Raw genomic sequence first — 57,797 nt, 5'->3', positions numbered from 1 at the left:
AAATGATGGATTATTTTATTCCGATGTGAAATCTAACAAACCTTAGATGTGTTGGCTCATACTCGTTTTAAACACTGGGCTACAAGTAGATGTACAATATTGATGTTGGGGTAAAATGACACAATAATAACTTGGATTTGTTACTGCTAGAGTCAAAATCACTTAATAATTTTCCTCCCAACACTGTATTATAAAAAATCTTGAACACATGGAAAAGTTGAAAGAACCGTGCAGGGAACACCCACAAACTTAGGACCCAGATCCCAGCTCCTGTCTGTTCATCCTCTGTCCGTCTGTCCTCTTCTAGGAGCTTGGCTACCCACAATTTCTATGTCTCTGGTCTCTCTCCAGAGCCTCCATGTCGCTGTTATTTTACATGTTGTTGAAAGGGGATCATTCCTCAAGGCAGGGCTGGGCTTGTAGGAACCAATTCATTTCTCTAAGCACAGCCCTTCTTTGGGTTGTTTTGTTCCTTGGAGGCTGTTCTCAGAAGTTAAGCTTTTTGCATCACTGTGAAGAAATGGACTTATCCCCTCTTCTCTGCAGCTCCCACCAACACAGGAGGACGTGGCTGGGGTGGTCCCACTCGGACACCTCCCCTCCCTCCCTCTTCTCTTTCCAGGTGGTCACTGAGGTTGGCTCCCCTCTGTAGAGAGGGCATCTAAATGTCTCTGTGCCTGGGGGGTGTCCTCCGCCTGCCCGCAGCAGCATCCCTCTGGGGAGGCAGGAAGAAGGCTGGTACCAGATCATCTCCTGTCTTCCATGTTGACTTGACCCACAGGAGAAACTGTCTCCTCGCCATGCCAAAAGGAGGAAGGGATGGGCACTTTTGTGTTATCCTTCTCTGAGTCCTGCTATATATCACAAGGCCCTCATCTCAGCTGGGCACAGGGCCACTGACCAAGCAGAAGTCAGAGTTGGGGTGGGTGGGACCCTCCTGTGGGACCAGTGATTCTCAGGAAGCTCCCGTCACATTCACTGGAGAAATCCACCCCGCTCCATCCCTCTACCCCAGACCCCCACCGCTTCTCACGCCCCTGTCCACTTTCCGAGGTGGAAAGAAAGCATCTCATGTGTCTGCAGCAGGGAGGGTGGGATCGGCCCTCAGTGCAATTGAGGCCCAAGGAGGCCAGCTGACTCCTGACCAGTGGGCGGGGCTGGACCTGGGGGTGACGGGGTTGGTTCTGCCATTCAGGGGACACCAGAGGGGTCTGGTCCTGACTCTTGCTGTCTCTTTAGAATGTCGTGAACTGACTGCTTCTTTACTCTCAGTGAAGGGCTCTACTCACCACTTTCTGGGCAGGTAGAAACCTCCCGGACCACAGGCTTTTCCTGAAAAGATGGAAAATGAATCCGATTCGGTTGTCTTGACTGACAACTCTGAAAATGCAACTCACTGCATACCTGTGCCTGGCATTTTCAGGAATCTAAAGGACAAAGATAATTCAAGACAAAATTAATCCTTGCTTAGAAGCAGTCATGATGCATTTATATTATAAAAAATACTGAGAACTTGAAGTGGGTTGGGCTCCCCTTGATGCCCAAGGTGAGAATGTAGAATAGAATGTCAGTTCAGTTCAGTTCAGTCGCTTAGTCGTGTCTGACTCTTTGCGACCCCATGAATCGCAGCACGCCAGGCCTCCCTGACCATCACCAACTCCCAGAGTTTACTCAAACTCATGCCCATCCAGTCGGTGATGTCATCCAGCCATCTCATCCTCTGTCGTCCCCTTTTCCTCCTGCCCCCAATCCCTCCCAGCATCAGGGTCTTTTTCCAATGAGTCAACTCTTCACATGAGGTGGCCAAATTATTGGAGTTTCAGCTTCAGCATCAGTCCTTCCATTGAACACCCAGGACTGATCTCCTTTAGGATGGACTGGTTGGATCTCCTTGCAGTCCAAGGGACTCTCAAGAGTCTTCTCCAACACCACAGTTTAAAAGCATCAATTTTTCAGCGCTCAGCTTTCTTCACAGTCCAACTTTCACATCCATACATGACCACTGGAAAAACCATAGCCTTGACCAGACAGACCTTTGTTGGCAAAGTAATGTCTCTGCTTTTTAATATGCTGTTTAGGTTGGTCATAACTTTCCTTCCAAGGAGTAAGCGTCTTTTAATTTCATGGCTGCAATCACCATCTGCAGTGATTTTGGAGCCCAAAAAATAAAGTCTGACACTGTTTCCACTGTCTCCCCATCTATTTCCCATGAAGTGGGACCAGACGCCGTGATCTTAGTTTTCTGAATGTTGAGCTTTAAGCCAACTTTTTCACTCTCCTCTTTCACTTTCATCAAGAGTAGAATGTAGACTGTAGGAAATTAATTCTCATCCTGACCTTCCTTTTAATCAAGTGACTTTGATCTCACCGTCACGTTCTTCATTTAGGCTTTCATTGAGCTGGGAGCTGCCACCTTGTGGCCATAAGGCATTACTGCACTTCTAAGAACACAGGAACACATGTCTTCTTTGGAATCGTGCCTACGCAGAACAGAGAGAGAAGCGACATCGTGGAGCTCTGACTCACCTAAGATGTGTGGCAGGTGAAGCCCAGAGTCACCAGCCGACTGAGCTACACAGCCTGAGAAGGATTGTCTTGTGGGAAACTGGCTTCTTGTTCAGTTTTAAATGTTTGAGAGTGTTGAAAATTTGGTTGTTTTAATATATTAAAACACCACAACTTAAAGCAAATATAAAAGTGGAACCCTTTGCTCACATTCCCTGGCCCCTCTCTGGATCTCTGCAGGCCAACGCACTGTTTATTTTTTCTTTTTAATTTTTATTTATCTTCTAATTGGAGGAAAATTGCTTTACAAGGTTGTGTTGGTGTCTGCCTTTTTAAACTTCTTTTAATTGGAGGGAAATTGCTTTACACACTGTCTTTCTTGATCAACATTATCAGCCCCAGTATTAGGGATGTACAACATGCATCTCTCACAAACATTCTACATGGCTTAGCTTATTTACCTGACATATAAGTTCTGAATTCACGACTCTAACAAGTTTTTCAATAGATTTCAGTTCAGTTCAGTTGCTCAGTCATGTACAACTGTTTGAGACCCCATGAATCGCAGCACACCAGGCCTCCTTGTCCATCACCAACTCCTGGAGTTTACCCAAATTCATGACCATTGAGTCGGTGATGCCATCCAACCATGTCATCCTCTGTCGTCCCCTTCTCCTCCTGCCCTCAATCTTTCCCAGCATCAGGGTTTTTTCAAATGAGTCAGCCCTTCACATCAGATGGCCAATAGATTTACATGGAATAAAAATATCCATGTTGAAAGTAAATGCAAGGTTTATTTATTCAAAGTTGTAAATTTGATAATTATTATTCTGCTTCTTTTTTAAAAAAATTATTTCTTTATTTTAATTACAGGATGGATAATTACAATACTGTGATGGGTTTTGCTATACATCAATATGAATCGGCCATAGGTATACACGTGTCCTGAACACTCCTCCCAACCTCCTCCCCACCCTATGTACAGGAAATATAGAGAGGTTTTAAAATTACATTAGTTACTCTTTTTAGTAACAAACAACTTGGATTCAGATTATAAACAATTCAAATTAAAAAGTGCAGCAACCTGTCACAGAGCCACGAAAGTACAGTAAGACAAGATAAAGATTATCTTTTATTTCACCTCTTGAAGAACTATTTAGTATTATCAACAAGGTGATGTGATCACAGGTAATACGTTAAGGTAATGAGGACTAATGAGTGTCAGATCTTGTTTTCCACTTGGTCATTGCAGCCTGAAGTACTGGTATGTTAGAACCTCAACTTGTCTTTTTTTCAGAATCCTAATGTAAAGACCCCAGGTCGGTACAGAGACCCTCCCATGGGGAGCCTCTTTCCCATCCCTCCTCCCTCTTTCTTTCATCTCAGAATCAAAAAGGCAGGTTCATCTAAGTATAAAGGAGATTTTGGTGAAGTCTATAAACCTGAGAGCCTCAAGACATGATTGGGATAAAGATGGTTAATGCTTTGGAAAGTAAAATTATACTGTTTCCTTTTTTTTCCCTCCCTTAATAAAGTTATCCTTTTTCGAAGTCCTTTTCCAGTTCTTTGATTTCAAGCAATAGAGCCTATAAGGAAATGAGCATTAAAATACTCTGCTACAAGGAAGCGATCAGTAGGCATTCCATTGATTTTGGAAACAAAGAAACCAAATCCCTACTTCCCCATAGACATTGGCTTCACCCTCCTCTGACTGCGCCCTGGTCTCCTGGGGTCAGATTCCCAGCCCGAAATCTGCTGTGCGTGTCGCTGGGGCAGTTTTATTTCTCCCCACTCCCTTCCTGAGAATTCTGCCTGTGGTTAATGAGGCCAAAGGCTAAGGCTCAGCCCCCGCCCCCCCACCCCCCACCCCCGATAAATACAAGAACGCTCCGGAGCAGGGAGGAGAAGAGTTGACACAGTGTCTGTGACAAGGTGCCCAGAGGGTGACTGGAGAAGAGAGCCTGCTGGGAAGGACGCGCTGCGGTGAGCCCACGGCGGGGAGGACTCGCCACCGCCCGCAGGCGGTGGGTGCGCAGGCGGCATGCGCTCCAGGGTTCACCCCGCGCTGCCGCTGCTTCTCGCGCTCCTGATGCCGGTGAGCAGGGACTGGTACCCAGAACGTGGGATTTACCTGCCAGGGGCCGGGAGCTGACCGCGCAGCTCCAGCCGGCTCTGCCTGTTCGAGGATGGGGGACGGGGCTGAGTGTGATGGCTTGCAGCTGGGGGCGGGGGGTGGAAGCTTTAGTACAGGGAAAGAAGAGGGGTCCCAGAATTTACACCAAGGAGGGGTTTGGCAGAGTAGTGGGAACAGGCTAAGACTGGTTTATATAGGTTTATAGGTTTATATACGTTTAGATTTGTATCAACGCGTTTCCTAAGGACATTTCTTTTCACTTTCTTTCACAATCTCAACTGTGTATGTGGAAGAGGGTTTGAGCAAACCCATGGGGGTGGGATGGCTAAATCCTCCTGCCTTACCACCCCCTGCCCCCCACCAGTTGCCATGGCTGAGCCCGGAAACAAACAGTAGAATCAAGATGGACACATCCGGGCCTGTTGCTGGTACTTACCGTGGACGGAGTTTAGGCTGCATCTGCCTGTGGGGCGCAGCCGCTTAGCCCGCTTTCCTCAGACAGAAAGGGAGAGCCATGGGGTTCTGGCACTGCGCCTGGGTTCTCCCTTATAAACCCAGCCAGGGCAGAAGCGGGAGGCCCTGCAGTGGATGGGGGTCCAGACGGTGGGTCTACCCTGCATTGTAACCCGGCTGGGCACCGTGGTTGTCGCTTGGCCTCGGTCCTCACCTCGGTTCAAGCTTGACTCTTCTCAGATGCTGCGAGAGTCCCAGTGCCCAGAGGCCACTCACCCCTGGATTCAGCAGAGCTGATCTGGGGATGCGGCCTGGGCATCCGGGTTCTCAAGGCTCTTCCTTCATCTTGTTAAGCCTCATTGCCTCCGCCTGAAAATGGAGCTCCTGCAGGCACTTACTTGACCTGGTGGTTGTGGGAGTCAATGAGGAAATGCAGAGAGGGTCTTTCCTTGCTGTCTTCCACGCCCTGGCGAGACGGTTTTTCTCTTCACTCAGCGCCTGGGCTGCTGCTGTCGCTGGGACACTCGCTCCGGGTGCTTTCACAAGCGCTGGGTATTACAGTAAAACAGAAGAGGAAACAAAAGTCCCTAGTCGTCTGGCCAGTTCTGCTTCTGAAATTCGATGCCTTGTTCGCCACCCTTTGCTTAATGTTCAGAAAATGTTCTTGGCTACTTTAAAAAAAGTTTTAATTGGAGTGTGGTTGCTTTACAATGTTGTTACTTTTTGTGGTAAGGCAAAGAAAAAGAGCTAAATGTATATATTTTGGGGGCATTTCATTCCCGTTCAGGTCACCACTGAGCACCAGGTGGAGTCCTCTGTGCTACACAGTAGGTTCTTATTAGCTATCTATTTTATACCTAGTAATGTACATGTGTCAGCCCCAGTCTCCCAGTTCATCCCACCTCACACTTCTCACCATGGTGTCCGTACATTTATTCTCTATGTCTCTGTCTCTATCTCTGCTTTGCAAATAGGTTCATCTGTACCATTTTTGCTAGATTCCACATAGATGCATGATGTACGACACTTGTTTTTCTCCTTCTGACTTCACTCCTAGTAGAGTTCTGTTTCAGTAGCCCACATTAGCCTGGATTTGAATACGTCACAAATCAAACCTTGTTCCCATCTTTTTCTTACTTCTGCTCTTACCCCTAACTGGACTCATTAGAAAACAGAGTTTTTTCTTCTCTCTGCATGTTAGGACAGAGCCCAGCCAGGTTCATTCCCGACTGAGGGTGTGGTGGGTGGGGTGGGAAGTGGGCAGCAGGACTGGACTGTGTTTGGTGGACGAAATTATATTTAGCTTCCAGGGATCAAGGCTGAGGGAGATGATGGGATACACCAGTGTTCCGTGGTTATGAGCAATCTGCACTCTGGACCCTCAACTGGAGAAGACCTTTGTGTCCAGGAGGTGCCCAACTTTTTGCTGAATTGGCTATAAGTAACCTGTTCCTTTCGGCCCCTACCTTCCCCCACCTACACTGACTTCTAACCATTGCTGTTATGCAAATAAGGCACCCACTCCCCCTCCCCTGACCTCCAGATTTAAAACCCATTCTGCTGAAGAGCTGCAATGTCTACAACAGTGTTCTCCCTAAATCTCCACCCTCAGGTTGTCATCCTGATATGAAGCAAAGAACAAAGTAGCAACTCTGCTGTCGGTCTTTGTTCCAAATCCCACGACAAACTGCAGAAGCGGGGTCCAGACCTGAGAGCTTGTACATCCTCAGCTTTGGGCTGGGGCAACTTCTAGGACCTGAGAGGAGGGAGGGTTTGAGAATGAAGTTAGTGAACAAAGTCTGTTATGGTTGGTGGGTTGTTGTTACTTTTTAATCTGGGAAATTCTGAGTCAAGTTATCGTTAAAAAGTATGTTAGCATGTGTGCTCTGCCCGATTAATTCACTCAAACCCCTCATTCAAGAACAAGAGTCCGTGGATTGTAGGACATGAAGAATCGTGTGGTCAGAGGTGATGCTGAGCCCTCAGCAGAGACTGAGAGGCCAGGCTCTGTCCTAAGAATCCTGGGAACCCTGTTTTCTGCTGCCCCGTGCTGAATCTGCACCTGTAAAGGATCAGCCAAGCTTCTGTAGGCAGAGACTGTGTTTGGACTGCATACTCGTCTCCAAGGGCCACCATTACAAAGGAAGCTGGTGGCTTAAAGTAACTGAAATGTACAGCATGGCGGCTCCAGTTAATAAGACCACATGCATATATGAAATTCATTAACAGAGTAGATGGTAAAAGTTCTCATCACAAGAAAAAATATCTGTTACTATAAATGGTGACAGATATTAAGTCGACTTATTGTGATGTGCCATAGATGGTAAAGAATCCGCCTGCAATGCAGGAGACCTGGGTTTGATCCCTTGGTGGGGAAGATCCCCTGGAGAAGGGAATGGCCACCCACTCCAGTATTCTTGCCTGGAGAATCCCACAGACAGAGGACCCTGGCAGGATACAGTCCCTGGGGTCTCAAAGAGTCAGACACGACTAACGCTTTCACTACTTTTCAACGTGGTGATCATTTTGAAATACATACAAATTTTGATTGAATCATTGTACTGTTCTCATGAAAGGAATATAACGGTGTATGTCAATTATACCTTAGTAAAAAGGTTGTTCTTGAATTCAAATTTGCTATCAAAAGTGAAATACTTGCAGGAAACAATTATTTCTGTATTGGCTTCTTAGTTCTTTAGGACTTTCTATAAACACAAAGCCTTTATTTACTCAGATAACTTCTTCCCTGAGGTGGCTATGGCTACTCAGCCAGGCCAGCACAATGCTGGTGACATTCCCTCAAGTCCAGCAGCAACTTTCAAGTGATAGGCAGGTTGGATCTTGCAGTGACTGCCCCCCTGCCACACTCCCATGAAATAGTCAGGTGGACACTGCAGCCGGAGAACCACTTTGAGAACATTTTTCTCCCCCACTGAATTATAGGAAGCATTATGTAAATCAGTTGAATGGCATCCTCTTTGGACAAACAGCCTAAAATTGTCAAGGATGGGACATATAATAAGCATACTTACAAGATCATTTTGGCAAATGTAACTGTTTTCCAGTCTTTCTGCCTCACCCAGACAAGATGGTGCAAGTTAATTCTAAGCTGTGCACCAGAGAAGTAATACACCTGTACATACAGGATGTGAAATTTCAGGCTCAGAGGTTAAAGCGTCTGCCTGCAGTGCAGGAGACCCGGATTCGACCCCTGAGTTGGGAAGATCCCCTGGAGAAGGAAATGGCAACCCAGTCCAGTATTCTTGCCTGGAGAATCCCATGGAGGGAGGAGCCTGGTAGGCTACACTCCATGGGGTCGCAAAGAGACAGACACGACTGAGTGACTTCACTTTCACTTTCACTGGGTGAAGAAATACACTATCTCAGGCCTCTTTTCCCACTCCCCAGCCACTCCTACGTGACTGTCGGCTGTGCCCTATGTGTCATCCTAGGAAAATGAACCTAGAGCTTTCTGGTTGAAAGGGCCTTAAAGGTACCTTGCCTCACACCCTTGCTCACAGAAGGGGAAACCGAGGCCAGAGAGGAGACAAAGCCTTAAGGTATTCTTGGTTCATGACCTGCGTCACCTGGAAATACACCTGTTTTAGAAATGGGATGAATTTTTTCATGCTGCCCCAAGACTGCAATTTTCTTCATGTTAAAATTACACACCAGGTTGTGTTAGTTGCTCAGCATGTCTGACTCTTCGTGATCCCATGGATTGTAGCCCGCCAGGCTCTTCTGTCCACAGACAGAGGCAAGAATACTGGAGTAGGTAGCCATTCCCTTCTCCAGGGGATCTTCTTGACACAGGGATTGAGCCCAGGTCTCCTGCGCTGCAGACAGATTATTTACCATCTGAGCCACCAGGGAAACCTCACACACCTGGTTAGGCCCTGCATTTAAAATTAGCAACATTAATCAAGAAGCAGTTGTCTGAATAAATCAATATTTGATATTTTGGAATGGAAGGAGTTAAAAAAAAAACTGCCTTTAGGAAAAAAGACAGAAATAGAGTCTGTGGCAGGAAACAAATATTACGGTTACATTTGACGTTAACAAAACCAAATGATTGCCGTAACATCCCCCAGCCACCAGGAGGGTGGCCAACCACAAGAAGTGAAGATCTGAAGGATATTTCTTCATGCTCTATAGTAAGTGTTAATTGCTCAGTCATGCCCGACTCTGAGATGCCATAGACTGTGGCCCCCCAGGCTCCTCTGTCCATGAGATTTTCCAGACAAGGATACTGGAGTGGGTTGCCGTTTCCTTCTCCAGAGGATCTTCCCAACCCAGGGATCAAACCTGGGTCTCCTGCACTGCAGGCAGATTCTTTACTGACTGAGCTACAAGAGAAGCCCTATACTGTTATCTAATACACAGTCCTTTATGCCGTTACAAGCCCTTGGCTAAGGATAAATCTTTACAGGTGGGGGCAGGGGCCCGACCACAATGAAGGATGTTTGGCAGGATCTAGGGGGGCTGGTGATGGCTCACCCTGTCCCCAGGAGATTTTAGGTATTAATCCTAGAGTGCTTCTGTGCTGTGCTAAGTCACTTCAGCTGTGTCCGACTCCTTTTGACCCTACGGGCTGTAGCCTGCCAGGCTCCTCTGTCCATGGGACTCTCCAGGCAAGAATACTGGAGTGGGTTGCCATGCCCTCCTCCAGGAGATCTTCCTGATCCAGGGATCGAACCTGCATCTCTTATGTCTCCTGCATTGGCAGGCAGGTCCTTTACAACCTGGGAAGCCTCATAAATCCTAGAGTAGCAGTTATCAAGCCTCTTACTCTCAGGATGCCTTCCCACTTGCAAACTTTAGGCAGAACCCAAAGAGTTGTTGTTTATGTGGTTATATTTACTGATGCTCCTCATATTAGAAATTAAGACTGACATTTTTTTTTTTGGCCACATTATATAGCTTGCGGGATTCTAGTTCCCTGACCAGGGATCAAACCCAGGCCTCCTGCAGTAGAAGCACAGAGTCCTAATCACCGGACCACCAGGGAATTTCCAAGACTGGGAAATTTTAAACGTACTTCTCAATTCATTAAAGATACTGATTAAAATAGACAACTAACAAGGACCTACTGCATAGCACAGGGAAAATATTCAATATCTTAAAATAATTTATAATGGAAGAGAATGTAAAAAAGAATATGTATATGTATGTATGTCTATGTTTGACTAAATCATTTTACTGCACACATGAAACTGATGCATTGTAGATCAATTATATTTCAAAAAAATTTTAAATAAAAATAAATTTTTAAAAAGGAGTTTGGAACTAGCAGATAGGAGCTACTATATATCAAATATTAACAGATAAACAAGGACTTACTGTCTAGCACAGGGAACTGTATTCAACATCCTAACAAACCATAATGGAAAAGAATATGAAAAAGAATATGTAGATACACATATAACTGAAGCACTTTGCTGTATAGTAGAAACACAAATTTGTAAAGAGATAATGATAAATCCATTACAAACTAATATAAACCAAACACCTATGAAAAATTAATGTATTTTCCACATTTCCATTCAGTGTGAAGAATGGCACAATTTCCTATTTTTGCAAATCTCTTGGCCGTCTGGCTTAAAAGCAGACACCTGGACTCTTCTCTCTGATTCTGAACTCAGTCTGTTGTAAATGTTCTTTGCTTCAAGTATATGAAGCAATTCTTGCCTCACATAGGTATGTATGTGGAAAGGGAGGAATATTTTTATAGCCTGGAACTGGGAACACTTTTTTTGATGTCACGCCAGAATTTGACAAGTAGTCCATTTTTAACAGTCACTTGCCATGTGGAGCCTGAAAGCATATTAATAACTTTCGTTACTCTGTTTGAGTAAAACCATTGGAGTCACTTGAATTTTGAATAACTTGCACCTGTGTGTGATTTTGGACTGTGATATCTTAATCAGGAGGAAACTCTTTGCTCACTGAGCTATACAGTTCTTCCACATGTTGACATATTTCATTCTAAAAAATCAAAAAGTCACATTCATTAATCTGTCCACCAATATCAGCAGAAAAATCTTTATGTGTTGGGAAGCTGTCAAGCCCAAGTTTTCCAAAGTTCTAATTTTTTGCTTGAAAGCTTAAAATTTATCATTGGCAACATGACACTGTCCATTGTTTTTCTCGAAGTGATGGGCTGACTGTTCATTATCAAAGACCTGTCGATCAAGTAACCATTCCAGAACAGCCATGGTTGGTCAGTCATTCTTTTGGGGAAAATACTGCTTCATAAGAAAAAAAAAAAAAAAAAAAATGTGGTCTGTTTAGCTGTCAACTCTGGCAATCACACACGTGCTTTTCTCTGAGACAAACCTTCTACACTGATGGGCAGCACTGGGGTTCATACCTCCATCTAGACACACAGAGTGTCTAAAAGATACACAGGCAGGGGTGGCATGGGGTATAATTAATAATATTTCCTGCCTCATCCATTCTCATTTCAACAACAAGGTGAATTTATCAATTATATCATTCTCAAATGAGACTGACTATTTTTTTCTCTTCCTTCATTCTTCCATTCCTCCTTCTCTCCTTCCCTCCCTCCCTCCCACCTTCCCTTCTTCCTCCCTCTTTTCCTCTTCCCTGCCTGTTCATGGTGATGAAGCATGCAAGACTATCAGAGGAGTTTGTGTCATGGTCTCCAGTGGTCCTAAGGCACCAGCATTTTTATCACCAAGATTTACTACCATCAGTGCAAATATCACACAGAGAAATAGATAAGTAATGTCTTAGATTATTATTATAAACATGTTTGGCCTTGTGGAGTCTCTGATAAAGTCAGGGACCCCGGTGAAACAAACTGAAAACTGTGCTCCAGAGAAATTTTCTATATGTATATTCTGTAACCACAGCATCACCGTATGTGTGTGATAACAAACAACTGGAAGTAACCTAAATGGCCATTACTAGGAGAATGACAAACTGTCCTCTATTCATATAGTTAAAAGTTATATGAGAGTGAAAATGAATGAGGTAGAAATATGAGTGTCAGTGCACACACACACACATACATGCACACATATACACAAACATACAGGCACATGTGTTTTGTGTTGGTTTGACATGCATTGCATAGCTTGTCTCTTTCAAATTCAACACTCCTACTGTTCATGTGTGGAGATTTTTCCTGAGGGGGAATGTTGTTGAAAAAATGATGAATAATTATCAAGGCTTCCCAGATGGGACGGAACCTGCCTGCCAACATAGGAGACATAAGAGACAGGGGTTGATCCCTGGGTTGGGAAGATCCCCTGGAGGAGGGCATGGCAACTCACTCCAGTATTCTTGCCTGGAGAATCCCCATGGACAGATGAACCTGGTGGACTACATTCTATAGGGTCACAAAGAATTGGACACAACTGATGCAACTTAGCTTAGCACATCATAATTATCGATGCAAATCATTATGTAACTGTAAAGTACCAAATTCCTTAGTTTTATTATTTTATGCTAAAGTCTAAACATAAGGGATAAGTCTACAAATAAGGGAAAAATAAAAAACCTAAAGAAAAGTCCACTTGAATCCCACCACCAATTAACATTTGGTGCTATTTTACATATAAATACACTTGGCTTGCCCTGAACAGTTTGACTTCCCACTTATTATGTTATGCTCACATAAACGTAGCACGTAGGGCTTTAAATGTCCCTACCGTTGGTAACACTAGATCAGAATTTTCTGGTTACTTCTCTTACAGTCACAGAAAGGAAATGGCAATTTTGAATTGAGATGTCAAGAGCAAGAAATTAGTTATCAAAACCGAATGCAGTTCCTTTTCTTCTCTGCTCTAATTCTAGAAGATTTGTGTGACTTCGGGCAGGGTCTACCTGGTTCTGCTACATACACTCCCTACTAATTAATGTCATTTTTATTTTTAAGGTCAGCACTGTCAACAGCACCCGACAAGAAAACGATCTTACTAGTCAAACAAAGGTGGGGTTTGGAATTTGGTTGTTTGATAAACCAAATGAGATTGTACTTTACTTAGAGGCTGCCTTGCAATTTTGAGTTTTTTAGTGTTCTGTCAATATTCTGTTGCCACAAAATAAATTAGTAACTAGATGTGGCCTTTTAGAATCTTGAAGGACTGTGGAAACTTGCAGAGGATGCCGTTATGTCTAATTAAAAGAGGAGCAATCTGTGGAAGTCAGAAGTTGAGTATACGGTCCTGGCCCAGAGGTTTGCCCACACTCTTTTCCACTTTAGGGAGCTAGAGGGAGCAGACGCTGTCTTCCGGGGTGTGGGTGCAGGCCACCACCGCTTCGAGGTTTCGCCACATCTTCATCCACCTTGTGATGATTTCCTTCCTGTAGTTCCTGTGATCAACTCACTGTCTAATTCAGTAATTTTTTAGGAGCGCATCTTCCGAATGAAAATGAATGCGTCTAGATACCAGCTATACTTATATTGGGTTGGTCAAAAAGTTCGTTCAGGTTTTTCCATTAATATTGTATGGACCTGAGCGAACTTTTTGGCCAACCAAAATAATAACTATACCCTAACAGTAAAACTGGAGAAAGTCAGTTTTCATTCCAATCCTAAAGAAGGGCAATGCCAAAGAGTGTTCAAACTACTACATAGTTGCACTCATTTCACATGCTGGCAAAGTAATGCTCAAAATCCTCCAAGCCCGACTTCAACAGTATGTGAACCGAGACTTTCCAGATGTTCAAGCTGGATTTAAAAAGGCAGAGGAACCGGAGATCAAATTGCCAACATCTGTTGGATCATACAAAAAGCAAGAGAATTCCAGAAAGACATCTAATTCTGCTTCATTGATTACACGAAAGCCTTTGACTGTGTGGATCACAACAAACTGTGGAAAATTCTGAAAGAGATGGGAATACCAGAACAGCTGACCTGCCTCCTGAAAAACCTGTATGGAGGTCAAGAAGCAACAGTTAGAACCGGACATGGAACAACAGATTGGTTCCAAATTGGGAAAGGAGTACGTCAAGGCTGTATATTGTCACCATGCTTATTTAATGCAGAGTACATCATGCGAAATGCCAGGCTGGATGAAGCATAAGCTGAAATCAAGATTGCCGGGAGAAATATCAATAATCTAAGATATGCAGATGACACTACCCTTATGGCAGAAAGTGAAGAGGAACTAAAGAGCCTTTTGATGAGAGTGAAAGAGGAGAGTGAAAAAGGTGGCTTAAAACTCAACATTCAAAAAATGAAGATCATGGCATCCGGTCCCATCACTTCATGGCAAATAGATGGGGAAACAATAGAAACAGTGATAGACTTTATTTTCTTGGGTTCCAAAATCACTGCAGACAGTGACTGCAACCATGAAATTAAAAAACGCTTGCTCCTTAGAAGAAAATCTATGACAAACCTAGACAGCTTATTAAAAAGCAGAGATATTACTTTGCTGACAAAGGTCTGTATAGTCAAAACTATGGTTTTGCCAGTAGTCATGTTATGAATGTGAAAGCTGTACCATAAAGAAAGCTGCACGTTGAGGAATTAATGCTTTTGAACTGTGGTGCTAGAGAAGACTCTTGAGAGTCCCTTGGACTGCAAGGAGATCAAACCAGTCAACCCTAAAGGAAATCAATCCTGAATATTCATTAGAAGGACTGATGCTGAAGCTGCAGCTCCAATAGTTAGGCCACCTGATGCAAAGAGCTGACTTATTGGAAAAGACCCTGATGCTGGGAAAGATGGAAGGCAGGAGGAGAAGGGGACAACAGAGGATGAGATGGTTGGATGGTATTGCTGACTCAATGGACACGAGTTTGGGCAGGCTCTGAGAGGTGGTGGGGGACAGGGAAGCCTGGCATGCTACAGTCTATGGGGTCGCGAGGTGTCGGACACAACTGAGCAACTGAAGAACAGTAAAATACATGTAAAACACATAAAACCCCATTGTTCATTTCTATCTATATTCCTATGCCCAACAAATCTCTGACCCTCATGTTTGGGTCTAAGTCTCAGTCTCTGTCATGAGGGAGATGTGTAGACAGAGAGGCATTGAAGACCCCACAGTACTGAATGGAGGCTTTCTCAACCAAGGATTTCAAGAACATGGAGAGAAGAATGTGTGTTGGTCACTCAGTCATGTCCGCCTCTTGAGACCCCATGACCTGTTCCCTGCCACGCTCTTCTGTCCATGGGATTCTCCAGGCAAGAATACTGGAGTGGGTTGCCATTCCCTTCTCCAGGGGATCTTCTCCACCCAGAGATCGAAGCCAGGTCTCCTGCATTGCAGATTCTTTACTGTCTGAGCCACAAGGGAGACCCAGAGTGAGGAATAGAGAGGGGGTAATTTTCTTATTGATCCCACAACTCTGTGCATGTTGACTTTAGGTGTCAGCACACACTAGACAATGATCTTTATTAGCATTTTCTCCATAGCCCCTGAAACATCTTAGGAGCCACATATGAATATGAAATCCCCGGGGCATCACGTGGCCCACAGTTTAGTACCAACTCTGTAGTTGTAAAGAGAATGGGCACTTGGGATTTTTAGTTATTGGAGGCTGTTGTGAAGATGAGAAAGGGAAGGCATGTCAATCACTGTGCCCCCCCACCCAGTCGCTCACCAACATCCTCCCCTTCATCGCAGTCTCTGTGATCCCTAGGGAGACAGCCAGCTTCTACAGCGATCCAAGAGAAGTTGGATTATTACCACCTTGGAGCTGGAGGAGGAAGACCCGGGACCCTTCCCCAAATTTGTGGGTGAGGTAAGGCTGCTGCTCTTAGGAAAGGCCCATCACCCTGTCCAATTCAGCACGTTCCTGTTGGCAGGAGGCTAAGACGCCAGGCAGAGAAGTGGTAGGAGGCATGGGTGTCATATGAGGGGAGGACCCCTATGAGATTCTTTCAATAAGGGATGGACATTTATGCTGTTTCCAATTCTTCACTATTACGAACCTAACTGCTGCTGTATTCCTTGTTCCTGCATCTTTCCCTACCTGTTTATTTCTTTAGGATAAATTCTCTAAACTATAATTTAAAACTGCCTTTAAATATTAGCCTAGATATTTGATAGATATAATAGTTTACTCTCACCCTGTTTATTTCCCCCCTCCTTTTCTTCCCTTCCAGCTGTTCAATAATATGTCCGCTAACATGGAAATAATATATTTAATCAGAGGACCTGGTGTGGATGAATATCCAGAGATTGGTTTGTTTTCTATAGAGGATAATGTGAATGGGAAAATATATGTTCACCGCTCTGTTGATAGAGAGAAAACACCGTCTTTTAAGGTAACTAAAATGTGACGCATTCCAAACTTGGGCTTCTCTGGTGGCTTAGACGGGAAAGAATTTGCCTGCAATGTAAAAGACCCCGGTTTGATCCCTGGGTCAGAAAGATCCTCTGGAGAAGAAAATGGCAACCCACTCCAGTATTTTTGCCTGGAGAGTCCCGTGAACAGAGGAGCCTGGTGGGCTACAGTCCATAGGGTCACAAGGAGTCGAACATGACTGAGTGACTAAGCATGTAAACTAGGATTTACTGCAAGGATTGTGCAGGATCATTGTATTTGGCAAGCATTCTGTAAGCTGGCTGTGTGCCAGGTTCTGGGAGCTTGACATCTTATAAACTGTGACATGCTTAAGAAGTGTGCCTGGGACCTAGAGATTAATTTTGTAATCTCTTCGAGTTCTGGACTTTGGCTTTGTCATCATTTCTGTAATCTGTGAATTGCTGTAGGTTCCCCTTCTAACAACTGCTATGCTGATATGATCAGGATATTTGAAAGTGTTTGGCTATAGAGCTATAGAATGTTTATAAAATGGGCTGATTTAGTTTTTGGTGAGTCACATATGAAATCTATGGAGAGAGGCTGTAAATGGACTCCATGGATTGCGTAGTAACCGGATGAAGGAGGAATTACAGCCCTGGCGATGGTTTGTTCCTATGAGTCTAGGTGTTCTTTATGATTTATCACCCCAGGAATATGGTCTGGGCTTCCCAGTTGGTAAAGGATCTGCCTGCCAATGCAGAGGCCTCAGGAGATGTGGGTTTGATCCCTAAATTGGGAAGATCCCCTGGAGGAGTAAATGGCAACCCACTCCAGTATTCTTGCCTGGGAAATCCCATGGACAGAGGAGCCTGGCAGGCTGTCTGTGGGGTCACGAAGAGTCGGACATGGCTGAGCAACTGCACATATACCGTGGTCTGCCATGAGGCTGAAGTTCAAGTTCAAAACTGCAAAGGAAACTTGAAATAAAAATGCCCCCAACCACGTGGTAGTATCTTGTGCTACCAGCCAAAGCTTATAGGGCTTCTTAGAAGTCTGCAGCCTGTGTTCTGGTTTGAATTCTGCCGGAACCTGGGCTCTGTTCTCGGGCCTACTTGCCCGAGCATTTCCTCCTTCAAGGGGGGAGATGTTTTTAATATTGGCAAGAAGTAATTTGTGAAGCTTTTCTCCACTGACTTAGAAAATTTATACACATGATAAGCTATATACCCTTAACACATTAATGGTCTTGGGCTCTATAATTTTTAAACAGGCAGAAATTCTCTGAAACTTCAAAAGGACATGCAAAGATGACTATCTAGGTCTTCACTCTCCATATAATTCTTCAAACCCATCCATAAAATGTGCAGTGTTTTTTTTTTTGTTTGTTTGTTTTTTTATTAGTTGGAGGCTAATTACTTCACAACATTTCAGTGGGTTTTGTCATACATTGATATGAATCAGCCATAGATTTACACGTATTCCCCATCCCGATCCCCCCTCCCACCTCCCTCTCCACCCGATTCCTCTGGGTCTTCCCAGTGCACCAGGTCGGAGCACTTGTCTCATGCATCCCATCTGGGCTGGTGATCTGTTTCACCATAGATAGTATACATGCTGTTCTTTCAAAACATCCCGCCCTCACCTTCTCCCACAGAGTTCAAAAGTCTGTTCTGTATTTCTGTGTCTCTTTTTCTGTTTTGCATATAGGGTTATCATTACCATCTTTCTAAATTCCATATATATGTGTTAGTATGCTGTAATGTTCTTTATCTTTCTGGCTTACTTCAGTCTGTATAAGGGGCTCCAGTTTCATCCATCTCATTAGGACTGATTCAAATGAATTCTTTTTAACGGCTGAGTAATATTCCATGGTGTATATGTACCACAGCTTCCTTATCCATTCATCTGCTGATGGGCATCTAGGTTGCTTCCATGTCCTGGCTATTATAAACAGTGCCGCGATGAACATTGGGGTGCACGTGTCTCTTTCAGATCTGGTTTCCTCAGTGTGTATGCCCAGAAGTGGGATTGCTGGGTCATATGGCAGTTCTATTTCCAGTTTTTTAAGAAATCTCCACACTGTTTTCCATAGCGGTTGTACTAGTTTGCATTCCCACCAACAGTGTAAGAGGGTTCCCTTTTCTCCACACCCTCTCCAGCATTTATTGCTTGTAGACTTTTGGATAGCAGCCATCCTGACTGGCGTGTAATGGTACCTCATTGTGGTTTTGATTTGCATTTCTCTGATAATGAGTGATGTTGAGCATCTTTTCATGTGTTTGTTAGCCATCTGTATGTCTTCTTTGGAGAAATGTCTGTTTAGTTCTTTGGCCCATTTTTTGATGGGGTCATTTATTTTTCTGGAATTGAGCTGCAGGAGTTGCTTGTATATTTTTGAGATTAATCCTTTGTCTGTTTCTTCATTTGCTATTATTTTCTCCCAATCTGAGGGCTGTCTTTTCACCTTGCTTATAGTTTCCTTTGTAGTGCAAAAGCTTTTAAGTTTCATTAGGTCCCATTTGTTTATTTTTGCTTTTATTTCCAATATTCTGGGAGGTGGGTCATAGAGGATCTTGCTGTGATTTATGTCGGAGAGTGTTTTGCCTATGTTCTCCTCTAGGAGTTTTATAGTTTCTGGTCTTACATTTAGATCTTTAATCCATTTTGAGTTTATTTTTGTGTATGGTGTTAGAAAGTGTTCTAGTTTCATTATTTTACAAGTGGTTGACCAGTTTTCCCAGCACCACTTGTTAAAGAGGTTGTCTTTTTTCCATTGTATATCCTTGCCTCCTTTGTCAAAGATAAGGTGTCCATAGGTTCGTGGATTTATCTCTGGGCTTTCTATTCTGTTCCATTGATCTATATTTCTGTCTTTGTGCCAGTACCATACTGTTTTGATGACTGTGGCTTTGTAGTAGAGTCTGAAGTCAGGCAGGTTGATTCCTCCAGTTCCATTCTTCTTTCTCAAGATTACTTTGGCTATTCGAGGTTTTTTGTATTTCCATACAAATTGTGAAATTATTTGGTTTAGTTCTGTGAAAAATACCGTTGGTAGCTTGATAGGGATTGCATTGAATCTATAGATTGCTTTGGGTAGAATAGCCATTTTGACAATATTGATTCTTCCAATCCATGAACACGGTATGTTTCTCCATCTGTTTGTGTCCTCTTTGATTTCTTTCATCAGTGTTTTATAGTTTTCTATGTATAGGTCTTTTGTTTCTTTAGGTAGATATACTCCTAAGTATTTTATTCTTTTTGTTGCAATGGTGAATGGTATTGTTTCCTTAATTTCTCTTTCTGTATTTTCATTGTTAGTATATAGGAATGCAAGGGATTTCTCTGTGTTAATTTTATATCCTGCAACTTTACTATATTCATTGATTAGCTCTAGCAATTTTCTGGTAGAGTCTTTAGGGTTTTCTATGTAGAGGATCATGTCATCTGCAAACAGTGAGAGTTTCACTTCTTCTTTTCCTATCTGGATTCCTTTTACTTCTTTTTCTGCTCTGATTGCTGTGGCCAAAACTTCCAACACTATGTTGAATAGTAGTGGTGAGAGTGGGCACCCTTGTCTTGTTCCTGATTTCAGGGGAAATGCTTTCAATTTTTCACCATTGAGGGTGATGCTTGCTGTGGGTTTGTCATATATAGCTTTTATTATGTTGAGGTATGTTCCTTCTATTCCTGCTTTCTGGAGAGTTTTAATCATAAATGAGTGTTGAATTTTGTCAAAGGCTTTCTCTGCATCTATTGAGATAATCCTATGGTTTTTATCTTTCAATTTGTTAATGTGGTGTATTACATTGATTGATTTGCGGATATTAAAGAATCCTTGCATTCCTGGGATAAAGCCCACTTGGTCATGGTGTATGATTTTTTTTAATATGTTGCTGGATTCTGTTTGCTAGAATTTTGTTAAGGATTTTTGCATCTATGTTCATCAGTGATATTGGCCTGTAGTTTTCTTTTTTTGTGGAATCTTTGTCTGGTTTTGGAATTAGGGTGATGGTGGCCTCATAGATTGAGTTTGGAAGCTTACCTTCATCTGCAATTTTCTGGAAGAGTTTGAGTAAGATAGGTGTTAGCTCTTCTCTAAATTTTTGGTAGAATTCAGCTGTGAAGCCATCTGGTCCTGGGCTTTTGTTTGCTGGAAGATTTTTGATTACAGTTTCGATTTCCTTGCTTGTGATGGGTCTGTTAAGATCTTCTATTTCTTCCTGGTTCAGTTTTGGAAAGTTATACTTTTCTAAGAATTTGTCCATTTCATCCAAGTTGTCCATTTTATTGGCATAGAGCTGCTGGTAGTAGTCTCTTATGATCCTTTGTATTTCAGTGTTGTCTGTTGTGATCTCTCCATTTTCATTTCTAATTTTGTTAATTTGGTTCTTCTCTCTTTGTTTCTTAATGAGTCTTGCTAATGGTTTGTCAATTTTGTTTATTTTTTCAAAAAACCAGCTTTTAGCTTTGTTGATTTTTGCTATGGTCTCTTTAGTTTCTTTTGCATTTATTTCTGCCCTGATTTTTAAGATTTCTTTCCTTCTGCTAACCCTGGGGTTCTTCATTTCTTCCTTCTCTAATTGCTTTAGGTGTAGAGTTAGGTTATTTATTTGGCTTTTTTCTTGTTTCTTGATGTAAGCCTGTAATGCTATGAACCTTCCTCTTAGCACTGCTTTTACAGTGTCCCATAGGTTTTGGGTTGTTGTGTTTTCATTTTCATTCATTTCTATACATACTTTGATTTCTTTTTTGATTTCTTCTATGATTTGTTGGTTATTCAGAAGCGTGTTATTTAGCCTCCATATGTTTGAATTTTTAACAATTTTTTTCCTGTAATTGAGATCTAATCTTATTGCACTGTGGTCAGAAAAGATGACTGGAATGATTTCAATTTTTTTGAATTTTCCAAGACCAGATTTATGGCCCAGGATGTGATCTATTCTGGAGAAGGTTCCGTGTGCACTTGAGAAAAAGGTGAAGTTGATTGTTTTGGGGTGAAATGTCCTATAGATATCAATTAGGTCTAGCTGGTCCATTGTGTCATTTAAAGTTTGTGTTTCCTTGTTAATTTTCTGTTTAGTTGATCTATCCATAGTTGTGAGTGGGGTATTAAAGTCTCCCACTAATATTGTGTTACTATTAATTTCCTCTTTCATACTCGTTAGTGTTTGCCGTACATATTGCGGTGCTCCTATGTTGGGTGCATATATATTTATAATTGTTATATCTTCTTCTTGGATTGATCCTTTGATCATTATGTAGTGTCCTTCTTTGTCTCTTTTCACACCCTTTATTTGAAAGTCTATTTTATCTGATATGAGTATAGCGACTCCTGCTTTCTTTGGTCTCCGTTTGCATGAAATATTTTTTTCCAGCCCTTCACTTTTAGTCTGTATGTGTCTCTTGTTTTGAGGTGGGTCTCTTGTAGACAGCATATATAGGGGTCTTGTTTTTGTATCCATTCAGCCAATCTTTGTCTTTTGGTTGGGGCATTCAACCCATTTACATTTAGGGTAATTATTGATAGGTGTGGTCCCGCTGCCATTTACTTTGTTGTTTTGGGTTCACGTTTATACAACCTTTCTGCATTTCCTGTCTAGAGAAGATCCTTTAGCATTTGTTGAAAAGCTGGTTTGGAGGTGCTGAATTCTCTCAGCTTTTGCTTATCTGTAAAGCTTTTGAATTCTCCTTCATATCTGAATGAGATCCTTGCTGGGTACAGTAATCTAGGTTGTAGGTTATTCTCTTTCATTACTTTCAGTACGTCCTGCCATTTCCTTCTGGCCTGGAGGGTTTCTATTGATAGATCAGCTGTTATCCTTATGGGAATCCCTTTGTGTGTTATTTGTTGTTTCTCCCTTGCTGCTTTTAATATTTGTTCTTTGTGTTTGATCTTTGTTAATTTGATTAATATGTGTCTTGGGGTGTTTTGCCTTGGGTTTATCCTGTTTGGGACTCTCTGGGTTTCTTGGACTTGGGTGGCTATTTCCTTCCCCATTTTAGGGAAGTTTTCAGCTATTATCTCCTTGAGTATTTTCTCATGGCCTTTCTTTTTGTCTTCTTCTTCTGGGACTCCTATGATTCAAATGTTGGGGCGTTTCACATTGTCCCAGAGGTCCCTGAGGTCGTCCTCATTTCTTTTGATCCTTTTTTCTTTTTTCCTCTCTGCTTCATTTATTTCCACCATTTTATCTTCTTCCTCACTTATCCTATCTTCTGCCTCCGTTATTCTACTCTTGGTTCCCTCCAAAGTGTTTTTGATCTCATTCATTGCATTATTCATTTTTAATTGACTCTTTTTTATTTCTTCTAGGTCTTTATTAAACATTTCTTGTATCTTTTCAATCTTTGTTTCCAGGCTATTTATCTGTAACTCCATTTTGTTTTCAAGATTTTGGATCATTTTTATTATCATTATTCTAAATTGTTTTTCAGGTAGTTTCCCTATCTCCTCCTCTTTTGTTTGACTTGGTGGGCATTTTTCATGTTCCTTTACCTGTTGGGTATTTCTTTGCCTTTTCATCTTGTTTAGATTGCTGTGTCTGGAGTGGGCTTTCTGTATTCTGGAGGTCTGTGGTTCCTTTTAATTGTGGAGGATTTACCCAGTGGGTGGGGTTAGACGATTGGCTTGTCAAGGTTTCCTGGTTAGGGAAGCTTGCGTCAGTGTTCTGGTGCGTGGAACTTGATTTCTTCTCTTTGGAGAGCAATGGAGTGCCCAGTAATGAGTTTTGAGATGGGTCTATGTGTTAGGTGTGACCTTGGGCAGCCTGTATGTTGACGTTCAGGGCTATGTTCCTGCGTTGCTGGAGAATTTGCGTGGTATGTCCTGCTCTAAAACTTATTGGCTCTTGGGTGGTGGTTGGTTTCAGTGTAGGTATGGAGGCTTTTGGACGGAGTGTTTTTTTTTTTAATGTGCAGTTTTTGAATAGGAATATAAAGACTTCCCTGATGGTCCAGTGGTTTAAAATTCACCTACCAATGCAGGAAGCCCAGGTTCAATCCCTGGTCCAGGAAGATCCCACATGCCACAGGGCAACTAAGTCCATGTACCACAACCACAGAGCCCCTGCTCTAGAGTATGGGAGCTGGAACTACTGAAGCCTCTGAGCCTAGAGCCTGTGCTCTGCAATAAGAGAAGCCTCCACAATGAGGAACCCACATACCACAACTAGAGAAAGCCTGTATGCAGCAGTGAAGACCCAGCTCCGCCAAAAATAAAATAAATAGATAGATAAATAATTAAAATAAGATGGAATATAAAGTCATAAGGGGGACCCTGGGACAGCACTTCTCTATCTTTACTGAGCAAACAGGTCACCTAGGAATCTGGCTAAAATGCAGGTTCTATTTCAGTAGGTGGAGCAGGCCTGAGCTCCTGCATCTCTCACAAACTCCCAGGAGATGCTGCTGCTGGTCCCCAGGCCTCTGAAGGTTGACTGTGGAGGAGCTAGGATACAACAGTTAACAGGCACAAGCTGTGCAAGGATGGAACAAAACATGTAGTGCTTGGGGCGGTTTTATTTTGGTTATTGTTGCTTGAATGCTTTTAACATCTTTAATAACGTACTAAGGTTGGCATTCGGAATTCCCAGGTGGCTCAGTGGTAAAGAATACGGGGTTAATCCCTGGGTCAAGGAGGAGGGAATGGCAACCCACTCCAGTATTTCTTGCTTGGGAAATCCCATGCACAGAGGAGCCTGGCAGGCTACAGTCCATGGGGTCGCTAAGAGTTGCATATGACTGAGCATCTGAGCACCATGCTGAATTGGGTTAGGTCTTAGTCTAGAAACCAGCATCCTTGTAAGGGGAGGGAGATTTGGATACAGAGAGAAAGACAAGGAAGAGAAGACCATGGGAAGCTGGAGACAGAAACTGGAGTGATGGGTCTACAGGCCAGGAAATACCAAGGATCGCTGACACCATGGGAAGTAAGAAGAGGGGCCTCGAGTGGGCCAGTCTACAGAGCCCCAGGCAGGAACCCATCCTGTAGACACCCCGATTTTGGTGCTGGCCTCCAGAACTGCAGGAGAATACATTTCTTGTCATAGGTACCCAGCTTGATGCAAAAGTCATAGGGGACTAACCCAGGGGGGTTAGCTACTGGTTAGCAAGACCTGAGACAGGCCGCTAAGGATTATCAGACCTGAAGGTGGGACAAGCAGAGTGTCATAGGTGCAACTACCCAAACCGAGTGCTCTAGCTTAGCCACCGACTTCTTTAAGAATGCTTACTACTGCTTTTTGACTGTCCTTAAGGACAGGATGTTATTAAAAATTCAGTAAGCCTAATGTATTGGCAAGAAGACGGCTCTAGCAGCACTGCCTTACTCTTGCAGATAGCAAAGGAGACACTAAAGCTGGCTAAAACTTGTGTTCCAAAGGTAATGGGGTGATGGGAGGAGCCAATTTCTGGTTAATCTCATAAAAAAACCTACAAGAAAGCAGTAGCAGGGGCTTTCCTTGTGGCTCAGCGGTAATCTGCCTGCCAATGCAGGAGACCTGGGTTTGATCCCTGGCCTGGGAAGACTCCACATGCCCTAGAGCAGCTAAGCCTGTGCACCTCAAATACTGATTTTGCGCTCTAAAGCTCTGCAACATAGAAGCCACTGCAATGAGAGGCCAGTGTGCACCGAAACTAGAGAGTAGCCCCCACTCACTGAACCTGGACTAAAGCCTGCACAGCAATAAAGACCAAGAACAACAAAAAATAAATAAGTAAAAAAAAAAAAAATTCTAAAAAAGAAAGCAGCAGCACCAACTGAGAATTGCTAGAAGATTTAAGACTGAGAGGGAAAAAGTCTTTTTTCCGTGTAGAGATCTTTTCTATTTCTATCAAAATATGCTCAATTTCATAGGGTACAAGTACACTCAAGAAAGTCACCTTTTTACATTCCTCATAATAATTATTTGTGGCTCTTTATCCCAACATAGTTATCTTTACCTACTTCTAACTTACGCATAGATGTGAATTTGTATTGTGTGTTTGGCATTTAAGATGTTTCTTTCTATATGCTTGTGTCTAGGATAAAGGATCTTGTACATGTAATTTCATGTAGCTATCGTGTCAATGCCCTGTGGTGTGTTTATCCAAGGATATAAATCTGAAGGCTGTAACAAAAGTCTGAAAACCCTTTAAAAGGGCGGAGAATAGCCATGACATTTCCTTTCCCCATTGTGATTCTGAGCCCGTGGAAATTCTTAGCATCTTGCCAAAACAAATAGCACTTATGCCTCTCAGGCATCTTTCAGAACTAAAGGTCTCAGATGTAGCTTTAGGATAATAAATGGAACATAAAATAATAAACATAAAACAAACATGTGGCTCTTGTTTTTAAGTGGGAGGATTATAGTTGGCACAGACTTAGAGCCAGAAGTCAGGGTGATTAAGGAGCAGAGCTTTGCCAGCACCGTCATAAGTTATGGAGGAGCATGTGGAAACAGTGCTGGAGAAAGCCAGTTAGCTTGCACAGAAATTTAAAAATGTATGTTGGAGTCCCCAAAGCAGACAAGTTCAGGACTAGCAGCCTCGCAGCATCCTTTGTCTCATAGCGGGAGAGGAGAGAGCTGAACGAGAGTGGACATGGGGCCCGGGACAGCATCTTAAGACGCTGAGCGGGACCACCAAGGTGGCTGCTGATCAGTGAGCAGCAAGTCTGCTGGGATAAAGGCCTGAGGAGGTACCGACAGCGCACTAGAGCAGGCCATGTGGGCTACGAGGAAAAGTGGAGGGTGGGGCAGATGGCTGTCTGAAGCTCTCAGGGTCCTAAGGCAGCTGTCTGGTGAAGCAGCTTGCTCCGGACTCTGGGGCCATGGAGGGAAGAGACGAAGTACCAGCTGGTGGCACCATCAAGTCGACCCCATACCTAACTGCACTTGAATCTGGGCTGCTCTGCCTCTAGGCTCTGAGCCTGACAGCCATGGACCCTCTCAAATAATTCAGAGCAGGTGGGCTTCCCTGGTGGTCCAGGGGCTAAGACTCAGTGCTCCCAGGGCAGAGGGCCTGGGTTCAATCCCGGGTCAGGGAACTAGAGCCCACGTGCTGCAACTAAGAGTTCATATGCTGTAACTAAAGATCTCCCCTGCCACAAGAAGATCCAAGACTTTGTGTGCTGCAGCTAAGACTCACTGCAGCCAAATAAATAAATATATTTGAAAAATGTGGCAGAGGAGGAATACAAGGGAGCCTCCCTCCAGGACTTATGAAAGAAGAAAGGAGCTGATTTACGTAAGGGCTCAACCAGGCCCCGGGCGAGTCCACCCTCCCTGGGCCTCACTGGAGCTTCTTCTCTGGCAATAAACCCCATACCTACTCATTGTCCCTGAGCAGGGCTCTGCACCTGGTCATCAGAGGCTCCTCGAGAGGAGAAACCAGCATTCCCACCATAAAGGGTCATTGGCTTGAGAGCTCCTTGGTGCTCCTTTTGACTCTCTGCAGACTCCCCGAAATCTTTGCAGTCTTCAACAAATAAAATCACTATTTTTCCTAAAGCAATGAGAGATTCAGTAGCAAGTCAGAGTAGACCTATTTAAAATTACATATATGAAAAAAAATACATATATGATTGCCTATGCCTTATTTTGCAAGCAGGGGCCCTTTTTTAAAATTAATAGACTTTATTTCTTAGAACCACTTTAGGGTTACAGAAAAGTAGAAAGTACAGAATTCCTACGGGCTTCCCCAGTGACTCAGTGATAAAGAATCCACCTTCTGGAGATGCGAATTTGACCCCTGGGTTAGGAAGATCCCCTGGAGGAGGGTATGGCAACCCACTCCAGTATTCTTGCCTGGAGAATGCCATGGACAAGGGACCCTGGTGGGCTACAGTCCATGGGGTTGCAAAGAGTCAGACATGACTGAAGGGACACAGCGTGTATGCATGCACAGAGTTCCTATATACCTCCTCACTTTCCCACTCATCCAATAGTTTCCTCTGTTATTAATATTTTGCATTACTATAGGACGTTTGTTACAATCGATGAACCAGTGTCATACTTAATCATTAACTGAAGCCCATAATTTACACGTGGATTCACTCTTTGTGCTGTACATTCTCTGGGTTTTGGCAATGTATAGTGACATGTACCCACCCTTCTGGCATCATGATTTCACTGTCCTAAAGTTCCCCTGTGCTCCATCTATTCATTCCTTCCTCCCCTCAAAGCCCTTGGCAACTGCTGATCCTGTTACTGTCTTCATAGTTTTGCCTTTTCCATAATATCATAGGGTTGGAATGGTACAGTCTGTCACCTGTTCAAGATTGTCTTCTTTCTCTTGGCAATATGTCCTGAAGCTTCCTCCATGTCTTTTCATTGCTGAAAAATATTCCATTGTGGAATACTATGGATGTACCATTCTTTGTTTATCTGTTCACCTGCTGAAGGCCATCTTGGTTGCTTCCAAATTTTGATGATTATGAATAAAACTGAACATCCATGTTCAGGATGTAACATGATTGTTGGATTGTGTGGTAAGAGTATGTTTAGTTTTGTAAGAAATTGCCAGTGTCTTCCAAAGTAGCTACACCACTTGCATTCCCACAAGGAGTGAATGAGACTTTCCTATTGCTTATCTTACTTTTTAGGTGTAAAGCTAATAAAGGCTTCTTATGGAATTTAAAACTCCATAAGAATTTATTTACTTATTTATTTTAATGGTATAGTCATTAAAAACCTCTCTTCACTCCCAAATTTCTTCTCTGATCTGATTCCACAGAGGTGACCACCTTGCATCTATGTCCTTGTGAGCATTTGTAGTGTCTACTGTCAATATACATAGACTAAATATTTATTAAATTTTATGAAAATTAAGGATTCTGTTTAAACACTTTGACCTTGTGCAAGAACAGTGATTTCTCTGCATGAACAGTCTCTAAATTGCCCTGACACAACAGGTGCATTTGTGATACTGGAGAACTGCTCACTCTTCAGGGGGCAGGGTCATTGCTGGATCCCTCTGATGTGGTCTCTGAGTCACTTTTTGTTTCTTCTGCCCTAAAGATAAATGACTAAGACAGTGGTGCCTCGTCCCTTAAAACTTTGCCTTCAACAGTTGGCACCAATTGCCCCGTTAGTGCTGAGGCAATCTCATGGACCATCCTCCTGAATGAACCATTAGAGGAAGATGCTCTCTGAATGTCCTCAGGAGTGGACTTAAGAATGTTGCTTTTGCTTATATGTTTTTTTTTTTAATTTATTTCTATTAGTTGGAGGCTAATTACTTTACAATATTATAGTGGTTTTTGCCGTATATTGACATGAATCAGCCATGGATTTACATGTGTTCCCCATCCCAATCCCCCCTCCCGCCTCCCTCCCCATCCGATCCCTCTGGGTCTTCCCAGTGTACCAGCCCTGAGCACTTGTCTCATGCATCCAGCCTGGGCTGGTGGTCTGTTTCACCCTTGATAGTATGCCTGTTTCAATGCTATTCTCTCAGAACATCCCACCCTCGCCTTCTCCCACAGAGTCCCAAAGTCTGTTATGTACATCTGTGTCTCTTTTTCTGTTTTGCATATAGGGTTATTGTTACCATCTTTTTAAATTCCATATATATGCGTTAGTATACTGTATTGGTCTTTATCTTTCTGGCTTACTTCACTCTGTATAATGGGCTCCAGTTTCATCCATCTCATTAGAACTGATTCAAATGAATTCTTTTTAATGGCTGAGTAATATTCCATTGTGTATATGTACCATAGCTTCCTTATGCATTCGTCTGCTGATGGGCATCTAGGTTGCTTCCATGTTGGCAATTATAACTGGCAATTATAAACAGTGCTGTGATGAACATTGGGGTGCTAATATGTTTTTGTATTTAATATTTTGTGTGTCCTTATAGCTTCACATGGGGCTTCCCAGGTGGTGCTAGTGGTAAAGAACCTGCTTGCCAATGCAGGAGATGCAAGAGATGTGGTTTTGATCTCTGGTTCAGGAAGATCCCCTGGAGTAGGAAATGGCAACCTACTCCAGTATTCTTGCCTGGAGAATCCCATGGACAGAGGAGCCTGGTGGGCTTCAGCCCATAGGGTCGCAGAGAGTCAGACTTGACTGAAGGACTTAGCACGCATGCACGCACAACTTCACATAATCATTTGCAAAAAATATGGTAACAACAGGGTGTAATTGGCTTTCAAGGAGACAGAAGGACCCAAGGATTCCCAGCTTTCGTTGCACACACGCATGCATGCATGCATGCACACACACCAATTTTAGCATCTGCTCAGAGCAGAATGATGGGAGGATCTCTGCAGCGGGGGTTGTCTAAGAATACTTGTCCTCTCAAGATGCTTCCATTCACTTACATCTTCAGCAGTTCCAGAGAATGCCCTTTCCAGCAAGCAATCATTAGTCAGTGCTGGGATGGGTACTGTTATTTTCAAAAAACAGAATCAAGGCTCTTGTGGTTCAGGCAGCCTTTTTGTTGGTTTCCACATGTAATAGCTGTTTTGTGTAAGTGGGTGATGATGTAGTTCTTAAATCTCTTACAGATGTGATTTGGCTGAGGCAGAATGACGGACGTGGCCCATGAGCTTTCTGCTTTTGACAGTGATTCTGTTATGGGGCACAAATCAGGGACATACACAAGACGTTGTGAGATCACGACCCCTCAGATCAATGGCCATGTTTGTTCCTTTGTCAGTGGCAAATGTGTGGCTTATTTCCTTTCTACCTTTTCATTCCATAAATACTTCTCCAATCTGATTCACTGTGAGTTAAGTTTTACAAGACTTTGAAGTCTCCAGGAACGCTACCAAAGCAGAAACTTTTACACCACCACACTGTCAGAAAGACTTCCGGTTACTTCTTCACACCCAAGCCTTTGATGTGAAGAATAAAAGAACCACATGTTTATTTCACTAAACATTTTGTGTAAGCAGAGTATAATTCAGGAAAAAGTGTTTTGGTAACATGCTTTCAACAGGGAATTTGAGACCTAGAAGTTACAGCACAGGCACATCTCAAAAATCCCTATTGCCAAACACAAAAATGGTTGGGTGTCTGTAAACAATCGTTTTTGCAAGCTTTCAGTGAGCTGCCAGCTTCTACAGAATCAAAGCACGCAGAGAAAGTCTGAGTTTGATATTTGAGTGATGAGAGGAAAATGCATTTTGATTTGTTGTGTTTTAATTACCATTCAGTTCAAAACATTTTCTGATTTCCATTGTGATTTCTTCTTTGATCTGTACATTATTTAGAAATGCTTTGCTTAACTTCCAAACACTTGGGGTTGTAAATTATCTTTCTTAATGATTTCTAGCTTATTATACTCTGTGTGTGTGTGTGTGTGTGTGTGTGTGTGTGTGTGTGTGTGTGTGCGCATGCGCGCGTGCTTAGTTGCTCCGTTGTGTTGGACTCTTTGCGACCCTTTGGATGGAAGCCCACCAGGCTCCTCTGTCCATGGGATCTTTCAGGCAAGAATACTGGAGTGGGCTGCCACGTCCTCCTCCAGGGGATCTTCCCAACCCAGGGATTGAAGCCTCATTTCCTGTGTCTCCTGCATTGTAGGCAGATTCTTTACCCGCTGAGCCATCAAGGAAGCCCATAGCTGTCCTAGTCTATTTATTTATTGGTTGTGGGGTTTGTGGGGATCTTAGTTCCCTGACCAAAGATTAAACGTGAGCCCATGGCAGTGAAAGCACTAAGTCCTAAGCACTAGAGCTGCAGGGAATTCCTAGTCCTAGTTGCTTTTAAATGTTCCCTCTCCCCAAAGCTTAAGTGTCTTCTCTGCAACGTTTCACCAATATTCAATTGTGTGCTTACTTCTCATCACAAGACATATAGTATGTAGGAACTGAGGCTCATAACAACTTGCCTATGTTGATACAAGTGGAGAAATTGAGATTTGAACCTACTATTAATAATAATAATAAAGTATTTTTTCAAGTCAGCTCATTGATCTGTCCTACAAACGCTTGTTGAGTGACCAGTCTGCGCTCAGTCCCGGGGTCACAGGGTGAAGGAGAGTCTGTGACCCCTGCCCTCAGGAACTTTCAGTCTTTGGAGGATACTGATGCAGGGCACACAGTATTACTGACTGGGATGGGATTCGTGCCATCAAATCAATGGTTCTGCAACAGTAATATGGTTTCTCTGCTTCTTAGGTTTATTGTGATGTTGCCCATCGCTTAACAGGGCACATCGTGGATAGATCCTTGATTATCAACATCAGGGTCAGTGATGTGAATGATCACGCTCCCGAGTTCCCTGAGAAGGAATTTAACATCAGTGTGAAGGAGGACCACGCCGCAGGTGTGCATGGTGGGGTCGAGGGGGTCCCTGTCTTCTCTGTGCCATGACGGTTTTCCAGCTTCTGTAGTGACAGGGTGCCTCAGTCCTAGTTGTCTTCAGGGAGGCCTCTCACTGTTCACATCCCAAAGGTCACAGGCCCAGGAAGAGAGCAAAATGCCTTGAGGTCTCCACGCTTCATTTTGTATCAGCAGCAAAATGATGTGGACATTGTCAGTTAGAAGGGCTAATCCGTAAATATCAACCTAAAATAAATGAATGGAGGAAGAAGCAGCAGCAGAGGTTGGTGGTGGGATCCTGCGTATCGCTGCAAAGTTCTCATCTGTAAACATCTGTAAAATGGCAGCAAGATAGCATCTAAAAGTACTGAGCTACGATTCTGTGAGTCTTGAAACCCGAACCATCCTCATTAAAATGTGCATCTATTTGAATAACAAAAAGCATTATTTATTTTGCAAAACAGTCTCTAGGAAATTTGGAAAATTCCAAGAAACAAAAAGACTAAAATAGGAAGCATCTTTAATGCTACCAATTAGAGATAAGTACTGTTAATGTTTTAGTTTATATTCTTTCAATATTTTTCTTTGCACTTTACATATGTGTGTGTGTATACACACATGGTATGTTACATTTATATGTGTGTATATATTCACAGATTTATACATATAGTTACAAATGTATATTTGTATATCTACATATTTTTTCATCTTTATCATAGTACAAAATGTATATGTGTTTATATTACATATGTATAAATATATGACCTGAAGAAGGACATGGCCACCTATTCCAGGATTCTTACCTGGGGAATCCCATGGACAGAAGTCTGGTGGACTATGGTTCATGGGGTCAAAAAGAGTCGAACACAACTGAGTGACTGACACACACACACAAATATATGAGCATGCCTTTTTATGTGTGCATATTTAAGAATTTTCTCTTTAAAAATGCAATTTTACTGTTTATAACCTAACAGTATTCTCCTAGAGCATCTTGTGTGTCATATTTTATTTTATGGGTGTGCTTTAAGATTTTTAACCAATCTTCTTTTGTTGCACATCTACATCTCATTGTCACATTTTGTTATTTTTACAAAACGTGCTTTGGTGAACATATCTGAGCTAAAAGCGTGTGCCATTCAAGCATTGCCTACTTAGCACAAATTCAGACAAGTGGAATTGCTGCTCCAAACCACACACACAACTTCAGTGTTGCAATTTATCCATAGCCCGGCAGCATATGACAGGGCTTAGTGTATTGTTCATCTCTGATTACCAAGTACTTGAACATGTGATAACTTTCCTGGCTGTTTCTAGTTCCCTTTTCAGTTGCTTGTTTCTTTTCTTTGTCCACTTCTGTTAGCGTCATTGTCATTTTTTCTTCTTGACTTCAACCTCCTCCTTTGACATTAAGAATGTCTATATCTCTGTCTGCCAACATGTATTCCAAATATATTTTCCTGGTCTATCATGTCCTTCCTTTTATTTATAGTTTTTTGCCACACACTTAAAAATTGATCTATTGATTTTGTCCTTTAAACCTCTGTATTTGCAATCATGATTAGAAAGTCCTTCTTGACCTTATGACGATTTAAATATCCCTCTTCATTTTGTCTAGTATGTCTATAGCTTGACCTTTATATTTACATACTCAATCCATTCTGGTGTAAGCCCCAGTGCCATTCAGCAAAGAATCATTCTCCTACTGGTTGGATAGGCTGCTGTTGGCCAATAGTAACAATTTAAAAAATTCTTTCCAGGTCAACCTGTTTTTCAGATGTTAGCACTGGATCTGGATCAAGAAAATACTCCAAACTCTCAAGTGCTTTACTTCCTTGTTTCTCAAACACCGGTACTGAGAGAGAGTGGTTTCCGGATTGACCGTGTTAGTGGAGAAATACGACTGTCAGGATGCTTAGATTATGAGGTTATGTGCACTTTATTGTTTTGGAAAACTAAAATGGCTTCTCCCTCTCTGAGCCCCAGACTTAGGGTTTGCATTTGCAGTGAGAAACCCTCTGTGGCCAGATTGGCTACTGAAATTGCTAAAATGGAACATTTCTGTATTAGATTTCCTTTTCCCGTGTGTAAAGGGTTTCACCTACCTTTTCCTCCTCACGTAGACGGCGCCTCAGTTTACATTAGTCATTGGAGCGAGGGATTGTGGCAACCCGCCGCTGTCGTCCACAGCCACGGTTCATGTGCGTGTGCAAGACAGCAACAACCACATGCCCAGGTTCACCCAGGACCACGTAAGTCCCCACACGAACAGTCTCCATGCCCCAGGCTCTGTTTGCTGAGGGAATTCCTCCATCACCCAAGATACAGGCAATCTCCAAAATAACTTCAGCTAGAATCAAGAAGTCAACTGCATTGATAGGGAACCAGTTAATGGCAATTATGTGAGCCTACATTTGTTACTATTTTGTGCCAGAACAGTGTTCAGAGTATTGACAGGAATCCCTAGGTTTTCATTGGTTGGAGCTGCCGCATTTTCCATTCTGCAGGTGAGAAGGCAGAGGCTCGGGGAGGATGGAGGATCCAGGCTCCGTCCACTTCAGGGCCTCTCACTTTCCACACTGCTGATGTTTTGGAGGTGAAGGAAGGCATAGGGAGAGTGGGGAGGGGCTGCCCAGTGACCTGTAAGCATGTTGAACAATAGCATCCTTGACCTCTGCCCACTGGAGGACAGTAGCATCCCAAGTTATCACAACCAGAAATGTCTGCCACCATGCCCAATTGTCCCTAGCCTGACCCACAATGTTCAGAGCTCTGAAATAAGAAGATGGGCAGGCAGACTCGGGCCAGGCCTTCCCCAGCTCACCTGGTTTGTATATTGGGCTCCACACAAGATTTCACAGGCTGCTAGGTCCTCAGGCTTGAAGAAGGTGCTGGCACTCACTGTCCCAATCAGTTTGTGAATACAAAACCACTTAAAATGCAGAAGATTGCTGAGAGGAAATAAAAACCCGTCATGATCTGCTTTTAGCTTCTTAATTTTTCACTCTTCCATATGAATTTTTAAGAGGAAAACATCCATTGTATTTCTGTCTTTCTTCTGACCCCTCTTAGGGAGGTCTTTCTGATGACCTGGTTAAATTCCCAACCTGACCCCCCAACATACACACACTCAGTTCTCAGCTCCCTGGGGATGGGATTTTTGCTGTTTTGTTCACAGCATCTAAACCAGAATCTGGTACACAACAGTCTTTGTTGAATAAACAAATGCTACAAACACTTATTTTCTGTGTCATTTAAAAACATTAATTGTATAAACCGAAGTATAAATATTTCCAATAAAAGCATCTCACTTAACAGTGTGTAATAACTGAAACATATTTATTATATCTGAGTCTTGTTTCAAAATCCTTCTCCGACTTAGTAAAAAGCTATACTCTCTAAAGTAGGGCTGGAAAAAATACACATTGTTATTTTGGTGTGCTAGAGAAGTTATCTTGTCACCAAAAGTATTGAATAAGGAGCTATTTTAAAGATCTGTTATGTATTAGAAAGATTATCACCTTAATTAAAATACATAAGAGCTTTATTTTAGTAGAGTTAGATTTTTGTAGGCAGCATAAACTAAGGTGTGTACTATTATTTTAAAAAGTGGTGCCTTGCATTGGATAGAAGGGCACTTTTAAAGTTACACAGCTCTTCAGTTATTTGGGCATCCAGTCACAGGGACGAGATATTTGTTGTTGACACGTTTTCTGCTGTAACAGACAGGCTTCCAGATCCTTAGTGGTCAAGTTCAATTATAGGAGAAGCATCCAAGTTGTCATCTCTCTATGTTTTCTTTCCTCTTCTCTGTTTTCTTTTCCGACTGTGTTTCTTTTTCTCCACGACAATGACGATCATCTCTCTCAGTATAACATTCAGATTTCGGAAGGCCGGGCCAGCCAGGGTGTGTTACGTCTCGGGGTTCAAGATGGTGATTCACCATTTACAGCCGCGTGGAGAGTGAAGTTCGACATAACGAATGGCAACGAAGAGGGACATTTTGACATTTCGACGGATCCTGAGACCAATGAAGGGATTTTAAGTGTTATCAAGGTAAATGCATCCGAGCAGGTGGCTGTAGATGCCGAGGCCCTTTCTGTAGGACTCCTGACAATGAAGTAGGTGCCAACAGATGATCCACATGCTCTGAGTACATGTCCTGCTGGGTCACAAGTCACCATGGCCAGTGAGGAACGCAGGGCTGCATGGATCCTCAGCTCTTTGCCTTCATGGCTCCTCCCATCAAAATCATATCAGTATTCAAGATTATTTTAGATATGACCAGTTACTTCAACATTAAATTCTTTGGCTCTGTTTTAGACAAAATTTAGTAGATTTATGTAGTCCCTAACGTGTTTCTTTCTCCCGATGTGATAAAATCATTTACGACATTTTCTCGAACCCCATGAGTTCATTTTTCTTCTGGGTTTGAAAGAAACTAGAACATTTGCATGGACCCGTAAAAATACTGTGGGCTCCTGGCACTATGCCTGCTGTGCCTACTAGAGAGATGGCTCTGCAATAAAGTATTATTATCTCATTTAATGATGAGGAAACTGAAGCCCAGAGAGGCTGGGTTGTTTTCATGAAGTCACATGACTGGAGTAGGGATTCTGACTGGAGCGGTCTGACTCCAGCGCCTTTAGTCTTAATTGCTCTCGGTAGACCCTAGAATGACCACTGCCTCTGGTGTAGTGCAAATGAGTCAGTCTGGGGGTCAGCTTCAAAGGCAGACCTGAATGAGTATATCTGCAGTGGGGCTGACTCTGCTTGTCAGTGTAACAAGCTCCCAGATGATGCTGAGGGGCCATACCATGCTGTGAATAGCAGGGCTCTGTGGGTTTTCCATGCCAAAGGCCTGGGGCTGGATTTCCCAAATATTCCTAGTCTTTCAACCCTTTTAAGTCACTGACCACTTTGTCCCCTGAATAGCTATGATCATTAATATCCATATTTCCCTAAGCGCCACAGGGTTTTTTCAGTAGAGTTGTCACATTAATGTTTCATTAGGTTATGGTTTTTATTGCATTTTTCATTACCCTCTGACTGATGGTGGCTCTTTCCAACCAGGAGGAGGGAGGGGAAAAAAAAAGAACTCTATAAATGATTTGAAAATGGGCTGACAACTGTCTTTTGATCATTATCAAAGACAATGTAAATAGTAAATGAAGCACAGAAGCCACAGGCGCTGAGTTAGCAGTGACAACTCACGCTGAGAGGCTCCCTCCGGCCAGCAGAGCCACGGGGGCTAATGAAACCTTCTCTCTGGGGTGGCAGCCTTTGGACCATGAGACTCAGCCAGCGTGGAGCCTGGTCGTGGCCGTGGAGAACGAAGAACCGCTCTTCTCCTGTGAAGGGGGGCAGCTGCAGAGGCCCCGGCAGGCCTCAGCCAGCGCCATCGTGAGTGTACGGGTGACCAATGCCAACGACCCACCCACCTTCCACCCGGGGACCTTCATCGTCAGTGAGGTCGATGGTGCAGGGCCGGGGACTCGGCTGGGAATGTTCAATGCTACAGATCCAGATAGAACCGCTGGAAAGATAAGGTGGGGAGACTGGAGTGGGAAGGATGGGAGTTCATGCAGAATTAGCCACGTGCCAGAGAGGGTTCCTGTTTGAAACTGGCTCCTTCTATGTGCTCCGGAGGGCGACTCCATCCTAGTTGTGAAAATGCCATAAGTCACCCACCCCAGAACTCCCCTAGCCCAGGTTCAATGCAGTTTTCCTTCTGTAGTGTCCACTGACCCTCATGGGAGGAATTCACTTGTTCATTTCCTTTGCATAGAGCACAAAATTATTTTACAGTCTTTTTCCTGTATTAAAATAATTTGTTATGTATTTCCAGTCCCTATTTACCAAATGTAAACTGGCAGCCTTGTGGCTTCTGGCCAGAGAAGTGTTTTCAATTGTGGCAAAATGTACATAGAGTTACCACTATCACTGTTTTCAAGTGTGTGGTTCAGGGACATTGAGTACATTTATACTGTATGTCACATTGCACCTTCCCCACCACCCATCTGCAAAATCTCTCCTCCATCTCTTCATTTCCCCAAATTAAAACTCTGCACCCAGTAAACAACCCCCCACCCCCGCCATGCTCCCCCACCTCTAGGACCCTGCACAAGCTTTTACCTTTCTGTCTCTATGTATGTGACTACTCTAAGTACTTCACATAAATGGGATCACACAGACTTTCCTTTTGTAACTGGCATATTTCACTTAGCATAGTGTCTTCAAGTTTCATTCATGCTCTAGCATGTGCCAGAATTTCTGTCCTTTTAAAGCTGAATAATATTCCACTATGTGTATATACCACGTTTTGTTTATCCATTCATCTGTTGATGGAGACTTGGATTGATTAGTGTTTTGTTTTTTAAAAATGAAGTTGCCACAATCCCCAGGAAGGTGGCAGAGTGGAGAGCGCCAGGAATCAGTCTCCCCATCCGGACAATGACGGTGCTGGCGGAATTTGTCTGATGGACTGAATTTGGAACTCAGGAATCTGTGGAAGGATTGCAACTTCCAGGGAAGACAGTGCAAACCGTGGTTCACTGTGGTTCATCTCGGCTCTTAGCGCAGTACCTCCCTCACATCCAGCCCCGTGCAAGGCAGCTGTGGCTCTGTCCCTGGAACTGGATACACAGCCTGTGGGAGCCGGGGTGGGCAAAAAATTAACAGACATTGATTCCCTTCTCATCAGTAATTAATTTATACATGTAAAGATTAAACTCTCCAATTAAAAGACAGAGCTTGGCAGAATGGATAAAAAACACATGATCTGACTCTGTGTTATCTTCAAGAGGCTTTCTTGATACCCAAAGACACAAACAGAAAACCTAACAGCATATACAGAAATTAACTCAAGGGTTTCCCTGCTGGTTCAACGGTAAAGAATCTGCCTGCCAGTGCAGGAGACTCGGGTTTGATTCCTGATCCGGGACGATTCCACATGCAGTGGAGCTACTAAGTCCATGCGTCACAACCATTGAACCTGTGTTCTAGAGGTGGTGCCACTGTCGAAGCCCTCGTGCACCAGAGCTTGTGCTCAGCGACAAAAGAAGCCACTGCCATGAGAAGTCTGTGCACCACAACTAGAAAGTAGGCCCTGCTCACTGCAATTAACAGAAAAGCCTGAGCAGCAACCAAGACCCAGCACAGCCAAAAACAAATAAATAAAATTATTTAAAAAATTAACTCACAATGGATCAAGTAAGTAAGTGTTAAGACCCAAAATAATACAACTATTAGAAGAAATCCTAGGACAAAACCTCACAACACTGGATGTGGCAATCATTTCTTGGAAATGACACCAACGGCACAGATAACAAAAGAAAAGATAGTCAAATTGGACTTCATGAAAACCGAAACGTTTTTTTTTTTGCATCAGAAGACACTATCCACAGAGTACAAAGGCAGAATGGGAGAAAATACTGGCAAGTCATACATCTGATAAGGGATTAATATCCAGAAAGTATAGAGAACTTCGAAAACTCAACAAGAGCAACCCCACCACCCTGATCCAAAAACGAACAAAAAACTTGTCATTTCTCTAAAGAAGATACAAGTGGCAAACAAGCACACAAAAGATGCTCAACATCACTAATCATGAGGGGAATGCAAATCAAAACTGCAGTGAGACATCACTTCACACCCATCAAAAAAAAAAAAAAAAAAAAAACAGAAAACAGGCTCTAGGTTCATCAGATTTGAACCACCTCAGTTCAGCTGCTGATTCAAACTGTTGTACAGCAGAAAACAACACAACATTGTAAAGCAATTATCCTCCAATTGAAAAAAAAAAAACCAAAAAATGGAAAACAAGTGTTGGGGAGAATGTGGAGAAATTGGTATCCTTGGGCACTGCTGGTGGGAATATAAGATGATACAGCCTCTGAGAAAAACAGTAGGGGAGTTCCTCCAAAAGTTAAAAATAGAATTACCATATGATCCAGCAATTCCACTTCTGGGTACATGCCCAAGAGAACTGAAAACAGGGCCTCAAAGAGATGTTTGTACACCCATGTTGATGGCAGCATTAATCACAATAGCTAAAATGTGGAAGCAACCCAGGGAGCCATTGATAATCAATGGGCAAACAAAATGTGGTCCATACATGCAATGGAATATTATTCAGCCTTAAAAATGAAGGGAATTCTGCAATATGCTCCAACATGGATGAACCCTAAGGACATTATGCTAAGTGAAACGCACTAGTCACAAGAAGACAAATTCTGTACAATTTCACTTATAGGAGGTACTTAGAGTAGTCAAATCTCATAAAGAAATAAAATATAATGGTGATTTCTAGAGCCTGGCAGGAGGGGAAATGGAGAGTTATTGCTTAGTAGGCATAGAGTTCAATTTTACAAGAATGAAAAGAGCTGTGGAGATGGATGGCGGTGATGGTTGCATAGCAGTGTGATGTATTAATATTTAATCGCACTGAAATGCAATTTAAAATGGTGAAGGTGGTAAATTGTATGTTATGTACATTTTACTGCAATAAAAAGAAAGAGATAATAAAGCTGCAAGCATTTAAAAATCAAGAGTATGCTAACAACCTGAATTATCTGAATATTCTTGAAAAAGAGGAAGATTTGGCATTACTGGGTCTGTGTCCAACAGGGTCATGATCATCGGGGGCATGGGGAGAGGTCCCTTTGACCTCTCGCTCATCAATTGACACCAATCCTTATCCGACCAGCTTTGCTCATTTCTTGCACCTGCTCGGGACCCCCCTGTGGGCACTAGAGTTTGAGATTCTTCCTTAGAGCAATGCTTCTTGACTTAACCATTGAGAAGGACCAGATTTTGCTTTTTAAAATTTCCAGTTCACTGTGGAATAATAATTTTATAAAATATTAAAAGATAAATTACAAAAACATGATCATGTGCTTGGTGGTCACAGTAATACCACTGATTATAAAAATTTCCTGATGCTTGCTTCTCCGTTTTCTCTCTTACCTCCTTGGGGGCAGCTAACCTGGAGTTCCAGACCACCACAGGTCTATGCAGGCAAGTGCTGAGTTAAAGAGGCCCAACTGCAGTATGAATCATGGTCACTTGGAAGGCCTGTTAAATGCCCTTTGCTGGGTCTCACCCTTGGGGTTTCTGATTTTGAGGTCTGGGGTTGGGACTGAGATTTGCATTTCTAACAAGTTCCAAGATGATGCCGATGCCCCTAGTCCCTGCCTGGACCTCTTCTGGGGGATACCCACAGAGACCCCAAATCTGATTCAGGGCTGTATTCCTGTCCCTAGAGTATGTTGGTCCCTTTGTAAACCCTGACTTGACAAATATCAGACAGGGAGAGTTACTGACCTTTTCCAGGGCCTTTAAGTGATGAGGAAGAGAAGGCACATGAAACCCCGTGTCTTCCACTGTTTTGGGGAGCGACATCTTTTCTGTTTGCCTGTGGGTCCAGGCCTTTCCTTCTCTGGGTCTCTCAGCAGGTAGGTTGGGTTCCGATGGTTCCACTTGGTTCTGATGGCTGCCCTCTGACTCTGACAGATCTTGGGGAATTCTGGAAGGCCAGGTGTGCTCATCCATTAAAATGGTTACCAGGTGCACACAGGTGAAGCAGGATGTAGACAGCCATGTTGCCTGGCTGTATTACCCACGTGTGAATCCTCTAGGCTCCAGGGGTAACATAGTCTTGTGCTTCTGTTGCAAGGGCGGGCTTGGTTTAACATGAAGCCACCAGCTCCTGCAGGCAACTGAAGATTGGCTCTTTTCCAGGATGAAATGTTTTCCCTGAGGTGGACAGAGTTATGTGCAGCCCAACAAGGACAGGACACCTGGTGTTCAGTGAATACTGATCTGACACTCTGGTTGGGTCTCAGGTCTCTGGGCCTTCATCAGAGCCAGGAACACTCCTAACAAAGGTTCTTACAATTTCCCAGATTCACAATGGGAATTGTGTCTGCTGTGGTATATTTGGACTTGTCTCTTAATGTAACTTTTTAATTTTAAAAATTACATGTGTTTTCTTCTGCAAGATACAAACTGGCTTATGATCCCGCAAACTGGGTCAGCATAGACGAGAGCTCTGGGGTGGTCATCACTGTGAAGCCGGTTGACCGTGAATCTCCTCATGTCAATGACAGCATTTACGTAATCATCGCTCATGCTATTGATGATGGTAAGCACAGACCCAGAATTGTCAGAGGGGGCTATGTTTTCTTGCTCCTAAGGGGAAATGACACAGGTGAGTGTCTTTCAGCACAACTGGGAAAGAGATAAACTTTTTATCATTGTGCATTCATATTGATGATTATTTTTGATAATTCTTGAAATGGCAAACTAGGGGGCTATGCCATAGAAAGAGGGGCGATGTTCATTTAGAGACGATGAGCCTGATAAGGACACAGCCCCACCACAGCATCTTTTTCATCTGTTCATAAGACAACTCTCTAGCTCTTTGTCAAAGCCAATTGCATATGATAAACATGGGCAGTTTCCCTGAACTTGGACCGCTTTATAAGCTCAGGAAAATGTGACTGTGCAGGACAAATTTGTCATCAACCAGGATCGGTGATTTTTATCAGCATGTTTTAACACTTTTCTCTACAATCTCTCATAAGGCTGTATTTCTAAACCTACCAAAGCAGAAAGCTAGAAAAATAAAATATTTCAAGTAATTTTAATGACTGTATTTAAGAAAATCTGTAAATTAGAGTTGTAATAAGAGTTGTCTTATGAACCCAGATTCCCAAGCATACATGGTTGTATATCCTATTTGCATAATTAACAGTTGTATAATTAATGTTGCTTAGGGAGCTATTAAATCTGTGTTCCTAATTGGTTTTAGGTGAGGGTTCCATAACTCTGTTATGGATGTTTTAATGAATGGCACTGTTTTTTCAGTGGAATAGTTTAAAAAAAATAAATTTTTATTTTGAGGTCATTGTAGACTCACATGCAGTTTTTAGAAATAAGGTAGTGGGATCTCAAGAACCTGTTGCCCAGTGTCCTCCAGGGGTGACACCTTGCAAAACTCTAGTGCAAGATCCAGACCAGGATCACAGTGGGGACCCAGTATAGAAGCTGAGGTCTCCAGAACTACATCACACCCATCCCCCACAGCCCCCCCACTCCTGCCTTAACAACTTCCATGGCTGATATTATCGTCTACTCGATAATTGTACCTCATTCAACAAGTGTTTTATTAACTTATCCTACCCAGATTTTCAAAAAAGCAGGAAAACAGATCCAGCCCTTGCAATAAGACTTTAACAACAGAAAGGAACTTTCCTGTCTCTCACCAACCATAACCTTTCTTTGCCCTCTGGTGTTAGAAGAAGCCATCAATGGGCCAAGGACATAGGGTTACATTTAACATGAACACCAGCCTTATGGAGATAACAAAGGCTTATACCTCATATATGAGAATTAAGGAGGAAAAGGGCTCCCTTACAAAAGGGGGACAGGCCTCCCGGTGCCTTGAGCAATACTACCAGGTCTGGGATGAATATTTCTGGATGACTCCTGAGAAAGGACAGTTGATTGCCCCTGCTACTATTTGCTGGGAACAAAAAGAACAGAAAGTTGGATTTGGAGACCATCCCCTAGACCCAAAAGAATTGTTATTTGTGCCCTGAACAATGTAAACAAATCTTGGAAGTTACTTATCACCCCAATCAGTCTGCTCAGTGGCCCGGTTCCGACTGGAAATATAATCCTGGAATCCGCTGGGTAGCCCCCAATGGGACCCAGTGGCTCTGTGGGCTTAACTTATGGCCATGGTTACCAGTTGGCTGGATGCGGCGTTGCACATTAGGATTTGCTTTCGCCCATGGCAGAATTAAGCCTAGCCTATACCAGCCTCCAGTAAACCTGCCTTATCTGCATGCAAGATGGACACGATCTGTGTTCCAATGGTATGACTATGTTGCTGCCTTGTTTATCATACTGCTTTGTGGGCCCTGCTTCCTACAATGCCTCGTGAATTTTGTAACCCAGAGGTTGATAGCATTCTCTCATGTGGGTGGCAGGAGGGCTAAGGTACAATATATCTCAATAAATGATGCTCGTTATGGAAACTAAGAGCATCAAGAGGGGGGAATGAAGAAGGAATTCATAGGGCCTGGACTCCATCTCAGGCCTGTCTGTGCTGATCGTGCGCGGCCACCTCTCCAGTGGACTCTGAACTCTCTGCTTAGTGCCTGTGGGAATGACAATGGAAGGATAAGACCCCCCTCTGGGCAGGGGAATGTTGAAGAAGAGAAAACAGACACTAATCACCGCTGCCTCCAGACACTATCTATCAGAATATAAGCACAGGCTTATTGGTTATTAACTATTTGGAATGTAACTGCGGGCTTATTGATTATTGACTGTTTGAACACATAACACGTGAATGATGGGGTTATTGTAGTTGTATTTACCCTTCCTTTGTTTATGTAAGTCTCAAGGTAGTGGGTTTGGACGCGTACACATGGGGTATAAAAGATTTTCACAAATGCTGGTCGGGGTCCTTGGCTAAGAGGAGACTCTGCCTTGGGCCCGCCGGTGTAATAAACTGCACTCCGCTAAAAAAAAAAAAAAAAAGAAAGGGAATTGGCTTCAGTGTCTCCGCAGAGTGGTTCTTTTCTGCAGAGGCCAAGAGCGCTCATTCGCAGGCGTCTGTGTGCTGGGGCAACCTCTGGAATTAATCAGCAGCCCTGCTGGGACACCCCCTCCTTCCCACCCAGGTGTCCCTCCACAGACGGGCACGGGGACCATGCTGCTCTTCCTGTCAGACGTCAACGACAATGCTCCCGTGCTCCGCCCGAGCTCTCAGCACCTGGAGGTCTGTCAGTCTGCCGGAGACAAGGCCCTCCTCATCGAGGCGGAGGACAGTGACCTGGAGCCCTACTCCGACCCCTTCACCTTCAAACTGGACAGCACGCGGGGAGATACAGGAGACATGTGGAGACTAGGGGAAAACAGGGGTGCGTATCACACTGGCCAGAGAGAAAGGCTGGAAAAGGACAGAGACCTGACTCACACAGACTCAGGCCAAGAGGAATGTGCTAGCTTATCTCACCAAGAAAGGGACAGGTAAGCCTGTGTCCCAGCAGACCTGGGTGCCCAGAGGACTTCCTGGAGGTGGTGGCTCCTGACCTTGGCTATGTGTTCCCTTCATCTGCAGGCAGGCTCTCCTCTGGAGATAGCAGCGTGGCGGCTGGGAGTCCCTGGGACTCTTTCTGGTGCCTCACAAGAAGGTGTACATCATTGCAAGGCTGGAGCCACCTGCCCTGCTCAACACTGGGTGTGGGTTGGGAGGGCAGATGTGCTGGATGGTTGGTACTGAGCCCACACCTGGACCTGGCTGGGATCTGGGCTTAGCCCCTCCTGATCCACACAGGGGATGAGTTCAGGAAGTGTAGGCGCCCCTAAAGGAAAGCAGGGGTGCTGTTTCCATAGCCATGAGTAGACAGTTCTCAGAGAGTCCTGAGTCCTTCTAGAGAATCATCAACCTGAGGGTGGTCTTGGGAACCACTTTACATGCCACTGGTGTCCACGGGAGAGTGGTCGTGGCCACCTCAGATGTCCTACAAAGCCTGGCACAAGGGAGGCATTAGGAAATAACCCCTGAGCAGCTGAACAAATGAATACATCAACGCAACTAAGGTCTCCCTCCCTCTGCAGGTTATTCAGTGGAACTTCTAATGCAGAGAAGCCTTCCACTTGGTGACTACTCTGTGCCGCTTCTCATCGGAGACAAACAGGGACTTTCCCAGAAGCAGACTGTCCACGTGAGGGTCTGCTCCTGTCCCGATGGATTCACCTGTGCAGAGCCCCTCGTCGGGAGAGCTGGGGTCCTGCAGGGGGCTCTGGCCCCTCTCGGTGTAGCGTTCATGGCTCTAGCAGGTCAGCATAGACAGGAGCTGTCCTGGGAATGCAGCTCCTCTCCCTGGGCTGTAAGCCAAGGGCATAGAGTCCTTGGCGGTGGGGATGGCTGAGGTCAGCGGGTTGTCTTTGAGAATGACTCCCAGGCTCATGGGAGGCCCAGGCTGGGATGGGAGGTTTCCACCCTGGTCAGATAGGCTGCCTGCCTGGCAGAGGGGGCTTCTGCTCAGTAGCAGCACTTTACAGCAATGGAACCTAGAGATGGACATTGTCTAAGGACAGTGGTCCACTGTTTATGGATTCCTGCTAAGCAGGAGATGCAGGTTCAATCCCTGGGTCTGGAAGATCCCCTGGAGAAGGAAATGGCAACCCACTCCAGTATTCTTGCCTGAGAAATCCCATGGACAGAGGAGCCTGACGGGTTATAGTCCATGGGGTCGCAAAAGGTCAGACATGACTGAGCAACAGAGCAGAGATGATTTTAATAGCTGAGGACAGCAATGTACACAAGCTCCCAGGCTTGGCAAAGGCTAACAGGGAAGCTCAATTTTCAAAGAGACTGGAGAATATTACTGGTCACGTAGTATTACTTAATCAGTCCGACAAATAGTCACCTCTCACCTACTGTGCCCCAGGCTGTGCCAAGCGCTGAGGCTGCAAAGATTGATGAAGGCTCAGCTTGCCCCCATGAGCTCGCAGCCGAGTTATATGCCAGCAGCGCAGGCTTCTGTGGGAGGGAACCTCTGATCGGCCAGAGCTCCGGCATCTCCTCTCCTCCTTGTCTCGTCACAGCTGCTCTGCTCCTCCTGCTGCGATGCCGCCTTGTGTCCAGAGCCGAGAGGCAGGGTCACCTTGTGCCATGGGATGAGGGGATCCAGACCCTGATCACGTGGAACGAGGAGAGCAGAGCCGATCCTCTACAGGTAGTGCGGCTGGACTGTGTCTCATGAGGATGATGCGGTAGGCTCTCCATACTGCTCTCATTCACTGCCCACTCATGTCATCGTCTTGTCACATTTGTTTAGGGTGCTGGCTCTCAACTGGGGGCGATTCTGGCCCCCATCCCCACCCCAGGGGACATCTGGCAGTGTCTAGAGGCGTGTTGGTGGTTAGAACTCAACTGGGAGTGCACAGTCGGCGGGGCGGGTGGGGGAGTGGTGGTGATGCTATCGCGTCTGGTGGGTAGAACCGACTGGGGGACACTGCAGGCCGTCCTGCTGTGCCCAGGACAACCCCCATGACACAGAGGTCACCCGCTTGAGTGTTAGTTAGCAGTGCCGAGGCTGAGAAACCTTATTTAGGCCAAATGACTTTTTTAGGTGGAGTTTCTCTAGTATTACTAACAGCAGTTACCAGTTATGTCCTTGTAGCCACTGGTAAATAAGGCTGCACCACTGTGTTCACACGTCCCAGTTAGTCCACCTTATGTGAATACACCTGCCTGCATCCACACACTGGGGACACTGCGCACTCTTGAGAAGATTCCCTTCACCCAGACAACATCACTGCTTCCACCTGCCTTGTCCTTTTCTGCCACTGGACATGCCCCCTGATCAAGAGGGTCTGCAGGACAGCACGGGGGCCTCCCCTCTCTGTGGGGAAGCCAGTGAGCCCTTAGGAAAGAAATCCAGGCTTTCGCTGGTGGCCCAGTGATCAAGAATCTGCCTGCCAGTGCAGGAGAGAGACACTGGTTTGATCCCTGGTCTGGGAAGATCCCACATGCTGCAGAGCAATTGAGCCCGTGGGCCACAACTACTGAAACAAGAGAAGCCACCGCAATGAGCCCAAGCACTAAGAGGAAGAGTAGTTCCCACCTGAAGCAACTAGAGAAAGCCCTCGCGGCAACGAAGACCCAGCACAGCCGAAATAATAAATAAATAAATCTTTTTAAAAGAGAGAAGAAATCCAGCACTTCTCAACATCCGAGTCCCTCAGTGAATATTTGTTGAGTGAGAAATGGATAAGGCTCCACACAGCACTGCCCACCGTGGCGACCCCAAGAGCCATCATTGAGGCTTAGAAGAGGGCAAGGACCAGTTTTGAGATGCTGAGGCTGACTGAAACAAGGTTTTCTCTTTGGTTGCTTGGTTTTTGTTCTTGCTATCTCTTCATGTGAACCACTAAATCACAAGAAACTTCACTTCCTGACCAGTGATTACAAAGCGTCCGCTTGCCAGGGTTGCCCTTCTGCTTCACAGCGCAGGCTGTGTTTTCCAGGGTCAGGATGCTGTCTGTGATGCCAGAGGGGAGACATTACTCCCTGTCCTCTGTGTTAAATGCTGTTTAAATGCTGCCATTTCAGCCCCAGTCATATTTCTTTCCCTCTGTCCAACAGGGAAGGTCATACCTCAGGGATCACATGCCAGCCCCGTCCATCAGCCCAGCAGAGGTGGGCGCCAAGCTGGGAGCTAAGGTGAGTGTGGCTCATTTGCTGCTTGTGTTGAAACAAGAGGGGTGGCTTTGATGACCGTTCAATGCGAGGGGGACACCATGGCTGCTCCCCCACCCACATTCTGGGATGTCTCCCTACAGGCCCACCCCACGCCTACTTTCACCCCAGCCCCACCTGCAAAGCCCCTGCAATTCTGCTCAACCTCACATGCCTTTGCTCCCAGCTCAAGTGTCGGATGTCTCAGACCCACACTCCAGTCGGTCCAGCGCTAACTTCACGACTTTAAACATTATTTTCCTTTAAATGGACTTGTGTCCAAAAGAAGTACATTTCTTTAAACAGGAAATTTTATATTTCAATTGTAAGCAGAAAACCAGTTTTACTTGTGTAAAGAGCAGGTGAGTGAAACGCAGACACAACAGAAATGGAACCCTGTAATTCTAGGTAGAAAATGTGGAAAGAGAGAGCGAGCAGGACAGGCTGGCACCTGACAGACATGTCCTCCTTGATGTCATTAGGAGCGTGGAAGAGGACTTCGACTGATTTGTCTCACCATGCAGTTCAATGTCATTTGAAACCCTGTTCCCAGTCTGGCTAAACTTGCCCTTCTCTAAGCAGACGGAGACTCCACTTTGGAAAAGAGCGAGTTGACCCAGGGCTTCTGTCATTTACTGTGCAGGCACCTGGCTGGGGAGAGCAGGGCCAGGTCCAGAGGGCATCTGCCCACCACTCCATGTTCCCAGGGGGAGGGGCACAGAGACTCCTGGAGAGGGCTGGCAGGGGCCTCTTTTCCCTGACTGGTCTATAAGCTTCTGGAGGCCACAGCTCCTGGTAGGCACAGTAAGAACTCTGGTCTGCTAATTGTGCCCTGGGGTTTGCACTCTGCAAGTATAATCCCATTGCATCTTTACCAAACCCCTGCCGGAGGGTACCTTGCTCCCCCATCTGCAGGGGAGGACACCAAGGCTGCTCTTCTACTTTATGGTGAGTCTCTAGGTTCCCTTTATGATGTCCTGCAAATAGTCTGTGTACCTGTTGTTGCTGGTTTGATAGTCAGCCATTTACACACCTTCCCTCCATGAGATTGTCACTTACCATTACCAGGTGACCTGCTATTTTAAAATCTGTGACAAGGTATGGACTTCCTTAGAACTGTTACTGAGGACCTGCGCCTGCTTTATTTTCTTTGAAATTTTATTTCATGATTGAAGGGCTTATATTAAAAATAGAAACCCAAAGCAAAAATCGTCCACAATCCCATCCCTAAATCTAAACAGTTTCATCTGTCTATGTCAGCTTCTAGATCTTGTGTGCATATTCAGTTCTCAGGTGTCTATAATATCATCCATAGAGTGTTAGAATCTACATCTTCAAGTCACGTTGGGTCACACATACCCACTTTATTTTATTCTTTTTTTCCTTGCTTCTCTTCACCTTTCCTTTTCTACTCCCATTTTCCCTCCCCCCCATCATAATGCTAATTTTTATTTGCACGTGAGTATCTGAGCAGGAAAAGGCGTATCTGAGCTTCTTTGTTTTCACCTAGAGGGAAATGTGTTACCTTTGGAGTAAACCAGCGTTTTCCCCTAGGATGTAAACGAAACACTGCTTTCTCTGTTGAGTGCGTCTGACCAACTACACCTTGTCCCGGGAACTCCAGTGAGTTGCACAGGTTTACTCCTGCTGCTGGGACTTCACTGGTGACGGACAGTGGGTTCCCTTCTAGAAGATTCTGTGATTCTGGTAGAACAAACACATAGTTGTGAAAACCATCTCATATATCTAACTAACTATTGTGATTGTTGGTTGTTACTGAGTTGTTATTTGATAGCTCTGATCAAATATGACACCCACAAATAAATACATTTCTCTGAGTTCATGTCTGGGCACCAGAGATCATCTATAAGACTAAGAGCACTGGCCTTGGCCCTAACCAACTTCCAGTCCAGTGACTCCACACCTCCTGCCAAACTGAGTCATGTCCTTATACACTCCATATACATATTCTAAAACTAGAGCTTTGCTTTTTAACGTGACTTTTCAGGCTCACACAAAGTTGTAAAAATAGTTCAGAGTTCCTGTGTACCTTCCACACAGCTTTCCCCAAGAATAATAGTCTACATAGTATGTTATCAAACCCAGAAAACTGACTTTGATGCGACACTATTGACAGAGGCCTCAAAATACAGACCTTATTTGGACTTCACTAGGGTAACTAGCTTAACTAGTGTAATCAGTGTAACTTAACTAGTGTAATATTTACTCTTCTAACAAGAGCTAAAATGGGTTCTCAAGGGCCAAAGAGTCACTGTTTTCATGACGGAAAGCTTTTAAGAAAGAATTCAAGATCTCTGTAATTCATTATTTTTCTCAGGCTACGTTTGAGCCAAGATAAAAGAGTTCTTCTCTTTTGCACAAACATGATCCCATGAATCCTTGAAAGGGCATGTGCATTGATAGGTATGTCCCTCTGACCGTGGAAGGGTCAGCTTCACAGGCGTGGAACCCAGTCAGTCCCATAGGCCCCTGTGCTCAGAAGGGCCTTGTACTTGGTTAATACTCCCCTGCCACCATCTTGAAACACTTCATATCTGGCAAGGGGCTCACATTTTTTATGCTGGGTCCTTCCAATTATGTAACCAGTCTTGGGTCTTAGGAATGAATGGGCCACATTCACAGACTTTGAGGCCACACTCACGACACTCCGTGAGTCTGATGTGAATTTTGTAGACCCAAGATGGGCTTGGAAATCTCATATTTTCATGTTCCCTCTGCACAAAGCAACTATAAAACTCACCCATGGATTTCTGCTAGGAATACCTACACTGCTCTCATTAGATACCTTTAGTGCAGAAACAGGAGGCCTTATGGTTATAAGAGTTTCTAGTTATGTGTTTTCATCTTTGGGTAATTTATATGAAACCAATAAACACTTCATTTTTTTTACTTTAATTAATTTTTCATTTTCTAAAATAATTTCAGAGTCATGGCGTGTTTTTTGAGTCAAGTGTGAGAAACAAATACTCTACTCCTGTAAGTACCGATGAAGAAGTTACCATGAAAAGAGTTACCTTACTGTCCTGGCAGCCGTGGGAAGCCCTGAAAATGGGAAACTGGGAAAGGGGAAGGTGGTAAAAATATACCCAACCAACGTCCAAATAAGCTGAAAGCAGTGAATGTGGGAAGCAGTGAAAATGTTACTCAGTCCTGTCTGACTCTTTGCAACCCTATGGACTGTAGCCCACCAGGCTTCTCTGTCCATGGAATTCTCTAGGCAAGACTACTGGAGTGGGTAGCCATTCCCTTCTCCAGGGGGTCTTCCCAATCCAGGGACTGAACCTGGGTCTCCTGAATTGGCAGGCGGATTCTTTACTGTCTGAACCATGACATCTAGGGAGCAGATGAGAACTAAATAAAATACTCACCTCTAGACCTGAAAGCACCAGAGTTTTTCAGTCCCTGACAAGTTTCTTTTGCTGCTGAGAAGCTGGGAACTTGATGAAGGCCTGAGTATTCTTTTGCTTTGATTCTTCATGGATTTATAGAAGTTTTGAACTAAGGGGACTATAGAGGCCATTAGTCATTTTCTCCTAAACCTTTCTAACAGCAGAGTCCTTCTTTACAAATGAGATCTTACAAAGAATGACATTATAAATAAAACAGAAAAGAGCTGTTTTTTATTAGTACTGATTTGAAGTGCAATGACATTTACAACATACACCTGTTACCAAAGCAACAAATAAAAATAGTGATTCAACTGGAAACAATAACAACAAAAAAGAAGTTGGATATTGTGGAGGAAGTTTGCAGAGCTCTTCTTTAGTGCCTAATTCATTGCCTCACATTGTTGAAATCGATTCTTAAGGTGTCAAGAAGATTTCAATTTATGACAATAAGCAGTTTCAAATATTTTTAAGGGAGCTTAGTTTATCGTATCAGGTTCTCTTCGATTTAGCAAACAAGAGACAAAAAGCTTCCTTCAAGTTTCATAAAAGCAAATTATAACATTTTTGCTTTTATTAACGTGTTGAGAGGACTCAGTTAAAAAGATGTAAGCCCTTCTCCATTATATTAGAAAAATAACATTAAATATTATTATTAAAATAACTTTCACATAATTAGAATGAAATTCAAACACTCTTGCTGAAGCACCTTTGAGGAGTTGTGGGTCGTGGGTCCTGGGAACATGCCTGAAACCAGCTCCATGCCGAGCTGCCAGGGGAGGGAAACAGTGTTCTCGGCCTTGACAGAGGCATGTGCAGTAAATGCAGCAAAATGAAGCAAAAGCAGCAAAAAGTGGCATGTGGTAGAACCTAAAATCTACTCAAGGCAAAATTGACCTTGAGTTTTCCTGGCGACTGGTGGTGTACCTTCCACCGGCACGGAAAGGACCACAGGGTCTGACCAGCAAGCACACTGGAGAATGGGCCTGTGTCTCTTGTATCCTCCTCCGAGAGGCCCACGGGGGCTGGAGGGCAGTGATTGAGGACACAGCATCACCAGGCAGCAGGCCTCCAGGGTTGTTGGTAGGGTTATCCCTGCTATCTCTTTGGCTAAGAGTGTTTAGTTCACAATGGTGGGATGGGATGGGTTTATGTGTATAGACAGATATAGGTACAGAGAGGTGTGTGTGTATATATCTTCATGGACATGTAAAATTACCCCAGACTTCACAGTGCTTTTTATACACATCTTCTGGAGTATACAAAGTACCCCTAAATCCAGGGGTGATCAGAAGTCACCGCAGCTGTAAAAGTCACCAGTGTGTTTCTGAAAGTGAAAGTGAAGTCACTCAGTCGTGTCCCACTCTTTGGGACCCTGTGGACTGTAGCCTACCAGATTCCTCCATCCATGGGATTCTCCAGGCAAGAATACTGGAGTGGGTTGCCATTTCCTTCTCCAGGGAATCTTCCTGACCCAGGGATCGAACCTGGGTCTCTTGCATTGCAGGCAGACGCTTTACCCTCTGAGCCACCAGGGAATGCTCTCATGTCACTCTCTCAATTAAACCCACCTGACAGCTGGTCGTTGTCCTGGGATGGTCTGCAGCCCTGAGACCTGGGGTCATCTGGTCTCTCCTGCACTGTGCTCTGCCTGCAGGTCTGGGCTGCCTCCAGCCTCCCGGCCTCTACTGGCCTTCCCTCCTCTGCTCCCGTCCCCAGGCCCTCCTCTTCCTGAGAGGCCCCAGGTGCAGACGGCTGAAGTCTCTCTTGCACCTTACATGCTCATCACTATGTTCCTCTCACCTTGGGTGCAGGCCCCGCACCTGCGTGAGCCTGAGTGGGGGGTTGCTTGGCCTCACCTGCGTGGGCCTGACTCCATGATGCAGGTGGGGCTCTCTGGTGTCCGGGTGGCCCCCACGTGGGGCATGCTAAGCCCACCTCCTCATAGCTCTACCCCACTCTTCAGCCAGAACCCGAGACCCAGGTGCTTGCGAGAGAAGGCTGCACGGAACCCTGTGTGCACTAGGTGCGGCTGACCTGCCAAGGCGGGAGGAAGGGGATTAGTACCTGGGACCAGCCGTGCGTTGTGGGGACCAGTGGTGGGATGAGCTTCCCCACATGGGGCAGTCAGCCTCTTGCTGATTCCTGTTTGTGGACCAGACCCAAACCCTGCTGGCCAGGCTCACTCGGCTTCCTTCTTCCCTGGAAGCCAAGGCACGGAGGGTCCATCAGTCCATCAGTGAAAACCGGCAGGGCTGCCCTCTCTCCCTGCACACACGGAGGTGACATCTGGTTAAACTGCCCTTGGCCTGTTGTCCCCTCCAGGAGAGCTGAGGCAGTCCTCCTCCTGGTGGGGGCCCCCGTGTGCCAGCCAGCAGAGGCCATCAATTGAGGGGAGCTGTGAGCTGACCCTGCAGGGTTAGGACTCTTTTCTTCGCTTTTCAGGTTTTCCTCGATACCACAGTGCCCAGAGGACCCCTGGAAATGAGAGCAGGAGTGATAATGGAGGTGCTGAGTCAGGTAGGAGGCCCTCAACTCTACAGATCCTGTGTTAGAGGGCCTGGGTGCTCATTGGAGCCTCCCGGGGCTCTGTTTTGTGAGATGTGCCTCGGGGTCCCTTCCTCCAGCTGTTAGAGTGGATGAAGACAGGTCACGGGAAGTGAGAACCCTTCTAGTCTCATCCCTGGTTATCATCACATGTCATCTGGCTTACCCACATTCACATCTGTGTATCTGCCCTCTCTGCCCCACATAGCTGTGCCCTGTGGATGGAGCGGGTGGGGACCAGTTCACCGTCTGACTGGGCTGAAGGAGGCTGCTTCCTGCTGAGGCCCATCCTCCTGTTCCCCAGGCAGGCAGGGAGCCTTCATTAGTGCAAAGTTGGAGCTGAGCTGGGTGGTGTGAGTGGAGGGAAAAACAGCAGATTAGAAGGCCCAGCGCTTTCCCTTGTGAGCCTTCTAACTTGGTTGGGGTTTATGATGAATTATTGATCTCACAGGGCTTCTAAACTGCTGAATCAGGGCTGGAAGCTTCTGCTGTCACAGGCCTCGGGAGTTTTGAGCACAGACCCCCTGCAGATCCCGATTTGCTGTGTGCTCACCAGGCCCATCCCAAGTTATCTACTTGGCTGCACTGAGGGGACATGATGGGACTGGTGACACCCAGGTCACAGCCCCTGGATTCACCTGTCAGCTAGCTTTCCGCCCCCACCCATGCCCCAAGGCATAGGCCACACGGTGACCACAGTCCCTGCAGGTGTGTGATGTAAGGATGAAGGCTCCCAGGTATACCTGTGGGCAGCAGGTTTGGGCACCAGTAGACGCAGGGCGAGGAGACGGTATTCCCACTAAATGGAGAGCCTGGAGGGGTCCCCGTGAGCCGAGCAAGGTGGACACAGCTGGCTGAGAGCCTGGGGACATGGGGGGGTCCTTCCCTCTTCCTCCTGCCTCTCTGGGCTCTGAGCTGTCTGACTCTGAACATCTTCAGGCCCTAGATGAGTTCATTCTCACACGAAATGCTGTGAGCCAGTGATGGCTTAGAAGAGTCTTGTAAACCCATCCCCACCTTGATCTATGAAACAGGCTCAGACTTCCATTAGCGACCTTCTAGGGTATTGGAAGGCCAACACGGGAAAGCCCTTTAACCTCATGCATCCATCCATCCATCCATCCCACAAACATATGTTGGGGATGGTCATTCAAGGTGACAGAAGGCGTAGGGCCAGGAGGGGAGGTCTCAGGCCTGGGTGAGGGAGGAGTCTACCCTGTAAGAGGGTAGAAGGGGTGGGCGGTTTTCTTCCGTGTTCCCGTCATCCTACCCAGGTCAGGGCCACCATCATTGTCAGAGTTCCCTCCCCGAGATCAGCAGAAGTGTGATGGGGTCCCTCCCTTCAGCTTGGCTGCCTTATCTGAATCTGTAGAAAGGCCTGTGACGGGACGAGGCTCACATGCCATGGCACTCACTTCCTCTCCCTGGTTCTCCTCCGGCAGCTCTGTGGCACCCACGACCCCGAGGGTAATCCTGGCTACCCACCTCACATCTACGCAGAGGAGGGCGAGTGTGAGCAAGCAGACAGCCTCAGTTCTCTCACCTGCTCTGAACATGACCTACCGCCTGACTTGCTGGACTCTTTGGGGCCAAAGGCTGCTCCACTAGAAGAAATATATTCTGAATCAGCTTTTCGTTCCCCCCAAAATGCATATTTTGGTTGATTGGAATAATTCACTAGGGGAAAATCACTATTCTAGAATGCTTTTTTTTTTCTTTTGTTTTTAAAAAATTACCTTCTAGTTCTAACAGAAATGAGGGTAAATTGAGTCTGGATTAAATGATTGGACATTCTGGGACACCTTGAACTAAAACAAAACAGCAGGTCATACTTTTTAAAAAAATTTGTCAGGCATATTTTCTAGAGAAACTTGAATTTAATTGTGTAACTCCTTGCTTCCATGAGCAGCCCAACTCTGAGAATAAATGAAATATAATCTACAGATTACCCCAATTATTTGGGAACAACAGGTAATACTGGGAAAACAGATTTTTCAGTGCTTACTTAAATTTCTTTATTATGGTTCTGCTTCAGTTTAAGTGAAAAACAATAGGGTAATATTTTGTAGAATATTTGCAATTAGTATTTTTAGTGATTTTTAAAAACATATTAATCCCATTGCACTTTTTGAGTAGATAAATAGATAAAATTTATTACTATAAGAGAAATAATTAAAACTTAAAACTTTATGAGTGGTAAATATTAAAAAAAAAACTTACATAATTTAACTTGTATATACTATGTAATTAAAATAACTTAAGAGCCTTTGAGTGACTAAATTCTGATTAAATTCTATTTTTATACAATACCACAAAATTTAATTGATTTTTACACATCCACTTACCACTAGTGTAAACTGTGGGGGAGGTGATAGTGTCCTTTATCTAAAAAAAAGAAATGTAAATAGTAGGACATGTGCCCTATATATACTCAGTTTTCTTGGCTGTGTAACAGATAAGAAGCTGGTTAAGCAAAATTTTAAAAGATACCAAGACACTTTAATGTATATATTAGATATCTAAAAGCCTATGGCAAATTCTAAAAAATTTATATAATTAATGAGCATAGTCTTTTGTGCACACCCTCCTGAATTCGAGTCCAACTCTTCATGATCCTATGAACTGTAACCCACCAGGCTCCTCTGTCCATGGGATTTCCCAGGCAAGAATACTGGCGTGGGTTTCCATGACTTCTTCCAGGGGATCTTCCTGACCCAGAGATCAAACCTGTGTCTCGTACATCTCCAGCACTGGCTGGCAAGTTCTTTATCACTAATGCCACCTGGGAAGCCCCAAGTTTTAGCTGATGTAGAGTTAAAACTTTTCTTTCTAAAGAAGCTGTGGAAATACTAAAAGAGATCACAAGAATTAGTACATAGTTATTTCATGTGTCACCCAGTGCTTTGGGTAACTGAAAAAGAAGAAAACCATCTCCAAAGGATTGGAAAGTCTAAAACTGACTCACAGTTGTGTAGAACAGCTGTGCTAATTCTGGAATGATTCTGAGGAGTCTACAATGTTTTCTGGGGAATTCAGGATAATAGTCCTATCTTAGAACAGTATACTTCTTGACTCTGAATGGCTGGTTAGCGTCAGTAGGAAGTCATTGGACCTTCCTGGATCTGAGGCAAGGGACAGAAAACTATGGCCATGGCCCACCATCTGTTTTTGTAAATAAAGCTTTATTGGTACACAGCTGTGCTCATGTGTTATTTAAGGGCCATCCGTGACCACTTTGTGCTGCCATAGTAGTGCTGAGTAATCATGATGGAGATATATGGCTCACAAAGCCCAATACATTTACTTCCTGGCCTTTTAAAGAAAACAAGAACGCTGACCCCCTTGTCTAAGGCATTCTTTTTAGGAACTCCACATCTCATCTAACACTTAAATATATCCATGAAAACTGAAAAGTGAAAGTGTTAGTTGCTCCATCACATCCGACTCTTTGCAACCCTGCCAGGCTCCTCTGTCCATGAAATTCTCCAGGCAAGAATATTGGAATGGGCGGCCATTTCCTTTTCCAGGGGACCTTCCCAACCCAGGGATTGAACCCGGGTCTCCTGCATTGCAGGAAGATTCTTTACCTCCTGAGCCGCCAGGGAAGCCCAAATATATCTATACTCTGTGTTAAAATCAAATGCATTGCCATACACCTCTGACAGGTTTTAGATAAGTTTGCTTTTGGCTGTAGGTAACTTGACTCCTTTACTAATGGTTATGAAATCTTGGCAGTTGTGCCTATTAGTGCATTCTTACGAGGCTCTCTCCCACTAATTGTTCTCAAAAGTAATAAAATACTCATGAAAAATTCAAGAACGTGGAATTGAACAATTAGCAAGAACAAAATGTTACATTTTGTAGATATTTAATTAGACATTTATTAATTTTGATTTTGCTGTTTTCTTTGTGTATTCTGAAGCCTGTGTGTATGTGTTTGTAGGTCTCGAGCCTTTGGAGTGTATTGTCCAGTGGAGACACTGGCCCTGTTGGCGTGTTTAGGAAGCCCATCTG

The 57,797-nt window shown here is 44.2% G+C and overlaps 1 protein-coding gene across 2 annotated transcripts; it reads left to right on the top strand.

Moving 5' to 3' along the window:
* Window positions 1-4,425: 4,425 nt before the first annotated feature.
* On the top strand, window positions 4,426-56,936 carry CDH26 (cadherin 26). 2 transcript variants are annotated; one of them, XM_061126899.1, is made up of 17 exons: window positions 4,426-4,600; window positions 12,996-13,049; window positions 15,713-15,814; window positions 16,179-16,340; window positions 31,422-31,569; window positions 33,326-33,492; window positions 33,689-33,817; window positions 35,436-35,621; window positions 36,846-37,114; window positions 41,567-41,709; window positions 44,261-44,500; window positions 45,201-45,422; window positions 46,194-46,324; window positions 47,737-47,814; window positions 50,776-50,826; window positions 53,682-53,756; window positions 55,226-56,936. In XM_061126899.1, the coding sequence occupies exons 1-17, from the start codon at window positions 4,547-4,549 to the stop codon at window positions 55,445-55,447; spliced, it is 2,433 nt and encodes an 810-aa protein (XP_060982882.1). In that variant the 5' UTR covers window positions 4,426-4,546; the 3' UTR covers window positions 55,448-56,936. The 2 variants fall into 2 exon arrangements, with proteins under 2 accessions (XP_060982882.1, XP_060982883.1); XM_061126900.1 differs by lacking the exon at window positions 12,996-13,049.
* The last annotated feature ends 861 nt before the right edge of the window (window positions 56,937-57,797 follow it).

This window comes from Dama dama, chromosome 23, assembly GCF_033118175.1.
Source record: "Dama dama isolate Ldn47 chromosome 23, ASM3311817v1, whole genome shotgun sequence".
Lineage (NCBI taxonomy): Eukaryota > Metazoa > Chordata > Mammalia > Artiodactyla > Cervidae > Dama > Dama dama.
Note: the sequence above shows the minus strand (reverse complement) of the source record. Positions and strands in the feature narration are given on the sequence as shown.

Coding starts and splice junctions, on each gene's coding strand:
- CDH26 (XM_061126899.1), top strand. CDS start 4,547: ATGCGCTCCAGGGTTCACCCCGCGCTGCCGCTGCTTCTCGCGCTCCTG. Junction 16,341..31,421: donor AGAAAACACCGTCTTTTAAG/GTAACTAAAATG, acceptor TCTGCTTCTTAG/GTTTATTGTGATGTTGCCCA. Junction 44,501..45,200: donor GAGACTAGGGGAAAACAGGG/GTGCGTATCACA, acceptor CTCCCTCTGCAG/GTTATTCAGTGGAACTTCTA.